Here is a 72,089-nt window from a genome sequence, read left to right on the forward strand (position 1 = left end):
CGGATGATTGGATTTACAAGCAGGGGGTGTAGTTACATAGGATAAGGATTGATTTGTGGTTGGAGTAGTTTGAGCAAAGTGAGCTTGGAGAAGGTGAATGGTCCGGTATTTGGGGTTATCAATATTGTAGCATGATATGGCTGTATGGCCAAGTTTATTGCAGATTTAACATTGAGGCCTATTGGAGGAGTTTGATGGTTGATGAGGGGGTGGTTGTTGACTCGGGAAGGGGATCGAGGAAAGGTATGGTCAGCAACATTAATAGGAGAGAAAGAAGGATTAGAAAGAATACCTGGAAGAGGGGGGAGGGGGGGTCTGAAGGATGGTCTACTGTGTTGTTGCCAGTGAGGTCGTCGCGTTTGTAGAGAAAGATGGGTAACATTGGCTTGGACGTGTTGGAGTTGATCCATGGCAGTTTGTGTTTCCAACCGAGAATCATATGCGATAAGTAGGCTTCTAACATCAGCTATGGAGGGGCGGTCAGTTCTGTTCTAAATAGAAGTCACAAAAGGATTATACTCATTTCCCAGACCTTCAAGAATATAACCGAGATGGTCACGATAAAATAGAGGTTCTCCAATGGCAGCAAATTTATCGACAATATCCTTGATCTTTGCTAGGTACTGGGACACGGTGGTTCCTTCCTTATTTTCTGAAGTTGAGATCTCAGTCCCATGATTTGAGCTGTTGAATACGACTCATAAACCGTTTGAAGAGCTTCCCAAATCTCCAATGTTGATTCATAACCGACGATTTCTCCCATTTTATCTTCATTTAGGGAGGAATAGAACCAACTCATAATAGTGCGATTGCACTTTTGCCAATAAAAAAAATGAGGGTTGATATGAGTCTGTTGAGGATGGAGATATTTGGGAGGTTGGGGATAGGTGTCGTCAATGAAACTTTCAAGGCCGTAACCCATGATTAAGTTTAGAAGCTGATTTTTCCAGAGGAGGTAGTTGGAATCATTGAGTTTGACGGTGAGGGATTGGGACATGTGAGGGAAGTTTGCTACTGAAGATTGCGGGGATGGGAGTGTGGAGAACAGATTATGTGGTACTTGGATCGAAAAAGGATGGTGGGTAGGAAAACCGGCATACTGAGAATGAAGGGGCGGTGGTGGAGGGCCATATTAGGGAGGGAAGAATGGGTTTTGAGTAGGAGGAGGAATTCATTGAGTAGTAGGTGGGGTAAACGATGGTGAGGATATGGAGATGTTGGTTGAAGGTGGGACTGTCGAGTGAGTACCTGGGTTTGATGTCACCAACAGAGTGAAATCTTCTTCTGATGTTCTCGAGCTTGATGCCATAAAGAAAGAAAAGGTAGGATGCTTATAGCTCTAATATCATGTGGAAGACGAAGAGACAGTAAAGAGAAGAAAGGAACTTGGTAGACGAAGGACTCTGCACGATATGGTGGCTATCACAGAGTTGATATTTATTTATGTATAAAATGCCACTTGGCACAAAGAGATAGGCGAAAGACAATAATCAGGAGAGAGAATAATAAAATCTTAACAACCAAAATAGTGAAAATGGAAAGTTGAAGAAAAAACAGAAAAATGAAGAAATTCCTTTCAAAGGGAAAAACAGAAAAATTGGGCGTCTCTTTTTATCACTTGTTTCAACTTATATATTACATTGAACATATGCAATGCAGATAGTTCCAACTAGTATATTTATATGGCCCTTTAAAGTGTCGAATTGAGTTCAATTGAGTCATATATTTTTTAAGTTTATATGTTTGTGGGGTTTCTATTTGGGATATTTGGGTATTTGGTTAAGTTCATATGTCGAGAATATCTGATGTAGATAATTTGTTTGTATGATGATTGTTTTTCTTTGAATACATTTTTTATCCAATAATACTACATTTTTTTAATTAACTATAGATTAATTTTGTTTTATTGTTTTTTGTAGTGACACATATATTGTTGGAAGGTTTGAGAAATGGGATTCATGATTTACTTTTGGATCATGTATTTCATTTTTTTTTTTTAATTTATGCGATTATTTTATAAATTTGTGCATGTGACGTTTTTAGTTAGTTGAATAAAATTATATTGGATTCATTGAAACAAACACAAATTTGGATCTAGTGAAATATCCCAAAAGGAAATTATAATATAATGACTATATTAATAATCATGTTAAATTGTTTTACACAAAAAAATATGAAACAAATGTCACATTCTTCGTACCAATTATATGATATAGAAAAAGTTAAGAGAAATCGTACCCAATGTCTAAAATGAGGGTGTGGATTTGAAAATTTTCTATTTCTTTTTTCTTTTGGAAAATGTCTAAAAATTGAAACAAGGTGTTGCCGTTGGTGGTGGGACCTAGGAAGCAAGGTGTGATGCCCATATTGCCCTTTAACTACCCTGTATCCCATGGTGCACGCCTATTTTTTGGGATGTATAAAAATGTATTTGAAAAAAACTACAAAATATACTAATATAAAACTGAAATTTAATGTTGGTTTAAAACTGACATTATAGGGGTACAATGTCGGTTGAAAATCGATATCGAAGATCGTGTTATAAAAGGTGTTTAATGTCGGTTTTAAACCGACATTATAGATGACCAAGATTTCAATGCAAATTATCTTTAATGTTAGTTTTCAACCGACATTGAATACTATTTTCGCAATGTCGGTTTTTCACATACATTTTGTCAGTAATTATCCAATATTAAATGACTGTCATTTCTCCATTAATATATATATATATATATATAGTGTTTATGCACGTACAAGTCAATAATATTTCTCTTTTACTTGTACAAGCACAAAATAAAATTTTAATTGCTTTCACAAATCCCTAATAATAGATCACAAAAGAAGAATCGGATGATAATTTAACTCTAAAACCAAGGTAATCAACAAATTACCATAAAATTCATAAGGGTTACATAGCAAAATTAAAATTTTGTTAGATACAGAACTTACTTTTAAGATATAGAGTACAAACTAAAACTCTGTAAATATACACTAAAGTGCACACACACTTGTTGTCATTAGATGGTGTTTTCCAAACATAGTCTTTCAATTGTCCTTCATTATGTTCTCTCCACCATCCACCACAGATTTGATCCAAATCCAAAGCATGACTTCCTGCAAGGAGAAAAATGGGCAAACAACACATAATAAGAATTCAACTACCCCACACAAGAGAATTTATGAAATTCGAGCTAGGAGCGAAATTAACCAAGTAAGAAAAAAAAAAGCATCATATTTTATTGATGCTTATCGAATGATTAAACAATTTAAATCAGATATTAGAATGATGCTTATCGAAGGTTACTAATACGAAAATGTTACTAATGCAATAGAAATATTGATTCTGTTACAGAGTTACATACTAATAATTTAAATTGGATGTTAAAGAATGCTGGTATAGCAAATTCATCATATATTCATACTTGTAATGATTTTTAGCTATATGCTAGCATAGTGTTTTCACTTCTATTCTAAAATTTTTGGGACATTTCAAAACATGAATTGAAATTTAAATATTCAACAAGAATTTCAGGAGTATAAACATAGTAACCATATAACAAGTTTTGTTGGTTGCCATGGCAAAATTTTGCATTCAAACTTTATATAAATAGTTTGTCAATTCTTATTTTCACTTCTATTATAATGAACATTGTTGCCTCCCTTACTTTCTTTCTTGTTTTGCCAGTTGCAACAAAAGGCATTAGTCATAACTCTCTTAAAAGCTAATATTATATCATTCACATATGAGATTCAACAGTCATGAAGTGGGTTGTTTAACTTCCAATAAGATGCAAACAGAACACCTATATCATAAACAGAATCATCTCAGTATGTTAATTAGGTAGGTCTATACAATGATTTTCTTTCCTAATCACCTAGCTTATTCTAAACTTTTTAATTCTTCATATCCCACACTTCCATGAATGTGAAGCCCAATTCAAGCTAAAGATATCCTAAAATTTTGAATAAGATTAAATGTGAGAATTTCAAGCCAAAAGTGTGGTTAATCAAGCTAACAACTAGAAAAAGAAATAACAACTATATAAAAAAACAACAGTAAAATTACAACAGTACAGTTTTTTTTACCGTAATCCTTCTATATGCTGCTTGTTTCACATTTTAGGCTATTACTTTGAGTTATTTTCTTGCCCAACTATGCCTATTTGTTCAAATAACAGCCACTCTCAAAGAAATGACCAGTCTATGCTCCATACCAACCAAAAACAGTAGCTATAGGCCTCATTGAATAACTCAACCATAAACAACCCAACCATAAACAACCCACACTTCTATAAATGTGAAGCCCAATTCAAGTTAAAGGTATCCTAAGATGTTTAATATGAATAAATGTGGGAATTTCAAGCTAAAAGTGTGGTTAGTCAAGCTTAAAAAAAAAAAAGCAGTAAAATTACAGCAGTACAGTGTGTTAACAGTAACCCTTCTATGTGTTACTTGTTTCACATTTTAGGCTATTTTTTTGAGTTATTTTCTTGCCCAACTATGCCTATTTGTTCAAATTGGAGGAGCTATGAGGTTTGTAGTGGAAGCAAGATCGTTCCCAATTTCGATTTTTCAAATAATCAAAAGACAGTAAATATAAAATTATACATATTAACAGAATTTACAACATGCTTTAACAGAGGAAATTAAGGAAGAAATTAACTTACACTTGAAGCCAAATAAGCCTTCACGAAAAACTTTTTCTTCTCAATCCAATCACGAACCCTTCAATCTCCAAAAAAAAAAATAAATAAATAAAGCGCAACAACCCAAGTGGCCACCACCACAAGAAAACCTCATGTTTCTCTATAGAGATTGAGAATTAGCAAAAGTGTGTGGGCTTTGCTATATTTTGGAAAGATGGAAAGAAGAATTGGGAGGAAGCAGAGAGTACAGAAGAATGCTTCTTTAAAATTACACAAATACTCTGTGATCAGCCTTCTGTGAAGAAAATGAAAAAAATTATTCAACATCCATTAACTACTGGTCACTCCACTAAAGACTGACAGCTGCATTCTTTGCAACTACAGATATATTTCTGTGTCCATTGGATATAATCAGTCAAAGATGTGATGACCCTTCATAAATTGCTCGTAAGTACAGCTAGGGCAAAATTACTGTTTTGCCCATGTAGTTACATCTAACTTCTTAAGTACCATTGATCCCTCTAATGAATAATAAGTCATAGTCCAACTATGACCAAACCCCTTTTAGGCCAAGAGAGGGTGTGACGCCACATTGTTCAAGCCCCGAAATCAGCCCTTAAGGGAGAAATTTATCTACTTACCCTCACATTAGGGAATGAGTGAATTATGTCTCGTGTAGTTGTGTTCCCAGCTCCCCAATAAGACAAATCCAAAAAATGGTAGACTTATTAAGTCGGCGATCTAACCACTCTCACCCATACAAATTAAAGGACCGCCTTCATAGGCAAAAGTTCACAACTCACTCATGATTCAAGTCATGTCATCTATGGTCATTCAGGTGAAATGTAAGTCTTTATTATTAACGGTGTTATATAATGAGACTATTCATTTCATGGTTCGGTCTTATGAAAACTCCTTGTATAGAACACCCCTGCTTATATGTCTATATATGAATGATCAGGATCAGATCATTTGTAGCACTTAACAATTGTAATATCTACAAAGCGAGTTGTATTCGTAGTGTCACCAGGATAAGGTTCCTAGCCTTATCCATCTACTACAGACCATTTAGATTAGCACTTAAAGATGATCCACTTGTATATCTCTACATACATGTTTAAGCTACATAATCGTATGTTAGTTTATTGGGTTTACGGGTTGATGCTACTAAATGTCAAATAAAATATTGGATTGTATGTCCTAAAACTCACAGTTTGTAATGTTAAACATATTCTATTATCAATAAAGATGTTATTGATGTTTATTCAATAAACTATTATTGAATATGTGAATTGCACTTCTAAAGTCTAAGTCCAATATACTAAAGATCTATGACTATTATATGAGTACATGAACTTTATGTGGAGACATAAGAGTAGACTGTCACATTCGCACTTTTCGAAGTTTCACTTAGCGATTGTGCGACACTTGTTCCTGCTCACGAACAAGTCAGCCATTTCGAATATGGACAGCCAATGGCACACCAGGTGCCTCTCGCAACCTCCACCCCCCATTTTAGAGAAAACGGGTTTGGAGAAAAGGTTTTCGCAAACAGTTTGATTGTAAGAATAGAGAAGAGGAAGATTGTAGTAGGCTAGAAAGCAACAAGTAACAACAACAGCTTTATAACATACTACTCCTCATGTCAATACATGAACGAATTAGGATCACTTCGTTTGTGGCACTTTACAACAAACCAACGAATTAGGATCTCATTGCATAAGATCGGACCAAGAATTAAGTCACTCTTACTTTATAACGTTGTTTATTGTTTAAGACCGACTATTTCAAAGCAATGACCTAGTTAACTTGACCTTAATCCTGTGCTAACTATAAACTCCTATTTATTCGAAATTATCCTTAAATTTACATGGGTGAGGGTTGGCTCAACAACGCTGGCCCAATAAGCCCCTTATTTTAGGGGTAAGATCTGGTAGATAGTTGGGGACATAGAGTGCAAGACATAATTCACTCCTACCCGCTATTAGGGATAGTAGAGAGGTTGTTCCCTTAAATGCTGACGTCGGGTCTTGAACAATGGGCCCCACCCTCTTGTTGGCCCGAGAGGGACTTGGTTTAATGATTGGATCACAAACCAATTGTTCATTAGAGGATCAATGGGACTTAAGGAGCAAGATATAATCTTGAGGGTAAAACAACTTTTGACCCAGCTATTATTACGAACAACCTGTGAAAGGTTAACTTACTAATCTTTGTTATATCAAGTGGACATAATATATGTTGGATTGAGAAAGCAAGCAACGAAAGTAAAACAGGATCATTAAGCATCCTAATTCATTAATTTTGGCTTTAAACTAAGCATGCTCATAAACTAGAAACAGAGTTTCATCACTAACATTTAGAGAACACCTTGAATCATGATTCTCAGCTGCAACCTCCTTGTATTTAGCTCGTGAACCACCACAAGGACTTCTCTATTATTCTCTTGGTGCCTTAGATTGAGTTGTGAGACCAAAAATAAGCTTGAATTGAAAGGAATTTAGAGAGGAAGACAGGTTTATCGACTGGTTGAAGAATAGTTCTTCCAACACTATTTCTCAGCAAAATTCCAACTGAATCATCTCTTCTTCCACTCAAAATCTCAGGTTTATATTGCATAACTTTCATGCAACTAATAGCCTTGCATGAATCACAACTCATGCTTGAATTAACTGAGTTGAAGAAGAATGGAAAGTGAGTGAGCTGTTGAAACTTGAAGGTGGAAAAAATCAGTTTTCCATTTCCAATTTTCTTGTTTTTAATTTGATTTCTCAAAATCAAATAACATTTCTTTTTAAAACTGATTTTAAAAATCAATTTAATTTATAAATTGAAAATTTTATTGATTTAAAAAAAATTAGTTTAATAATTAATTTTCTAATAAAATTAATAAATTAATTAATCTTATTAATTTAATATCAAATATTAAATTAATTCCTCACCAATTCCATTATCATGAATCCCTATTCATGAATTTAATATTTAAATCATATTTATATATTAATCGATTCTCCAATTCCATTTAATTCCAATATTAAACGTGTAATTATATCAGATATAATTGCTAATTCCTTTAATTCTAATTTGAATGTTTCAAATTAACTTATCACGCTACTCTAAGGTTAATCCATTTGTGAGTAGTAGGGGGCCCTGGTGGACCTACAGATCATGGGCTCTAGCGATCTAATATTAATTGGCTAAACTCTTTACACAGAATTAACCACCTTCGTTAACTGCTGGGTCACTCCACTAAAACCCGTAGTTGTATTCCCCTCACTGTAGATATATTGTATCCACTCGACATAACCATGATTAGTAAGTTAACCCTTCGCAGGTTTTTTGTAATAACGGCTGGGTCAAAAGGTTGTTTTACCAAGATTACCTTTTGTTCCTTAAGTCCCACTATCCTCTAATAAACAATTAGTTTGTGATCCGATCATCAAACCTAGTCCATCTTGAGCTAATGAGAGAGTGATGCCCCTTGTTCAAGACTCGGAGTCAGTAGTTAAGGGAACAACGTATCTACAATCCTTGAAAGTGGGTAGGAATAAATTCCATCTTGCACCCTATGTCCCCAGCTATCTACCCGATCTTACCCCTGAAATGTGTGACTTATTGAGTTGGCGTTGTTGAGCTTACCCTCACCTATGCAAGTCTGAGGATAATCCCAAATAAACAGGAGTTCATAGTTAGCTCAGGATTAAGGTCAAGTTACCTAGGTCATCGCTTTGAAATAGTTAGTCTTAAACAGTAAACAACGTTTTAAAGTAAGAGTGACTTATTTTGTGGTTTGATCTTATGCAAACTCATTGCAGAGGACGCACCCACTCTTCATGTCATGACATATATGAATTAGAATCACTTCGTTTGTAGCACTTTACAATTTTTTTGTAACAACTACAGAGTGGGTCATATCCAATAGTGTTATCAGAATAAGGCACCCAACCTTATTCATATACTATAGACCATTTTGACTATTTACTTGAACTTGGTCCACTTTTATGTCTCCATATAAAGTTCAAGTACTCATATAATAGTCATGGATCTTTTAGTTTATTGGATTTATTTTTAAAATGAAATAAGCAATTCATATATTCAATAACAATTTATTGAATTTTTTTCAGAATAAGTTTAATGTTTACAAACCACGAGTTTTAGGACATAAAGCCTAACAATATATCTACAGTGAGGGGGAGCGCAACTACTAGGTTTTAGTGGAGTGACCCGACAGTTAACGAATGGTGGTTAATTAGGTTAAAAAGATCAGCAGGTTAATTGTGGATCGTTGGAGCCTATGATCTGTAGGTTCATGAGGTTCTCCTACTAGCTCATATCAGACTAAACCTTAGAACAGTATGATGAACGAATTTGAAGTGTTCAAATTCGATTTTTGGAGCAAAGCCGTAAATATCAACGATATATTTAACCTAATGCTTAATTGTGAATTAAACATAAAGGGAGAGAAAAATAAAAGATATTTAAATAAGATTTAAATATCAAGATTATGAACAAGGATTCATACAAATTGGGATAAGTATTGGATTTAATATTAAATTAAATTAATTAAACTATTTAATACTAATTTAATTTTAAAATTTATTATTAGAATTAATTTTGAAATTAAATGGAATTGGTCAAAATTGCATTAAAAGTCAAATTATGTTACTAGGTAAAAAATGCAATGGAAGTCAAATTGTTGACTTTTGACTTTTAAAAATAAAAAAGTCAAATTTGTTGACTTTGGATTTTGAGAGTTAAACTTTGACCAAGTTAGTGGAAAGATCCAACATTTTTTAGTGGGAAATGCCAACTTTTGTATGGCTAATTGTTGTTTTTATTTGAAGACATTTATCCCACTAAATCCACTTTGAGTTAGTGGATTTTTTAGTGTCAAATTCTTATCAAACTCAAAGTTGAATGTGTTGCATGTAATGGTCTCTAAAAGAGAGTGTTATTTGTTTTTGAAAAACTCTTGGCCCTAGTGGAATTGGATGAGATTATGTGATAATCTCATTTCAATTTTCTCTCAAATTCTTAACATTTTCCTCTCCAAATTAGTCACTTACCGGATTCCACCTCCCGTTCTAAGGTCGGAGAATAGTCGGAAAGATTCTCGTGCTGGTTTACAAATCGTTTGTGAGGAGATTGAAGTGGATTTGGAGAAGCTTCAAAGACTACAAAGATTGTATTCTTCCTCCCTCCCCCTCCCCACTTTTTGTTTTATTGCATGCATGCTTATCTTTGTAATTAATCTAATTATAGAACTTTAGATCCATTTTTCTTCCATTGTGCATGTAGTCATTCCATCAATTGGTATCAGAGCATGCTTAAAGTACTCAATTTTTGGTTAATTTATGTATATGGTGGGTATTGATTCATGTGATGAATGTTTGAGTTCTAAAATGGATAATTTCGGTTTTGGCATCCGTTTTTCCTCTTAGGTTGTAATGATTATTATAATTGCCCGATGTTTTATGGCCTTTAATGTGTGGCAAATTGTCTGTAAATTTTCTAGAGTCATTAGAGTTGAAATTAGGCTATAATTACTTGGTTTCGGCAAAGAGGACAACTTTATTTTGAAGAAAATAAGCTCCAGACCCGATTTTTACTCTCAGACCCAAGAACTTGGTTCGTCCTCGATTCATCGCATGTGTCTACTTCCTCGTCTGATTTGACCCGCACTCGAGCCCGACCCGACCCAGTTTGTTGAAGCTTTCTCGCGTGCCTGCCGTCCATGCACCCAACTTGTGCACCTCCTCCGTTGACCAGCTCCAGCATGTTGTCTTAGTCAATCCAATTGACTTGGTTGAGCCGATTTGACCTAGTTTTTGAAGTTTCTGAGCCAGTTTGAGTGGTTTCTGGCCGGTGTGGGCTGGATCAAATTTTTAAAGTGGGTTCAAGCAGTTCGAGCTAGTTCGAAGTGTTTGGTGGAGGTTCGAAGCCATTTTTTGGTTTGTAATATGTGTAGCTTTTAGCTTGTTTACAATGCCAAAACTGGTCTATTTTAGTGTGTTTATTTAATTATGCATTATGAATGTATGAATTAAATAATTTATCTATTGTGTGCATATCATACGTCAGGTAGATTTAAAATCTCATCATGGGATAAACATGTAGCATGCATTGCATGTATATTATAAGTGTTATAATGTATAGTATGCATGTGTAGGATTCCATGGCTTTCGATATAAGTTGTTAAATTAAATGCATGGAATGAATGTTTATATAATTTTTATATAAAAGCATGCTATGGATGCAAAGTATGTCTATAATTTTATAAGTTGTTATAAAATTGGATTGGACATTAAAATCCATAACAAAGATAAGTTGCATGCTTACGTAGGTTAACCACATGTTTTAATAGTTAAAATAGGTCGACATCTTGTAAAATATGGTTACAAACTCAACCGGTATATAATCTTGTCTAAGGCTAGGGGTACTTAAGTTGATGGTCTACAGAACACCTCATACTTGGGAATTATGGCCAAATAATTGAGCATTGTTAACCGGTTTTATGAGCACATGTGAGTGGTGTGAGATGTTAAAATTGATTTATCACCTAGATATCATAGGTTAAATCCAATTATAAACGTTATACTTTGATAAACACCTAGGCTTAGGTTACAACTAGCCGGAACATTTCTAAGTAAAGATTTACCCAAAAAACAAGTAGAACACTTCAGTGGGAGTTTAATAACGTATATGATATGTTGTTAGAACACTTAAGTGAGAGATTAATAACATATACGATATGTTGTTTTTTAGCTTTTGCGTCCCTAAGAGTTCATGTCGAGATTCATGCTTCGCTTCATGTCACCCTAGAAGTGACCTCCATTTGGAAAGTGTTTGCATAAATCAAGATCTAGGTGAATAGGGGAAGTTGTTCACACTAAAATGAAATATACAATGTTTTGATTTTAATTCTCACGTCCCTAAAAGAGTTCACACCGTAAGATTCATACGACGCTTCGTGTTACCCTGGAAGTGACCTCCATTCAGAAAGTATTCGTATGGATCAAGATCAAGGTGAATGGAGGAAGTAGTTCATAGTAAGTGGGTGATGGATATGTGCCAACGTGTCCTGCGGTCTCTTTCATTAGTTTGGACCGTGAGCTTTCTATGTTGCACCTACTGGTTAGCTTTAAGTGGCCCTTGCTAGTCGTTTAACGATGGCTATCCCCTCGGAGGGTTGTAACATGGGATTCAGAATAACTCAAACTCTAGAAATGGATAGGATTTATTAGGTCGTTTCCCAACTTTGACTATCCAATTTGTAGCATCGTTGGGACTGCTAATCTTTAAGATCTAAAAATGGAGAGTTACACTTACAGAATTACTAAGTGTTAGTAAATTATTGACTGAAAACGGTAGCTAAATGACTATCGGAATATGAGTTATTTTGGGGATCGTATTTAATCAAGAATGTTTTGCTTTAGTGAAGGAGTATTTGACTGCCCCTAGGTAGCACTTATTTTGACTCACTATAGTATCGTTGCAAATAAAATAATGAAATTTGGGTATATTATTACTTTGCTAAATTTTGATTGGGTTTAGAAGCAATTCACTAATTAGAATTTGTTTATAATTTTGTTGAATTCTTCAAATTTACTTGCTTTTAACGGTAAATCAACATGGAAATCGAATATACTAGCAGTTGATGATTTAGACTATGTTTTAACATAGGAATGTCTTCTATGTCCCAATTCTGCTACTTACCAGAAAGCATAACAAAGTAAATATGATTTACTTTTCATTGAGACGTGCTTGATGGAAAATGATAAGTTAACCTGGATAATGGATTCAGGAGCTGCTAATCATATATCTGTACTTTTGTTCAGGAAACTAGTCCTGGAGACAACTTACAAAAGGCAAAGTAACCTTTAAGATAGGGACCGTAGAGGTTGTTTCAGCTAAAGCAGCAGGAAATATAAAGTTATTTATTAGAGATAGACACATTTTACTTGAAAATGTTTATTACATTCCTTTTATGAAAAGGAATTTAATTTCTATCTCATGTGTGCTAGAATAGTATTACAAAATTTCTTTTGAAAATAATGAAATGTTCATTATCTCAAAAGGTAATATAGTATGTCCTGCAAATCTAGAGAATAACTTATACGTGTTAAAACCAACTAGGGTAAAAGTCATTTTAAATATAGAGATGCTTAAAACAACTGAAATAAAAAATTTCTCCAAATGCATATCTTTGGCACCTAAGACTAGGTCACATTAATCTTAATAGGATTAGAAGATTGGTTAAGAGTGGACTTCTAAACTAGTTAAAAGATAGCTCTTTACCGCCATGTGAATCTTGTCTTGAGGGTGAGATGACCAAAAGATCTTTTACTGGAAAAGGTGTTAGAGCCAAAGAACTCTTAAAGCTGGACATTCAGACCTTTGTGGTCCAATGTAAGCGAGATGAGATTTTGAATATTTCATCAACTTCATCAATGATTATTCGAGGTATGGCTACATTTACCTAATGCATCATAAGTCTGAGACAGTCGAAAAGTTTAAGGAATATAGGGCAGAGGTTGAGAACCAATTAGGTAAAAAAATTAAAACACTTTGATCAGATCGAGGTGGTGAGTACATGGACTTAAAATTCTAGGACTATCTGATAAAACACAGAATTCAGTCATAATTCATAGCACCTGACACACCTCAACAAAATGGTGTTGCAGAAAGGAGAAATAGTACCTTATTGGACATGGTTCGTTCTATGATAAGTTATGCTTAGTTGCCAAGTTCTTTTTGAGGTCACGCAGTAAGGACTGTGGTGTATATATTGAACATGGTTCCCTCGAAAAGTGTTTCAGCAACACCTTATGAGTTATAGAGACGACGTAAAGGTAGTTCACATCATTTCAGGATTTGGGGATGCCCAGCATATGTGTTGGTACAAAATCCAAAGAAGTTGGAACGTCGTTCAAAGGTATGCCTATTTGTAGGCTATCCCAAAGAGACAAAAGGTGGTTTCTTTTATGATCCTCAAGAAAATAAAGTATTTGTCTCGACAAATGCAACATTCTTGAAGAAAAACCACACTAAAAATCATCAATCCTGTAGTAAGCTAGTATTCAGTGAGATAACAATAGAAACTACAGATAGATCAATAAGAGTTATTGATCGAGCAGGTCCTTCAACAAAAGCTATTGATGGAATTGGTACTTCACATCCTTCTCAAGAGTTGAGAATGCCTCGACGTAGTGGGAGGGTTGTGTAACACCCTGACCGGTACATGGGTTTAATTGAAACTCAGGTCGTCATACTTGATGATGGCTTAGAGGATCCATTGACTTTTAAACAAGCAATGGGTGATGTGGATAAGGACCAGTGGATAAAAGTCATGAACCTCGAAATGGATTTAATGTACTTCAATTCAGCTAGAATCTTGTAGATCAACCAGAAAGGGTATAACCCATTAGTTGCAAATGGATCTACAAGAAAAAAAAAAAAGAGACCAAGCAGGTAAGGTACAAACCTACATAGCTAGACTCGTGGCAAAAAAGACAAAGAGAGTGGGTGGACTATGAAGAAATCTTCTCTCTGGTTGCCATGATCAAGTCTATTAGGATACTCTTGTCCATTGCCACTATGATTATAAAATCTTGCAAATGGATGTCAAGACAGCTTTTTTTAATGGCTAACTTGAAGAGAATCTATATGTCTCAACCAGAGAGGTTTATTGTGCAGGGTCAAGAGCAAAAGGTTTGCAAGCTTAATAGATTCATTTATGAACTAAAACAAGCGTCTCGATCCTGGAACAGGAGATTTAATACTGCGATCAAATCTTATGGCTTTGAACAGAATGTTGATGAACCTTGTGTTTATAAGAAGATTGTCAATAAACTGTAGCTTTTTTGGTTCTATATGTTGCTAATATTCTACTCATTGGGAATGAAGTAGAATTTCTAGCTAACATTCAAACATGGCTAGCCACGCAATTGCAAATGAATGATTTGGGAGAAGCACGGTATATTCTTGGGATCCAAATTGTTCGAAACTGCAAGAACATAATGATAGCCTTGTCTCGGGCATCTTATATAGACAAGATATCGTCTCGATATAAAATGCAAGATTTCAAGAAAGATATGTTGCCTTTAGGCATGGAATTCATCTATCTAAAGAACAGTGTCCCAAGACATCTCAAGAGGTTGAGGTTATGAAATGAATTCCATATGCATCAGCAGTAGAGAATTTAATGTATGCCATGTTGTGTATTCATCCCGATATATGCTATGCAGTTGGAATTGTCAGCAGATATCAGTCCAATCCTGGATATGATCATTGGACTGTCGTTAAAAATATTCTCAAGTATCTTCGAAGAACAAGGGACTATATGCTTGTGTATGGTACTAAGGAACTAATCCTTATTAGATACACTGATTCTGACTTTCAGACCGATATAGATTCTAGGAAATCTACTTTGGGGTCAGTATTCACTCTGAACAGAGGAACTATAGTGTGGAGGAGTATCAAACAAAGTTGTATTGCTGACTCCACCATAGAAACTGAGTATGTACACCGAGGAGATGTGATTGTCACACAGATTGCCTCTGAAGACAACTTGGTTGATCCATTTACAAAGGCCCACTTGGCTAAAGTATTCGAGAGTCACCTAGTAGGACTAGAACTACAAACAGATAGAAGTAGGGCAAGTGGGAGAAGTACTGGGTATCTGATACCTTAGTTTACTGCATTTATTCTCTCATTACTCAACATTGTATATATATTTGTATATATATGTAAAAATCCACTAGAGTTTTAGTCCAAGTGGGAGTTTGTTGGGTTGTATGTCCTAAAACTCGCAGTTTGTAATGTTAAACGTATTCTATTATCAATAAAGATATTATTGTCGTTTATTCAATAAAATAGTTATTGAATATGTGAATTGCACTTGTAAAGTCTAAATCCAATAAACTAAAGATTTATGGCTATTATATGAATACATGAACTTTATGTGGAGATATAAGAGTGGATCAAGTTCAGTAAATAGCCAAAACGGTCTATAGTATACGAATAAGGCTGAGTATCTTATTTTGGTAACACTATTGGATGCAACCCACTATGTAGTTGTTACAATTGGTTGTCAAGTGCTACAAACAAAGTGATTCTGATTCGTACATGTATTGACATGAGGAGCAGGGACGTCCTATGTAATGAGTTTGCATAAGATCGGACCAAAAATTAAGTCACTTTTACTTTATAATGCTGTTTACTGTTTAAGACAGATTATTTCAAAGCGATGACATAAGTAACTTGACCTTAATCCTAAGTTAACTATGAACTCCTGTTTATTCGAGATTATCCTTAGATTTTCATGAGCGAGGGTTAGCTCAATAGTGCCGGCTCAATAAGCCCCCCATTTCAGGAGAAGACTAGGTAGATAGTTGGGGACATAAGGTGTAAGACGAAATTCACTCCTACCCGCTATTAGGGATAGTAGAGAGGTTGCTCTCTTAAGTCCTGACTCTGGGTCTTGAACAAGGGGCCTCAGCCTCTCATTGGTTCGAGAGGGACTCGGTTTAATGATTGGATCACAAACCAATTGTTCATTAGAGAATCAGTGGGACATAAGAAGCAAGATGTAATCTCGAGAGTAAAACAACTTTTGACCCAGCCGTTATTACGAACAACCTGTGAAGGATTAACTTACTAATCATGATTATATCGGGTAGACATAATATATCTACAGTGAGGGGAGCGCAACTATTGGGTTTTAGTGGTGTGGCCCGATAGTTAATGAATGTGATTAATTAGGCTAAAGAGTTTAGCAGATTAATCGCGGATCATTGGAGTCCATGATCTGTAGGTCCATGAGGTACCCCTACTAGCTCATATCAGACTAAACGTTATAACAGTGTGACGAACGAATTTGAAGTGTTCAAATTCGATTTTTGGAGCAAAGCGGTAAATATATACAATATATTTAACCTAATATTTAATTGTGAATTAAACATAAAGAGAGAAAAAATAAGAGATATTTAAATAAGATTTAAATATCAAGATTATGAATAGGGATTCATACAAATTGGGATAAATGTTGGATTTAATATTAAATTAAATTAATTAAATTGTTTAATTAATTATTAAATATTAATTTAATTTTAAAATTGATTATTAGAATTAATTTTGAAATTTAATGGAATTGGTCAAATTTGCATTAAAGTCAAATTGTTGATTTTGGACTTTGAGAGTCAAACTTTGACCAAGTTAGTGGGAAATGCCAACTTTTGCATGGCTAAGTGTTGTCTTCCTTTGAATACACTTGTCCTACTAAATCCCATTTTGAGTTAGTGGATTTTTTTAATGTCAAATTCTAATCAAACTCAAAGTTGCATGTTTGCATGTAATGGTCTTTAAAAGGGAGTGTTTTCTGTTTTTGAAAAACTCTTGGTCATAGTGGAATTGGATGAGATTATGTGATAATCTCATTTCAATTTTCTCTCAAATTCTTAACCTTTTTCTCTCCAAATTAGTCACTCACCGAATCCCACCATCTCGTTCTAAGACCGGAGAATAGTCGGGGAGACTCTCGTGGTAGTCTACGAACCGTTCATGAGTAGATTAGAGTGGATTTAGAAAAGCTTAAAAGACTACAAAGGTTGTATTCTTTCCCCCCATTTTTCTTGTTTTATTGTATGCATGCTTATCTTTGTAATTAATCTAATTAGAGTACTTTAGATCTGTTTTTCTTCCGCTACGCATGTGTTCGTTCCATCATAAAATGCCTCAGATTTTATTAAATAAATAAATTATTTGTACATTACAATTACAAACTACAGAACTCATGAGATTTAGGGCATCAACCCCAACACAAATAACAGTTATTCTCAAAGAAATGATCAGTGTATGCTTCATACCAACCAAAAATAGTAGCTATAAGTCCCATTGAACAACCCAACCATAAACAACCTAACCATAAACAACTCATACTTCCATAAATGTGAAGCCCAATTCAAACTAAAGGTATCTTAAGATGTTGAATATGATTAAATGTGGAAATTTCAAGCCAAAAGTGTGGTTAATCAAGCTAAAAACTATTAAAAAAAAGCAGTAAAATTATAGCAGTACAATTTGTTAATAGTAATCCTTCTATATGCTGATTGTTTCACATTTTATGCTATTGTTTTGAGTTATTTTTTTGCCCAACTATGCTTAATTGTTCAAATAATAGTTACTCTCAGAGAAATGATTTGTCTATGCTCCATACCAACAAAAAACAGTAGCTATAAGCCCCATTGACAACACATGACAACAACTATTTCTTCATGATTTTTCATTCCTTGCTACTAAACTGACTTACTACCAGTTTAGTCATACCATACTCTTCAATTCTAAGATGAATATCAAAGAGTGGACTCACCAAGGATTGCTTTTATGGTTTATCCTTTTGCCAAATCATAAAAATTTCTACCAACAGTCCAAACTTTCAGCTATTCGTTACTTTATTTTCAGCACAATTTAAATTCCAGTTTCATCAAATTCAAACCAAACTATTCCAAACATCTTGCATAAAACTAGGTGAAGATGACTCCGACTCTCCTACATAACCTATCCAGTGTCCAATATCTGTTCAACCGTAGATAAATATACAACCTATATAACCATCCGCACGAGGTTTCCAGAGAAACTTGTTTTGTGGATTTAAATCTCGTTTTTGTATCAATTTCAGTATAGAAAGTACAATATTTAATATATAATCCTTTGAAGCTTTCAAAATAAATTATTATATTTGAGCTGGTTGATCGTCTTGGATGATCAGCCCTTTGGGTTTATTGGTCTTCTTGGATGATCGGCTTTTGGGCTTGATGATCTTTTTGGACGATTGGCCTTTGGGCTTGTTGACCTTCTTAGATGATCGACTTTTGGGCTTTTTGATCTTCTTGGATGATCAACCTTTGGGCTTATTGACCTTCTTAGATGATTGATCTTTGGGCTTATTGACCTTCTTAAATGATCGACCTTTGGGCTTGATGAACTTCTTGAATGATCAATCTTTAAGCTTGATGATCCTCTTGAATGATCAGCCTTTGGGCTTGTTGACCTTCTTGGATGATCGATCTTTGGGCTTATTGACCTTCTTAGATGATCGACTTTTGGGCTTGTTGATCTTCTTAAATGATCGACCTTTGGGCTTGTTGATCTTCTTGAATGATCAGTCCTTGGGCTTGATATTCTTCTTGAAAACTTGTTTCGTGGAGTTGAACTTGGGTTGGTGTTGATGTTGATTTGATGCGATGTGGTTCGATATCTAGTACTTGATCCTTTGATTCTCTCTTGGTTGAATGCGTACCTTGATGTATAGAAGCGGAGCGTATGGATGTATATATAATGTTGACTAAAACTCCCACTTTGACTAAAACTCCAGTTGATTTTACATATATACAAATATATATATATAATATTGAGTAATGAGAGAATAAGTATAAAAAAAACTAGGGCATCAAATACCCAATATTTCTCCCTTTTGCCCTAGATCTATCCATCTCCCAGTCCTAGTCCCACTAGGTGACCCTCGAATACTTTAATCGAGAGGGCCTTTGTAAATGGATAAGTCAAGTTGTCTTCAAAGGTAATCTGCTTGACAATTATGTCTCCTCGGTGTACGATATCCTTGATGAGATGGTACTTACACTCGATGTGTTTTCCATGCTTATGGCTTCTAGGTTCCTTTAAGTTAGCAACTACTCCATTGTTATCACAATACAGACTAATCGGCAGATGCATATTGGAACTACTTCTAAATCAATCAGGAACTTTCTGTGCCACACTACTTCTTTGGCTGCTTCACATGCAGCTATATATTTAGCTTCCATGGTGGAGTCAGCAATACAACTTTGCTTTATACTCCTCCACTCTATAGCTCATCCATTTAGAGTGAATACTAACCCCGAAGTAAATTTCCTTGAATTGATATCGATCTAAAAGCCAGAATTAGTGTATCCAATAAGGATCAGATCCTTAGCACTATTGTTGGAATAAAAGGAACGGATGATGGGGTTATTGTACATAATCATGCGTTGTACATGCTTAAGCTCTGTGTTTATGCCCATGCGTCGGCGGTCATGCGTTGGAATGAAAATGCGTTAATCTAGTATGCAATTGCCATGTGTTCCTATCACAAGTTTTCTTGCCTTCTCGCCAAGTATAACGAAAACTCAAGTTTCTCGAGTAATCCGAGGTCGAACACAAGAACTTGTCACTCAATAATGCTTGTGAAGTAATGCGTTTGAGGTGATGAATAAAAATAAAAATAAGAAGTTTAATGGATTTACATACTACTCCTACTCCTATCTAAACATACTGAGCAATAGAAGACTTGCGATGAGAATAGGTAGATACATAACAACCGTTAATGCATAGTAATGTTTATTATCTTAAATCGCTCAAGTAATCCCAGTTCGTCGCACTAACGCATCGCACACCTCTCGGTGATCAGCCGCATGACTATATCTCTATAGTGCATGGTTGCGTCGAGCATAAGATTGTGCCTATCTCTAGGAACAATGCATACTTTGCTTTAATGTGTTCCATCTCTTACCTTCTCAAGCAGTTAGACGCGGCTAATTACTTATAGATAAGTATTGCAACAATTCATAGACAAGCGTTGCTACAGCCTTTTTACCAAGCAAAGAGGATTAACTCACTATACTCGCACAACGCACACCTCTTGGTGGGTTGCTACATGTGTCCTATCTCTAGGCTACACGATTAAGTATGCGATTGCCTTTGATAAATAAACGATAAAGGTAAATGATGATAAAGATACAGATGATGAAGAAGATGGCATTGAAGGAATCAAAATATGCATTGATTACAAAATATCTTAATATCTTAAACTAAAATGTAAGGTTAGAGGAGAAATGAAAGACTCTGCGTCAAGGCTGTCGGTGGTGCCATGGATGAATGGTGGAGATGTCTCTTAGAGCTCTATCTCCAGCGAAAGCTCCGGTCATCACTCGGTCTGGTTTGTGGAGGTAAAAAATTCTCACTGAAAATCTTGCTCAAGCTCTCATTTGTGATCGCAAACCTCTGCCTTGAGGCAGAAGTTCGGATGCCTTGAAATGAAGGTCCAAGTGGCTATTTATAGAGTTTAAATGCCGACAGCTATCATGATTGCATTATGTCTCACTGTTGCCTTTGTCGCAGTATAGGCGATGTCACATCGTCTTATCTTGTTGATACTCCCAAGGTACGCATTCTACCCATCTTGCGATCGCCCTTCTAGTATGGTTGTCACTCCGTGGCCGCAATCTCCAAATGATCACCGCATTCGCTTGATCACTGCAACTTCCATGCGATGGGCTCATGCAATCACGACATGCATTCGTCTATGCGATAGTTCGGTTTTCAGCGCATGCATTTGTCTTTGCGGTCGCTTAGTTCCAACGCATATATTTGATTCCTGCGATAGCTACAAAAATAGACACTTTGGCACGAAGTAACGCATAGTATTGGGGTCAGTGAATATTTAGGTGCTAATCGACGCAAAACTCAATTTTTCGCAAATTCTAAGTATTATCACCGCATTTTCTACTTATTAGTCCTCATAATTCTAAATAAAAGGCTTATAATAACTTGCATTTCTGCCAGTTATCACACCCCCAAACTTAGAATCATGCTTGTCCTCAAGTATGCGTTATACTTCAGAAATTCTTAACTCACCTTTCGACATTTCTTTGTGATGACCAGCCTCTCAGAATATAATTTACTCATACCTCTAACCATAGATGCAATGTTCTCCTCCACTTTGGCTACTTCTACAAAAATATTTTCTAAGTTTAAATCTAACAAACCTTTGTTCAAAAACTTTTTATTCATTCTCCGCAACTTTACGTTCAGCTCATAAGAATGCGTTCGTTCAAAACAATTCAAGATTATGTGATTACTTATTCGAATGCGGCGTTGAATCCTGGTTATGCTCTTCGTTTTGGCTTACTCCCACGTGTGTCATACGGGCATCCAACTTCGATTGCGTTCCATGTTCAACTCAACTCATGTCTTTCTTAATTTGACTTGCACCCGACAGAGTAGTTGCGCTTATGCGTTGATTCTGGCGACTTAAATTCGTTTTGGCTTGCCTCCACGGGTGTCATGCAGACATTTAACTACGGGTAGGTGCCTTTCTTAACTTAACTCTTATCAACATAGGTTTCCCCATTGCGTTGACAGCGAAGTTATTATTCCAAGTCTTTTTTTTTTTTAAGGAATCACCGTAATATAATGAATGCAATTCTCTGAGACTGTTGCCACCCCCAAATTTAGAGGTTGGCAGTGTTCTCACCGCAAGCTAAAAGCAAACTCACAGGAATGTGGTAACAAACGTTTAAACAAAGGTTTGCGCGTAATAAAACTTATACTTTCAAAATTTGAAGAAGCTAATAAAAGTAAGGAAAGACTTGTGATGCTTAGTTAGCAGATGCGGTGAATTATTTGTACCATCATAGATGCATCGCAAAAACCCGCAATCAGACGAGGAGAATTTCAAAAAGATAATGCATAAAAGATAACAAGAAAATAACCTTAAGTAGAATAAAGCATGTGACAATGCGTTGGAATTTATGCGATTGAAGCCATGCGTTGAAGGATGTGAAGGATTCTTCCATTGTAACTGTGCACTGAGGAGAGTTATTATCGCACCTACAAGGAGCAAACACACCACAACCAAGGAAGCAGTCGCATATCCAAAATAACAATAAATAAAAATAATAAACTAAACTAAGAAAGCAACGTAAAGATAGAATAGAAGGCGTCCCTGGAGGAATTGAAGTGTTCTCACTGTAAGGAGTCTCCCATGCAGGAGATAGCTCTCAACTACTTGGGTCAAGGGACTCGCCCTGACCATTGGAGCTTTCAGCAATTGTTGGATGCATGATGGTTGACATGCGCTTAAGATTGCTTCCAGCTCAAGCGACAGATAACCTTTCGATCTCAGGGTTAATATTGACTTTCGATGCATCACCTATACTTCAATTATTGTTTGCAGCTTGGTCGCACAAGCTACAATACGCCCAAGATTAAAAGGGTACCTGCAAAAACACAAAACTTAACAAAGTATTAGCTGCCAAGTCCTCGACAACGGCACCAACTATACATGAGCATATAGACCTTCGTTCTCCAAAAATACTTGAGGATGTTTCTAACAGCATTCCAATGATCATATCCAGGATTGGACAGATATATGCTGACGATTCCAACTGCAGAGCATATGTCGGGACAAGTACACAACATGACATACATTAAACTCCCTACTGCTGATGAATATGGAATTTGTTCCATTACCTCAACCTCTTGAGTGTGTCTTAGGAACCTGTTCCTTAAACAAATGAATTGATGGAACGAACATATGCGTAATGGAAGAAAAACATATCTAAAGTACTCTAATTAGGTTAATTACAAAGATAAGTATGTAATTGAAACAAATAAAAGGGGAAAAAGAATACAACCTTTGTAGACTTTGAATCTTCTCCAAATTAGCTCTAATCTCCTCATGAACGGTTCGTAGACCACCACGAGAGTTTTTTCGACTATTCTCTAGCCTTAGAACGGGATGGTGGGACCCGATGGGTGACTAATTTGGAGAGGAAACAAGTTAAGTCTTAGAGAGAAAATTTTTAAGGGATTATCACATAATCTCATCCAATTCCACTATGGCCAAGAGTTCTTAAAATTCATTAAACACTCATTTTTAAAGACCGTTACATGCAACATATGCAACTTTGAATTTGATGAGAATTTGACACTAAAAAATCTAATAACTCAAAGTGGGATTTAGTAGGACAAGTATCTTCAAAATGAAGACAACACTTAGTCATGCAAAAGTTGGCATTTCCCACTCATAAATGTTGGATCTTTCCACTAACTTGATCAAAGTTTGACTCTCAAAATCAAAAGTCAACAAATTTGACTTTTTGACTTTAAAAAAATCAATAATTTGACTTCCATTGCATTTTTTACCTAGTCAACAATTTGACTTTTAATGCAATTTTAACCAATTTTATTTAATTTCAAAATTAAGTCTAATAATCAATTTTAAAAATAAATTAATATTAAATCCAACACTAATCCCAATTAATATGAATCTCTATTCATAATCTTGATATTTAAATCTTATTTAAATATCTCCTATTTTCTCTCTTTTTATGTTTAATTCACAATTAAATATTAGGTTAAATATATCATATATATTTACCGCTTTGCTCTAAAAATCGAATTTGAACATTTCAAATTCGTTCGTCACACTGTTCTAAGATTTAATCCGATATGAGCTAGTAAGGGAACCTCATGGTCCTACAAATCATGCTCCAATGATCCACGATTTACTGGCTAAACTCTTTAACCTAATTAACCACCATTCGTTAACTACAAGGTCACTCCACTAAAGCCTAGTAGTTGCACTCCCTCACCGTAGATATATCATGTCAACTCGATATAACCATGATTAGTAAGTTAACCATTCACAAGTTGTTCGTAATAATGGCTGGGTCAAAAGTTGTTTTACCCCTGAGATTACATTTTTCTTCTTAAGTCCCATTGATCCTTTAATGAACAATTGATTTGTGATCCAATCACTTAACCGAGTCCCTCTCAGGCCATTGAGAGAGTGGGGTTCCTTGTTCAAGACCCAGAGTCAACACTTAAGGGAACAACCTCTTTACTATCCCTATAAACGGGTAGGAGTGAATTTTGTCTTGCACCCTATGTCCCCAGCTATCTACCCGGTCTTACCCCTGAAATAGGAGGCTTATTGAGCCGGCGCTGTTGAGCCAACCCTCACCCATGCAAATCTAAGGATAATCCCGAATAAACAGGAGTTCATAGTTAGCTCAGGATTAAGGTTAAGTTACCTAGGTCATCGCTTTGAAATAGTCAGTCTTAAACAGTAAACAACGTTATAAAGTAAGAGCGACTGATTTCGTGGTCCGATTTTGTACAAACCCATTGCATAGGACGCGCCCACTCCTCCTGTCATAACATGTACGAATTAGGATCACATCGTTTGTAGCACTTTATAACCCTTTATAACAACTATAGAGTGGGCGCATCCAATAGTATTACTAGGATAAGGCACCCAACCTTATCCATATACTATAGATCGTTTGGGTCGAAAGGAAGTGGTGGTCAGAGTGGTAACAAGAGCATTGGTGGTGATAAAGGTTGTGTGTACAGAGTGGACATGAATATAAAATATTGGTGACATACAAAATTGCCCCCCAAACACTGAGTTGAGTTCATATCCTCAACTAATAGCATCTCATATCCTTACCCCATACAACCCCTATATGTAATATTTAAAAAAAAAAAAAAAAAAAAAAAATATTAGAGTTGTTTGGCCCACCAACACTATTGAAGTTTCTACTCATTTTTCTCTATTTCACACATTAGTCGAGGAATTTCATTTTACAATTTTACACTTCAAACACGAAATTCTTATCTCCAATATATTAACTTCATACGTCATAATTCAACTTAGTGCTCCAAATACCTGAACCTTTTGTTTCAATTAAAAAAAGTATGAGAAATGATTTTAAATCTTGTAATTTGAAATCTAGAAAATTATTTTAAAATTTTACTTCATTTGAAATGAGAAAGATTTGAAATGATTGTTATTAAAAATTTATATTTGGACAGTAACCAAAGAATGAAAGAATGTTAAGAAATTTAATAATATAGAACTTTTAATTATATTTGTTAATTGAAAATTATAATATGATAATGTTAAATAAATAATTTACCTTTATAGTCTATGAAATCCAAACATTGAAGTCATGAAAGCATTTGTATCTTTGGATTTTGAGTGTAGTTTTCATTTCATTTCTAGATTTTTTATTTTTTATTTTTTTTTTTATTGTGTGTTTGGTCTCTGAAACTAACTTTTGGGTAATCAGTTTAAAATGATTATAGTGTACTTTTTTAAAAATAAATTTTTAGAGTTTGAAAAATTATGGAAACTATTTTTTTAACGGTAAGAGTTTTCGAACTACAAATAATCACTAATATACTCATATGTCAATTGAGCTATATTTATTTTGACTATTATGAAAATTAATTTAATTAATGATATTAGTAATGAAAAAATAATGAAAGAATCATACTCAATTTAATTCTTTTAAATTAATGAATTGAGAATTAACTCAAATAGCTAAAAGCAAGCATTAGGTAAAAACTTAAAAGTAAAAGGGTACAATCTTGGAATTTGGGATCAAACAAAAACTAATGTCGAAAGATAAAAATATAGCATCTTGAAACCTAAGGACCAATGAAAACTAAACTCAAAACTCGAAAGTAAAAATATAATAGTTTGATACATAAGAACTAAAACCCCGTTTGATAATCGTTTGATATTTTGTTTTTATTTTTGAAAAATAGACCTATTTCATCCACATTTCTTATAATGATTTGCATTTTTTAAAAAATACAATGGTTGAATTCTCAATCAAATTCTGAAAACAAAAACAACTTTTTGAAAGCTACTTTTTTTAGCTCCCAAAATTAAGCTTAGTTTTTTAAGCAATTGGTGAAAAGTAAGTAACAAAGAAAGAAATTTAGAAATAGAAGTAATGTCCATCGGCTTAATTTTAAAAACAAAAAACAAAATGATTATCAAATGAAGCCCAAATAATTTCAATTGGCAAGAACTAAACTCAAAACAATTTTATAGAATTTTCAATTTAATTCGAGTTGAAACGGACCTAAATAATTTCAACTGACAAGCCAAATTGAAAAATTCAATCTACAAAAACTAAACATTAGGGTTAAATGGTTTGATTATCAATTTATTTTAACACCCTAGCGGAATGTTAGTTAAGCCTCATCAATGAGCCTATACCCTAAAGACCACCCAAGTCCGTTTCTGATTTTATCGAAGTTCGATCTAAAGTTAATATTTGATCAGATTGGCCGACTCCTGATCATTTGTTGGATTAGATATAGACCATCTTTTGTGCTTTCTAAAGATTTATTTCAAATGCTTTTAACATTAAAAGTCATTCCAAATTGGTCATCAATTTTGATTTGGTATTTTTTTAGTAATAGGATAAAGAGAAATTCAAACTACAGATCTCGTTATCACTAACACACTCGTATGTCAATTAAACTTCTATGTGTGTGAAAAATAGAGGGTGAGAGATTCACTTGAAACTTGGATGTTCTACATATCCAACAACTTGAAGTGATTGCAACAAAATTTGGCAGCTGACAAGCAAGCAGAAGTCAGCACAATATTAACCTAATTTCTTTGTATATAAGAGATGACTCCAAAGCATAGAAGGCACATCTTGATATCTTATTTCCCCTGGAGCTTACAATAGGCATATAAGCAAGATCCCATAAAGCCAAGTGACTGCCCAACGACATTAAGCTACCAGGGGAAAAAAGAACTGATAAGTAAACGAAAAGAAAAGAAAAATGCATATCAAAGGCTTCAACGTAAAGAAATTGGCTTACGAAATCATAGGGGAGTCCACCGAACAGAAACCAGCCGATTCCAATGCTAAAAACATCCTATTATAGAGCATTCAAAAGTCAGAAAAAGGAACGTAAAATTATATAGGATGATATGCAAACAGAATAAAGTCTAAAATTCTGGCCTAGGCAAAAAGGGGCATTTGTCTACATGTCCTCACATACCAACTAATACAATAAGGGAAACAGTTTGTTTCAGTAAAGACACAATATCATCTTCACAACCATTCTGGCCAAACAAGATGACTCTTTGACGCTGTCTTTATGATTAATGACCAGCCCCCACAAATAAATGAAATCTAACCTTATGCTAATATCAGATCATACTATCACATTTTATAACGTATCGCATTAAGGATAATCATGTTTATTGTAGCCTTAATGCAATGACCATGTCTATCGCAATCTTCATTTTTCTTCACTTCAATATTCATGGGGAAAGCACAACAAAGGGTGAGAAAAATGAAAATTGCGATAGATATGGTCATCACGTTAAGGCTAGGATATACATGATCATTCTTATCGCGATACGTTATAAAATGCAGTAATGTGACCTAACGTAAGCATAAGGTTAGATTTTATTTGTTTGTGAGTGAGGGAGGTCATTAATCATTCAGGGGTTGAAAAAGGATCATCTCTACAAAAATCTTGATCTTAATGCTTGTTTGGAACAAGCTTTTCAGTGCTTAAAAAGTGTTGTTAAGTGCTTAAAACTTGAAAAATCATTCCAAACAAAACATTAATATGCATTGCGTGCATATATAAACATGAAGAAGATTGTTAAAAGATAATTCATGTTCCATATAGCATAAGGAGATGTAGGAACTAAGCACTGCTCACCTTCAAATTACCGCAGACTGTTTGTGTCAGTGCTGAATTGAGAGTTGTATTCAGAAATACAAAGTAATTGATCAAGAAGGCCATTATACAGGAGAGAAGCATCACACACTGCAAGCATGAATTGCTTCACTCATCAAAAGTTACAATCAAGCACTTACTGATCTGAGAAGTTCAGAAAGATTATAGCCTATCCAAACGAACCATGATTACTCAGAAAATTATTAATCATTGCAAATCTAGGGTGCATTAACAGTGAAAAGAGGAAGCAGACAGCTATTAATGAATATTACATTAAAAAAAATGTAAGAAAAACAGATCAAATTAATTTTATGAGAAACTGAAACAGACAAAAACCACCGACAGTAGTTTGTTGTTAGATAGATTGGTTGTAGTGAACTCTTTAATCAATAAAGATTTAACGTTTACTCAGTTGATAGTGGAAAGAAGAGTTGTCAGCCAGAGCCATATGTTTCTTCCTGGATTGCTGTTACCTACAAACGTCTCATGCTTCAGCATTTTTTTCATTCTAAGCATTTACTGTTTTGGTTTAATGTTTGGTTGAATGTCCATGAGTAACAAAATATGCCTGGAAATAAGAGGTTTGGAAATAATATTACTAAGAATAAGAGACTATTGTGTATGGTTGGTTTGCATGAACATCCCGTCAAATCTTCATGAAAATGAGTTATATATGTTTTTATTTTGTGTGATTACTTCAAGAAGAATTTTATGGTTTTGTAAACCTAGACTGAAAAAACTTTATTTGGTAACTATTTAGGTTTTGTTGATGAAAATTTAGCTTGTAAACATTCCTTCACCTATGAGTTTGTCCCTTTTTTTTCCCTTCTAAAGACGTTTTAAAAGTTTTAAGCAAAAAATTGAAAAGTAAGGTCACGTTTGATAACCATTAGGTTTTTTAAAATTAAACTTATAAATTCCTCTTACACCCTAAATTTCTTTCTTTGTTATCTACTTCTTACCAATGATTTAAAAGTTCATGACAAGTTTTGAAAACTAGAAAGAATAAAATTGTTTTAAAAACTTATTTATCTAAGAGTTCAAATATATCTTTAAGAAATGAGAAAATTATTGTAAAGAAACGATGAGAAAACAAGCACAATTCTAAAAACAAAAAATCAAATAGTTCTTTGGTAATTTTAAAAAATTTGTTTTTGCTTTTATTTTTTAAATTTGGATAGAAATTCAATTATAGTAAAGAAATTGTGAGAAAAAAAATATTTTTTTAAAATAAAATTGTTATCAAATACAACCTAAATAGTATTTAGATAAAATCTAATATATACCTATTACTTTTATATAATTAGTAAAAAGATTTTTTTTTAAAAAAAAAAAACCATGGAAACTTAAAAAGATATATATTTGAGATAAAAAAATATATATATTGAAAGAGCTGTGATTTCCAACTGTATTAAACTAGTAGGAGAAAAAAATATATAGAGAATAAGTTAGATCACTCTGTATGTTGTTTAAAAGATGAAAATTTAGGAATAATTTCCAATTTAAGCGCGTGTATATATATATATATAATATTCAATATTCAGTAATAAAAAAAAAAGTTTGTATATTTTACCATTTTTAAAGAAGAACTATTTTTCAAATATAAGAAAATAAATCAAAATATTAATAAATATAACAAAATTTTACTAATAGACAGTGATAGATACAAGTAATAGCTTATTACGGTTTATCGTAGATAGACGGTGATATTTTAGTATTATTTCTAAATATTTTCTACCATTTTATTATTTAAAATAATTTCTCTTTTCAAAAATGCCTTTTATTTGATAATTTTTTTAAAACAAAATATTTTTTATCTTCTAAAATCATTTAAGGTATACTAAACGCACTTTGAATAATTAATTTCTACAAATGAACTGTATAGTTTGAGAAAAGTGGATTTTGTTTAAAAATCATTTTTTTTTTTTTCTAATTCATGGATGAACATTTGAATTTGATAAGTCCAATAAAATAGAAGGTAAAAGAAAACACTAGTAAAGAGTAATACATGGGTTATACCTTAGTCCCAAAGTTATAAAATGTTCAAAATTATGTACCGATACCGAACATGGGTTTAGCTTACCCAATCAAATGGCTTCTCAGAGTTTTCTATAATTTCTTAGCTTTGAGCCTTCGAAGCCAATATATATGTGAACTTTTGTTCAAGTAGGTGAGCATTGAGCAACAGAATATGAAAGAGAAGATACCTGGAAGCCAAAGGAAAATAAGTAACGAAAATTTAATGTTGTCTCGACGTCTCCCCTGATTGTTATCCAGAATAGCAAAAGAGGCCCACATATTACCCCTATGAATATAAGAGAAACATTTTAAAGATGAATCCAAAACTAAAGCTTGTCACAACAATGAAAAAAATTATTCAAAAAATAAATAAATAGAGAAATCCTCTTACCATTGCACCACATGAGACCAAAGGTATTCAAACCACTGGATTTCCCTGGAAGTACTTACAAGTGTCATAACTTCAATATTAAAGAGAAGAGAAAAAGAAGTTAATAATCATTAGATTACCTATACGAGCAATAGAGGCAAGATATATAGCGGTACATATATTTGCAATGAACACCACAACATAGGAGTAGGTATCAAATGACAAATCCCTGGATCCAGCCACCACTGCGCCAAGTATAATCATCCCCACACTGATGAATCCTTAGATTTTTCAGGTAGGAAATGAATTAGCATTGCCAAAAATTTATGAATGTGAAACCTTCAGCCCATTGCCATGCTACTTTCTTATTCCTTTTCTTTTCTTTTTTATAATATTTTTTACTGAGACCTCTCCTCGGACGAGTGGAGTAATGCTACTTTCTTATTCATTTTTTCTGTTACTTTTCTTAGCTAGGGGAAGAGATTCAGATATTCAGAAGTTCACAGGAAAACGAGAAGGAGAAATGGGGATATTGTCAAAGGGCTCACTAGTGCATCTCGATCAAGATCGATATCAAAACCAAAACAAAATTTTAGCTTCTTTCAATGAAGCATTCAAACAATCGTTTTATTTTGTATGTATTCCCAAATAATCTATTTGTATGTAATCTTTTTCAAATTCTCTATTCCTAATCCAAATTCCTAATTTATTTCCTCTTTGTCATGGACTCTTTCCAATTTCACTATTTCATCGTTCAAATCTAAGTAATCAGATAAAAAAATAAAAAACAAAGTTAAATGCATGTTGAAATAGGATTTCGGGAAAGATTAGGGGGAAGATTATAGTCGGTCCTAATCTTCATCCTGATTAGGATTCTACCGAGAAACCCAAAAAACGTTGGTTTTGATGCTTCATTAAAAGAAGTTAAATTTTTGTTTTAGTTTCGGTATCGATCATGGACAAGATGCACTTGGATGAACCATTAAACCAACTGGCCAAAAATTTTGCTATTTGTAAAAGGTGAAAACTTTTTTATTCTATTTCTGAAAATTTCCCAGAGAAATGTATACACCATCCTTGCCTACCTGGCAACAACAAAAGGTGAATGAGTCTGGCCTGTCAACAAGTACTCAGCAACCATTGTAAATGCTACAGTAGTTCTCCTCAATGTTGTATACATTGGAACATTGATCCCGCGAACAGATTCCATAGTCACAACCTTTAACAGGGAAAACTTAGTTAGCAGATTTTACACGATATCACTATATTGCTTGAGATAAATAAAATACCATAAGATACGTACCATGTAAAGCAAATATGATATGGCGAGGGGAAGTGTTTTAACCAAAGTCTTATAAGGTACAAGGATTATTGATCTTCCAGCACCGATGCTTTGAGATTCCCCTCCCACTATGAAAGAGATCATCTTCCAACGGTGCAATGCATATAGAAGTGTGCATGAACACATAATCTGAAGAATGTAAACTGTGATATATATTAAATGTATGAGAAAAGAAGGGAATATCGTTTATTCCATTAGAAAAATTCAGTAGATCTTCTACCTGGAAAAGAGTTATAACATTGGCACATGGAAAGTTGTAAGAAGAAAGAGCTGCTTTGTTGAACATTAGCAACAGAACTGCAGGATAGATGACAACATATTCTCATTAGTAACTAAATGCAAACAAGATTATCACTTATAGAACTACTTTTCAATATCCAATAATTGAAGGAACCAGAAATTTTAAACCAATGTTCAAGCCTCCAAGGCTCTTCGTGCAAGCATCCATCGATTTCTAAAAAGTATATTAGAACTAACAAAGCATTGTTACTCTAACATTAGAGTACTTCCAACTATAAAGATAGTGCCCAAAAACAAATCTTATTACTCTATTGCGTATTGAAGCCAAAAAAAAAAAAGTGATGAAAAGTGCATTTAAATCAACTATATGGTAATCTAAACCATCAATTTATTAGCTAGCTTAGACACCACAAAGGATATAAACAAAGAATGATAGAAAGACTTGAGCTGAATTTTAAAATGATTTTCAAAAGCAATTATTCTATTATCTTACGTCAATTCTTGGAAACATCCTTGATCCTTTCAATGTTTTCCATGTTTCCATAATTCCTAAAAGGTAATAATCACATACACATTATCTTTGTACACCCTACCCTAAACACACACAAAATAAAATAAAATATTTTAATATTTTTAAAATGGAATAAGAAGAGTTTGCCACTTAGCAAACTATGATTGAACATTTAGGTAAGATGCATGAAGATGCTTATAGCCTAGGATGCACATCAATATTAATCTAATAGGATCAGGTATTAGGGGATTAGGGGTATATCAGTAATTAGATAAAGTGGCTTGTTAGGTAGTTAAGTTTTGTTAAAAATATAGAGAATAGATGAGGGGAAACCAAGCAATATTTTAGTGAAGGATTTAGGGTTGAGAGTATCTCAAGATTGGAGGGTCCAAGTATCTCGAACACTTAGTTTACCTTGTATTTTCGTTATCATTTATCTTTCAATATTTTCGGATTCTATCCTACTAATTCTTAAAAAAAAGTGAATTTTATGAAAGTAGCAAAAGGTGAAAAATCTATGCTCAATGAACGATTTCTTGCTACAGTTTTATGTAAAAAAATAATAAGAAAAAAAACTCATTTAATTATGATATGTAAAAAAAGGGTGAAAGGACTGGACCCTGCCTTTTTTCTGGAGACTTTCAAACTTTTTAAGCGTGATAGGTAGCCTCCACCACTATTCATTCAAGCTTGTCATTTCATCAACACTAGAGATTTTATATTTTATCACATTCGTCTTCCACTAAATATTGTTTTCATCTTCCAAGACCCACCATGCACTCACTCCCTCTCTCTCTCTCTCTCCACAACTTGCTGGCTCGCTTTCTGTCTATCATCCCATCATATGCATATAGTGAGCCATTAAGTACTTTATACACAACTTTATTCTCTAGACATTTATAGCCACTTTCAAAAGTCTAGTAGTCAAACTAATTTATAGAAAAAGATGATCTTAAATAATTTAATGTTTCTCTCTCACAGTGAAAAAGTCATCCTCCTCCCAGTTTCCAACATAATCAATCATGATTCAGAGGGTTACCAGTGAGAAGGTAACTCTGCGTATAACTACTTTCTAGAATTGAAGCAAAAGATTTGGCCAAACATTCTTCAAAAATCAAACAAACAGTATATGAAACCAAACATACACATTGCCGCTCACACATCTACCCCAATAGTATAGGATACCTTTTACTTTCTTAATTTCTTTCTTTCTTTCTTCCTTCCTTCCTCGGGAGCATGGCAAAGTGATTAGGAATCTTCCAAAAGTGAAAAAAAGAAACAAAACAAGTAGCAGTTGGAGTACAGAGTATTGGGAAAACTTCCACTTCTATCCCAAGAATAAGCCAAAAAATAACAGAGAAACTAAAAAAACAAAACTAAGGGACGCAAGAATTTACGTGAAGGAAAACTACGGCCCATAAAAAAATTACTATGTAAGTTACAATCACACATATGAAATCTGTCACTAATAATATGAAAGGGTGATTAATTTCATTTATTAATAAGCGCAATACAAGTAATAAGTAATTATAGAAATAACCCACTAGTTACAGAGAGGTTAGGAAGGCTTAACAGATTTCAAAACTCATATTAACAAAATAACACCTTAACCATATCAGCTAATAAGAATATTTCTCTTCCCGATCTCCAAGTACAAGAGCACTCTATCAAAATTTTTATACTATTCATATCTTTTATCCACTTTGAAATTAGAGAATACATTAAGAAACTTCAACTAGATTCAGCATACTCAAATTTGGAGTGTTTCTAATTAGAATAATTTGAGGTTCATTCTATAATACTTGGACCCTTGACTTCCTTAAACGTTTGAATGATACGTGAGACAGCTGCAATTTTAATATTTTATCAAAACTCAATACAGAGAACAAAAATGAAGAGCAATAATTCCAGTTTTTAATGCAATATCACAAACTAGCAGAAATCCTAAAATACATAGAAACATGGAAGGAGAAAGCGAAAAAGACGAACCAGCGGAAGCCATATAAGAAATAGCGGCATAAGCTCCTCTCTTAGTCATGGCGACTCCAGCTACTGGTGGTGGTGGCTTCAGGTCATCATTTCCACCTTGCTTGTGAAGCAGTGGAAGCAGCGTCGTCTTCGTCTCAGTTTTCTCAGACGCCATAGCTTCAAAGCTTTCTTTCACTGAAATGGCGTTAAAGCGTTAAACAGGGAGGAAGAGAAGAGAAGAGAAGAGAGAAAAAAATGGCAGTCAAAGAATGTGGAAGTATAGGACACGTGGCTGAGGCTTATAGGAGTAGGGCCCACTTTAACTCGTTCTGAAATACTCAAATATTCGTGCAGTTACGATTCGTATTCCTCGGCGCTTTCTCATATTTATTTGTTTTTTTATTTATTTCCCTCCATTTTCGCTCCCATTTTTGTCGACTTAATTAGATAAATATTATGGTTTAAATACTTTGACAAAAAGAGATGGTTTTAGAACTATTTAGCAAAAGAAAGGAAAAAAAAAAAAAAAAAACTTGATTTCTATAAAAATTAAAATACTTTTATTTTATTTTTTTGTGCGTAAAAAAATGGAACATAAGATTGGTTACACCTAATAATTCAAAATAGAACTATTTATTTGTCTTTAGTGAAGTAAAAGATACACTCCAATTAAATGCCTTCCTTTAAGAATCGCAATCTATTTACTAAGTAGTTTCAAAACTACATGTTTTTGCTAGCTTTGTTTTTAAACCATAATATTGATAAAATTAACCGCTAAATTGAATATTAAAAAAAAAAATGAAATTTCAAATTCATACACTTTAAAGTTTGTTAATCTATAAGACTAAAAATTTAAAGGTTAAACTCATAAATAATATGGACTAGTTGCATAAGTGAAATTCAAACCCAAAATAATATAATATGTAGTACAAAGATAAAATAATTGCACATATACAATAAAAAATGGTAAAAGACCAAAAACCCACGTTCAACCACCATTTTGCATGTTGTTTCTCGATTTTCTTAAATTGAAAGTTATCATTGGTAGCTGTTATCAGTGATAGCTTTCAATTTGAGAAGTGTGCTATCAATGGTTATCATCAATAGCTATCACTAATAGTTGCTATCAATAGCTATCACTAATAGTTCTATCAGTGGTAGCTTTTCGATTTGAGAAGTATCAATTGCTAGCACTAATAGATGCTATCATTGAAAACTTTTAATTTAAGAAATGTACTATTAATTGCTATCGTTGATAGTTGCAATCAGTGATAACTTTTAATTTAAGAAACGTGCTATCAGTTGCTATGACTAATAACTTCTATTTGTTGCTATCAATGATGCTGCTATCGGTGAATATCACTTATAACGTTATTAGTGATAGCAACTGGTAGCTGCTATTAATGATAGCTTTCAATTCAAGAAATGTGCTATCAGTTGCTATCATTGATAACTGTTATTGGTGATGTTGCTATTAATTATAGCTTTCAATTTGAGAAATGAGCTATCAGTTTCTATGATTAATATATTTTTATCAATGATAGTCAAATAGTGGTTATTACTGATATATTTCTATCAATGGTAATGTTTTGATATTTTTTGTTGTTTGAATTTGATATCATGTTATACTTGTTTGTAGTAATTGAGGTCCTATGATTAATTTGTTGATTCATGTAGTGTGTTTGTATGTCGTTGTTGAAGCATATAGGTATAAAATGATATCCTTCTACATTGATAGTCATAAATGTTATCATTGATAGCTACTGTCAGTGACATATCGTTCTATTGCTATCAATGTAAGGATATCACGGGTAGTATTTATATATTATATAATGTAGTATTTGAGATGAAATGACTCCTCAAGATTATTTGATTATGCATAAAAATTTTCATTGATAGCATGATCTCATAGTATCATTGGTAACATGCTATCTATGATAACATGTCATTAATGATACTATTGATAGACTTCATACTCTTAAAGTTCTATAAAAAGAAAATAAATATATATATTGGCTTGTTTGATAATGTTCTCATTTCTCATTTTTTTGAGAAATAAATTTGTTTAATAACTATTATCGATTCTTATTTCAAACTTTTAATAAATATTTCTAAAAATGGTACAAAGTTGAGGACTAAAAAAATAGTTTATTTTAAATCTATTTTTATTTGCTATTTATATTTAATGTTTTGTTATAATAATTAAACTTGATGATTGACTTGTTGGTGTTAAGTCACTTATGAGTTAGCCACTTTCAAGTCTTGGGTTTGAAACTCAGTCTCATAATTCTTTTTGGAAAGATGAGGAGAAAGGAGAGACGGAAACAAAAACTAAAGAAAGGGGAAAAAATTAAAATAAAAAGTTGACTTGCACTTCCATATTTTAAAGATGTACTATATTTTTAGATTTTTTTTCCTTTCTTGTTCTATCTATTACAAATATCCTAATAATATATATTGCAAACAAACACAATCATTTATATAAATTAATGAGACATGGAACAAACACATATGCACCCTCTTCAAAACATATAGAGAGAGATTAAAGTTCTGTTTTACTATTTTGACTACTGTACCTTGATTTTTTATCTTTTAAACCATATTCCTGTTGGGATTGGTGTCCTAATTCTCCAAAGTCTCGTAGTTTGTAATATATACACATTGTTATGAATAAAATAAGAGTTGTTGTATCTGGCATTTACTCATATCCAATAAATAAAGCTTCATGGTTATCGTATGTAAACTTAAGCATGTATATGAGATATACAAGTGGATCATGCCTTAAGTGATAACCTAAATAGATCTGTAGTATACAGATTAAGGAAGGATTCCTGATCCTGGTGACACTACAGATACGGCCCGTTTTGTAGAGGTTTGCAAGTGTCATGAACTACTACAAATAGTAGATCCTGACCATTCGTTTGGAGACATACGAGTGGAGGTATCCTATACAAAAAGTATGTATAAGACCGGACCACGAGATGATTCGTCTCTGTATATAACGTCGTTGATACTAGAGACTTACATCTCACATAAACCACCATAGGTGACATGACCTCAATCCTAAGTGTTTTGAGAACTCATACCTTTGAGGGCGGTCTTTTGATTAGTATGGGCGAGAGTGGCTAGATTTCCAACTCTACATGCCTACCTTTTTGGGGACTTGTCTGATTTTGGAGTGGGAAACTCAGTTACACAAAATGGAATTCACTCCTTCCCCGAAGCAGGGGTAAGTAGATAGATTGTTCCCTTATGAGCAGATTCTGAGGCTTGAACATAGTGATCACAACTTCTCTTTGGAAGAGAAGACTCAGTCATAGTAGGACTATGGCTTATGTTAATTAGAAGGACTAGTGGTACTTAAAGAGTTAGATGTAACTACGGGGGCATAACGGTTATTGACCTAGTTGTACTTACGAGTAATCTGAGAAGGGTTATCGCACTGTTGATTGATTAAAATGCACATATAATATATTTGTAGTAAGGAGAGTTCAGCTGTCGATCTCTAGTGGAGTGTCTGACAGTTAACAGATGGTGGATCCCGTGACTAAAGAGTTTAGTCAGTTATTCACGTACCATTGGAGCTTCGAGCTACAGGTCCATAACGTCCCCTTGGTAGCTCAACGGATTCAAGTTGAGGATCAGTTCTTGGTGTTGATTTGAAATGTTCAAATTGACAAGAGGTAAATCGATTATATATGATATGATCGATGTGATGTATGAGATACATCAAGTGAAAGATTAATGTAAATGATATTTAAATTAAGTGCCATGATTTAGAAAAAGAGTTATGGTTTATATGTTTTATGAGATGAAATATTAGAACTATAGGTTATAAATATATTATGGTAAGTTGGTTATCATATATATTTATAATAATATTAATTATTGGATAATTATCTTTTTTTCTCTAATAACCAATTGAGTGGGAGGTTATTGGTGGTTTCATGGTAACCGTGAGATAAAAGGAAAAATGTTTTCCTAAAATTAGTAATTGTTAATTGAGAGTTTCTATTCTCGGAAAGTTCTCACGGTGGTTGTCAAATGAAATAGATTTGCTAAACGATAGCTTGGAGAGACTAGACGATCGTGGAGTGTTTCTATATGATAGACACTTAGCTGGCCGATTAGCTTAACGATCGTGCAGCTTTTGTTAAGTGATCGCATAACTTTTATTAAACGATTGGGCATCGTCTATATGATAGACTTATCATATCTCCCACTTGCTCAATCATTTACACAATTGTTCTTCCTCTAGTCTTGTCCTCTAACCAAGTCCACATAAAGTTCATACTTCTGGATTCTCACACCGAGAATACCAAAGTAGCCATTGTGGTGGTGTCATACTCAACTCGACATAGTCGAGGTTATTTAGAGCTCGTTCATGGTGTTCGCGTGGAGTCCACTATGTTCGTGATCTTAGAGATCGCGGTGTTCGATTCTTTGTTGAACGTGTTGTATTGCGGTCGTGGTGGACGAGCATTCGTGTGCTGCAGTCTTGGAGTTTGTTCGAGCGTTTGTGATCAAGGGTGTTGAAGATGAGTCTTCAAAGGTATGTGTATTTTTTTCCTTGATCTTTAGAAAAGCATGTGGTAATTTTGTTGTATGCATAGCCTGTTGTTTCCGTTTCTGTACTATAATTGTTAATGTTCATATACGATTGAAATTTGGAACGATCATTCCGCTGCTTATGGAAATCCTCATGTCCGATTTCCTTCAATTCCTCCAATTGTCCAATGATAATAATCATAATTTTTATGTCAGAAAAGACACCATTAAAGAGAGAAAGTGTATTTAATATAATTTCTTTTCATTTTCAATTGGAGAGAGAAAATACACTTAATATAATTTTATTTTTCATTTAACGTATTTCACCTATCAAACAACTCATTTTACTAACAAATTCATGTTATTTTTAAATATACCTTTGAATATATTAGATTTTTGCAAATGTTCTAACCCATATATGAAATGTACTAGTAAATATATTTGATATATTCTCAAATACAATTGGTTTCATGGCAAATATATAGTAGTAAATATATTTTTTGCTTTTTATGTATATATATGTGACTCATTTCAAATATATACGAGATTATTTCAAATGCATTTATAAGAAGTACAGATTTATTGTTGTTATATAATTATATTCCATATTTTAATTTCAGTCTCGTTTTTATTTAATTATATATTCCACATACTTTGTCATATATACCCATGTATAGTTAGTAATTTTGCAAATATATACCTCATATTGTATGCACTCTAAAATGTACCGATCTATATACAAATTATATTCGTTTGTATAGTTGGTATGTATTGTAGGGGAAACTTAATGAATTTACAACACACAATCAAATATCCACTACAAGAAATTTGAGCTTTGATGTCAGTTGAAAAAACTAAATACGGATGTATAATGTCGGTTTCTTAAAATAAAAGCAGATCTTTAATGTTGGTTTTAAACCAACAGCAAAGATGAGGCTACAATATCGGTTTAAAAATGACATTAAAGATCCACCCTAAATTTTTAAAATAAAATATAAATATGTGATATTTAAATTAAACAAGCCCTAGCCCGCAAATCGTTTCCCCTTTCTCCATTGTCTCACCCTTTTTCTTCCTCTCCCCCTTCTCCATCGTCCCCCCTTCTCTCTTAATTTCTCTCTCTTGTATCGTGAAAGCAGTGGAGAGCGACAATGACTTGTTAGGTATTGTGCGTTCAATGGGGGCATCTACGACGGACATTTGCAGCAATGGACGAGCTGGGTATCTGCGACTGATTTGCATTCAAGAGAGAAAAATCTTGAAATTGGAAGAATAATTTTAATCCATTTTCTAGCGAGTGCAAGCCTGAAATTGGAAGCTATTGCTCAAATACATCGCTCGAAGGTATAAATTCTATCTTTATGTTCTTTTGTTCTAGCTTTACAAAAATAGACCCTAAAACCTCGTGTACTTCTAATTTCTATTATAGTTAGAATAATTCTTGCTTTCGTTCCATGTTGATTTAACTATTGTAGATTGAGCTTGTGGTTTAAATTAATTAACTATTTATTTTGTTCTAGCTAGTAGCTATAGAGAAATTGACCCAAAACTTTGTGTAGTTCTAATTGTTGCTTTCATAGTGAGAAGAACTCTTGATTCGTTGGATATTTTGGCTATTGTATCCTGAGCTGGTTGTTTTAATTATTATCTACTTATTTTGTTCTAGCCAAAAATAAATTGACCTAAGATCTTATGTAATTCTAGTTGTTGTGATAGTTAGAAGAATTCTTGATTTCGTTCGATATCTTGGCCATTGTATCTTGAACTTGTGGTTTCAATTAATTTACTACTTATTTTGCTCTTATGATTTCAAATGTTCTGCTTTTTTTGGTCTCAGCTTTACATAAAGATTACTTTCCTTCTTTGTTGTTAGATTTATGTAATAAGAATTAGAGGTGGTTAATTTCTATACACAATATCATATCAAACACATCACTTAACATTAGTGTTAATTTCTATACACAATATCATATCAAACACATCACTTAACATTAGTACTATGTGGGATGGCATTTAACATTTTTATTCAATGTAAGTTTCACTCAATAGAACAATTGCGGCAGATTTCGTTCTTTGATTGTCTTTAACTGTGACATATCGTCTCTGTTTTAGTATTCTCTTCTCGTTCTCCAAATCTGAATTTTGGTGGCTTTTCGCTCTAATTGGATCATTGTTTGAATTATCGTTATTGGTGATAAAGAGTTTTATGGCCAGCTTGGATTTCAACGCAAAGAAATACAAGTTTTATGGCCAAGTCTGATAACATTTTTTGGATTGTCTTTGAGATTTCAATGCAATAAAACTTTCTTGAAATCTATACAATCAATGCCGAAAAGGGTTGGTTTGTCCTAGGGGCTTATTTGTAATTTTCTTATAGGCCTAGAGCTTATTGTCTGTCTATTTATTTGAGCAAGTCTTCCTATATTTCTGTATCACTTGAATAATAAAAAACTAGTCTAAATCACGATTTTTTCTCCCTAGCCTAGGATTTTTCACGTAAATTATTTGTGTGTTTCTATTCTCTTTCCTCTTTTATTTTCATTATGGTATCAGAGCAAGGCGACGAAACCCTAGCCGCCATTGATGAGTCTCCTTCGACGACCAACTCCGAGATAGCTGACACGATTAAGGAAGCTGCCCAACAGTACCAAGAGGTTGCTACCGCATCTTCTTCAACAAATGAGTGACGCCGGACAGACAACCCAATCTATCGATGGACAGATCGAGTCATGCCCAACCATGGAGGATCGCAGACAGGTTAGGTCACGATCGGCCGCAGAGGAATGCACCCAGTCATGACACGTCGATGGCGCTCCAATTGCGCGTGAAAAAACCCCTCATCGACGGTGGCGCCCAACCCTACTTCAGCAGCGCCAAATCCGTCGATCTTTCAGGTGCAAACGGTTATAGGCGTCCAGATATGATCGAACCTGGACATCCAAATCTGATCGAAGCCCAGCCATCCGCGCAGACCCGATCCATCGAAGCCGTCCAGACTCGACCGCAGCAGACCTTCTTCACGGCAAACCCTCGGGTGTAAACAGGAAGACACGGTGATTTCCTCGGTTCAACCAGTCGCGACTTCATCGGCTTCGTCTCTGAACAGCAGTCGCCAGTGGATCAGCCAGTCCAATCCGATTGCAATGGCGTGGGTCCCGTCACTTTTCCAGCGAACTCTCCGACAGTCGTGAATAGGGTGTGTTCTAATGAGATTAAAAAAAGATTTGTTTTTCTTTAGCAACAACTCGCAGATCTTAGGTCAGTTCTTAGCACGAACTCACAAGGTGCTCAACCAGAGTCGTCCAATCTTCAGCTGTACTCCGAGAACCCAGTAACCTCTTTCCATTCTTTACCTACTGAAAATTTGTTGTCTGGATCAATCAGACATTCTGCAGGAATTATTATTGGAGAAAAGCTGAATGGCCAAAATTATTTCTCCTAGTCGCAATTCATCAAAATGGCTCTGGAAGAAAGACAAAAATTTGGCTATCTAACTAAGGAGATACCCAAACCTGAATCTGGTAACCCCCAAGAACGCATTTGGAAAGTAGAAGATTCATTGCTATGGTCATGGCAGACCGTTGCTTTATACGACAACTGCCAAAGACATTTGGGATGTAGTATAGCAGTTGTATTCAAAGAAGCAAAATGCATCCATCTATATACCTTAGGCAAGCAAGTCTATGAATGTAAGCAAGGGACTATGGACGTAACATCGTACTTCAACAAATTATCCCTGTTATGGCAAGAAATGGACTTCTGTCATGAAATTATCTGGAAGTGTACACATGACGGGACTCAGTATTCCAAAATCGAGGAAGTTGATCGAGTGTATGGTTTTTCTGGCTGGGCTAAATCCGAAGTTTGATGGTGTTCGCAGCAGGATATTAGGCCAACGTCCTACACCGTCGCCTATGAAGGTGTGTTCTGAAATACGCCTGGAAGAAAACAGGTCTAGTGCAATAAAAATTCAGTAGTTACATCTACTGACATTGCTACTTTTGCCACAAAGTCCTCCGGATTTGACAGTGACAAGAAACCTCCACCTGTTTGTGAGCATTGCAAAAACACAAGTGCTTTTGCCACAAACGACATCAGTCACAGGACAAGTCTAGTCCTGGACAGGCTCTGGTAAGTGGCTCGGCGAATGACAAGGCCTTGGCTCAACCTCAAACTGACTGTCAGAGTAACTTAAGTACTGCCGAGGTCAGTGCGATTGCACATTCAAGTACGACTCAGTCCTTTGGTTTTATTAGCATTGATGGAAAACGACCCTAGATTGTGGATTCTGAGACAACATATCACCTGACCGATTCTTCTGATCATTTTATATCATATCACCTGAGCGTCGGAAATGAAAATATTAGAATCGCAGATGGGTCCTTTGCCCCTATCGCAGGAAAAAGACATCTTTCTCCTTTTAAGGGTCTAATATTTCGTGATGTGTTGCATGTTCCTAGAATTTCATACAACTTATTATCTGTCAGTAAAATTACAAGAGACCTAAAATATCAGACTGTTTTCTTACCCAACATTGTTTTGTTTCAGGATCTAAGCTCGGGGACGATGATTGGCACTGTCCAACATGATAGAGGGCTCTATTTCCTGACTGATGAGACTTCTTTTAAGGATGGTTATAGGACTGGTTTTATTTCTTTGAATTTCTCTACTGCTGAAACTGATTTTATGTTATGGCATTACCGTCTAGGACATCCCAATTTTCAATATATGAAGTATCTTTTTCCGCATTTATTTCATAATATTAATCTATCATCCTTACATTGCGATGTATGTATCCAGGCTAAACAAAATCGTGTCTTCTTTCATTCTCAGCCTTACAAACCATCCAAACCTTTCAGTCTTATCCACAATGATGTCTAGGATCCTTCTGTTGGGATTGGTGTCCTAATTTTCTCGGAGTCTCGTTGTTTTGTAAAGATACACATTGTTTAATGAATAAAATAATTGTTATTTAATTCTGGCATTTATTCATATCCAATAAACAAAACTCATTGGTTATCTTATGTGAACTTAAGCATGTATATGTTATATACAAGTGGATCATGCCTTAAGTGATAACATAAATAGGTCTGTAGTATAAGGATTAAGGTGGGATACCTGATCCTGGTGACACTACGGATACAACCCGCTTTGTAGAGGTTTGCAAGTGTTGTAAACTACTACAGATGGTAGATCCTAACCATTCATGTGGAGACGTATGAGTGGGGATATCCTATACAAAAAGTTTGTATAAGACTTGGACCACGAGATGACTAGACTCTGTATGTAACACTGTTGATACTAGAGAATTACATCTCACTTAAACGACCATAGATGACACGATATCAATCCTAAGTGTTTTGGGAACTTCTGCCTTTGAGGGCGATCCTTTGATTAGTATGGGTGAGAGTGGCCGGATTGTTAACTCAACATGCCTACCTTTTTGGGGACTTGTCTGATCTAGGAGTTGGGAACTCAATCTACAATATAGAATTCACTCATTTTCTGAAGCAAGGATAAGTAGATAGATTGCTCCTTTAAGGGCTGATTCCGGGGCTTGAACATAGTGGCCATAGCTTCTCTTTGGAAGAGAAGACTCAATCATAGTAGGACTATGACTTTTGTTCATTAGAGGGATCAGTGGTACTTAAGAAGTTAGATGTAACTACAGGGGCATAATGGTTATTGGCTCAGCTCTACTTACGAGCGATCTGTGAAGGGTTGTCGCACTTCTGATTGGTTAAGATGGACACATAATATATCTGTGGTAAAAAGAGTTCAACTGTCGGTCTTTAGTGGAGTGCCTGGCAGTTAACGGATGGTGGATCCTGTGACTAAAGAGTTTAGTCAATTATTCACGTACCATTAGAGTTTCGAGCTACAGGTCCATAAGGTCTCCTTGGTAACTCAATGGATTCAGTTGAGGATAAGTTCTTGGTGTTGATTTGAAATGTTCAAATTGACAAGAGGTATTTTGATTATATATGATATAATTGGTATGATGTATAAGATACATCTAGTGGAGGATTAATGTAAATGAGATTTACATTAAGTACCATGGAATAGAAAAAGAACTATGGTTTATATGTTTCATGAGATGAAATATTAAAACTATAGGTTATAAATATAGTAAGATAAGTTGGTTATCATTTATATTTATAATAATATTAATTCTTGGATAATTAAATATTTTTCTCTAATAACCAATTGAGTGGGAGGTTTTTGGTGGTTCATGGTAACCGTGAGATAAAAGGAAAATTATTTTCCTAATTTTAGTAAGTTTCGCAAAAGTAATTTAGAGATTTTCTCTCGGAAAAACATCTCATGGAAGCTTGTCAAGTAAATACCGATTTACTAAGTGACAACTTGTTTTTAGTAAACGATCATGTAGTGTTTGTAAGCGACAGACATGGTACTAAGCGATGAGCTAAACGATCGCTTAGCTTTTTCTAGATGATCGCTTAAACTTTTGCTAAATGATTGCGCATTAACCTATACGATAAGTTTCAGTCATCTCTCATTTGCCCAATCGTGTACACGATTATTCATTCCTCCTTTGTCTGCCTCATTCCAAGTCCTCACATAGCCCACCCTCTGGATTCTCACACCAAGAATACCAAGGTACCCTTCTTGGTGGTGTCATACTCAACTCGATACCGTCGAAGTTCTGTGGAGGCAGTTCGTTTTCTTGCTGGAGTGTTCGTGATCGAGGCGATCATTGAGATCAGGTGCGCGGTGTACGTGCTATGGAGTAGTCGTGTTGTTCGATTGTTTGAGGTGACTGTGTTCGAGTGTTTGTGAACAAGGAGCGTAGAGATGAGTCTACAAATATTTGTAGCTTTCACCTTGTTCATTTGTAGTTATCATGCTGTAATTTATGTAACAATTGCATAACTGTTTGTTTTGTTTACGACTGTAATTGTAATATTCATACATGATTGTAATCTGGAATGATCTATTTTCTGCTGGTCATGGAAATCTCGGATTCGATTTCCTTCACCATCACCAACCACCACCTTTACAGGCAAGCGTTGGTTTGTCACCTTTATTGACGATCACACTAGACGAACCTGGGTTTTTCTTTTGACCGATAAGTCTGAGGTGTCCTCTATTTTCCAACAATTCTTTGCAACCATAAAAACCCAGTTCAACACACAAATTGCCATTTTACGAAGTGACAACGGGCGTGAGTTTGTTAATAACTCGTTCTGGGACTTCCTAGCTTCTAAAGGGATTGTCCATCAAAGCTCGTGTGCCTATATTCCCTAGTAAAACAGAGTATCCGAGAGAAAAAAATAGGCATCTGGTAGAGGTCGCTTGTTCCCTTATGATACTACCTCTCTTCCTTCCTATCTGTGGGGTGATGCTATCCTCACTGCAACCCACCTTATCAACCGCATGTCGTCCCGAGTCTTAGCCTTTCATACTCCCCTTGACTGTTTCAAAGAGTTGTATCCCAACACCCAGTTAATCCTTGACGTACCTCTACGGGTGTTTGGGTGTGTTGTCTTCGTCCATACCCACGGTCCCAACCATACGAAATTTTCTCCTCGTGCCCAAAAATGTATCTTTATTGGGTACCATCTCCATCAACGTGGGTACAAGTGCTATCATCCCTCATCTCGAAAATACTTTGTGTCTATGGATGTCACCTTTCTCGAGGATCAACCTTTCTTTCCCGTTAGTCTTCTTCAAGGGGAGATTCCTAGTAAAGAGGCTAATTGGTCCACGTATTCCATTCCCCTAGATATTTCGGCTGAACCTGTTCTTCCCATTAATCAAGTCCCTTGGATAACATACTACAGGAAGAATCTCAAGAAGAAAACAGTGTCGCCTTTTGTTTCTCCGGCTCTAGTTCATGAGTCTTAACTCGGTCTTAGCTCCAGGTATGAATATCCATGTTTGTGACACTGATGAATGTGTTGAGACTAATAATTGCAGAGTGGACAAAGATATAGAAATTGGTGACAGTGATGAGAAAATAGATAGAATTGAGGAGGATGAAGAAATTGATGGAAATAACAATACTGAGGAAATAACTTTAGCAAACGAGAACAGTGGAAGGGAAGGTGATTGTGTGGGAAGTCCTTCTAAAGAACGACCCATAGATCAGATGACTAGCTGCAGTAAGAAACTTGGAGAAGAGGAAAGTTGTGATGCGTCTCTCGATCTTCCCATTGCCTTGAGAAAAGGGACTGGATCATGTACGAAATTCCCTATGCATTGTTACATGACATATAGTAACTTATCTCCCGAGTTCAAGGCTCTCGTTACCAGCCTAGATACGGTAATAGTTCTAAGTAATATACATGTTTCCATGAAAGCTCATGAGTGGAAGGCTGCAGTTATTGAAGAAATGAGAGCTCTAGGAAAAAATGACACATGGGAACAGGTTGCTCTCCCTGAGGGGCACAAGACGGATGGATGTTAATGGGTTTTTACTGTTAATTACAAATCCGATGGCTCAATTGACAGATACAAGGTGAGACTAGTAGCCAAAGGCTTTATTTAAACCTTTGATATTTATTACTTTGAAACATTCTCCCCTGTAGCCAAACTCAATACGATCTGGGTACTGTTATCTGTTGCTGTTAATAAAGATTGGCCTTTGTACCAATTGGATGTGAAGAATGTGTTTCTTAATGGAGAAATCGAAAAAGAAGTCTATATGAGCCCTCCACTCGGCTTCTAAAACCAGTTTAAGCACCGGGTTTGTAGATTAAAGAAGTCATTGTATGGGTTGAAACAGTCTCCAAGAGCCTGGTTTGACAGATTCACCATGTTTGTTAAAGCACAAGGGTATGATCATGGGCACTCAGATCACACATTGTTTACAAAGAAGTCTGGTTCAGGAAAGATATCAGTACTTATTGTTTATGTAGATGACATTGTATTGACCGGTGATGAAACTGGTGAAATTATGAGATTTAAAACAAAGATGGTCGAAGAATTTGAAATTAAATATCTGGGAAAATTGTGGTACTTCCTTAGGATGGAGGTGGCTCGATCGAAGGAGGGTATCTCAGTCTCACAATGAAAGTATACTCTGGATCTCCTTAAAGAAACAAGAATGACTGGGTGTAAACCTATAGACACCCCTGCGGAGTATAATGTCAAACTGAGCAATGTTAACAATGAAGCTTCTGTCAGTAAAGAGAGATATCAGCGATTAGTAGGGAAGTTGATATATTTATCTCACATGAGACCTGGTATATCATATGTAGTGAGTGTTGTCAGTCAGTTCATGCAAGCTCCCTACGAGAAACATATGACAGCCATCAAACGCATTCTACGATATCTGAAGGGCACTCCTAGTAAGAGCCTACTGTTCAGAAAGTCAAGTAAACGTGGCTTAGAAACATATACTGATTCAGATTGAGTTGGGTTTGTTGTTGATAGAAAGTCTATGTTTGGGTATTGTACTTTTGTCTAGGGCAATCTGGTCAGTTGGAGAAGTAAAAAATAGGGAGTAGTTACCAGAAGTAGTGCAGAAGCAGAGTACAAAGCTATGAGTTTGGGGATATGTGAAGAAATCTGGTTGAAGAAAGTGTTGACAGATCTTCGGCAAGATAGTGAGCTTCCAATGAAATTTTTCTGTGACAATAAAGCAGCAATAAATATTGCAAACAATCTGGTCCAGCACGATAGAACCAAACACGTCGAAATTGAAAAACATTTCATCAAAGAAAGACTGGACAATGGGAGCATATGCATTCCCTACATTCATTCTAGTCAACAAATTGCAAATGTCCTTACAAAGGGGTTGTTAAGACATAGTTTTGATTATTGTATCAGCAAGTTGAGTCTGATTGATATTTATGCCCCAACTTGAGGGGGAGTGTCGAAAAGGGTTGGTTTGCCCTAGGTATTTGTAATTTTCTTATAGGCCTAGGGCTTCCTGTCTGTCTATTTATTTAAGCAAGTCTTTCTATATTTCCGTATCACTTGAATAATAAAAAACTAGTCTAGATCGTGGTTTTTTCTCCCTGGCCCAAGGTTTTCTACGTAAATTATTTGTGTGTTTCTATTCTCCTTCCTCTTCTATTTTCATCAGTTACCAAAGTTCATAAGGGTTACATAACAAAGTTCATAATGATTAAAACTAATATTGTCTTTGTGATAACATTTTTTTGCTCGGATTGAAAAGTTGTTTGTGATTTCTATTGAGCTCATATTAGTTCTAATATCTAAACTTTGTTTTGATTGTATAGATTTCAAGAAAGTTGATTTTTGTTCGAGGAAATGAAATTTGGATTGAGAATTGTAGTGTTGCTTATCGAGGTGAGTAGTTTTCTCTTCTATTCCAAAATACAATTTAGTTGTTTGAGGAGATAAATTTGTTTAGTTTCTTATGTTTGTAAGTGTGTATGTTTTGTTGTTTATGGTTATGCTTTTTGCATAATTTATTATGTTTCTAATTAGTTTTTTTTTCCTTTACATTGATAACATTTAGTTGTTCAAATTGATAAATTATTCATACATGCTTTTAAGGTGTTACTTGTTGTAGAATATACCAACTGTTTAGGTACTTTTATGGAAGCATAAGCTTGTAAGTTGTAATCAAGAAGTTATGGTATCAACTAAGGCAGCTTTTCAGGCAGTGCAAGAACCCCGAATGCAGCAACAACAGCAAGACCATAACCCATCAACTATTCTTCTTCTCTGGCGTTCTCTCTAGTGAGGGTATGGCTTTCTTGGGTGTTCTTCCTCTTCTATTATCACATTTTTGTAGTTGGAACTATTACCCTATTCCCGTTGTTGCTTGCAAGAATGGAGAGTTGTTTCTATTATCTTATTCTTGTTGTTTCTAATGCTATCAATGTTAGTTTTTGGCTTTGACGGTTGTTGATTTATTATTATTTGTGTTGTGTAATATTGATAAGCTACTTGGTATGTTTGCTTATTGGAGGGGAAAGGTATACATTCTTTTGTGGTTTTGGGAGGGGTTCATGTAAGGATTGAGTGGTAAAAAAATGATCTCATAAATACTTGTATCTAGATATGCTTCATGTATAACTAATGGCATTAATTCCTAGTGTCCTTTTTGTTACATGTGCTTTTGTATTTGTTGTTATGTGCAATCATTTTAAGAGTCAGTGGATATAATTCTCTACACATTGTTATTTTTCTCCCTTAAAATGCTTGAATGTGTCTTACAAAGTCTTATGATATACATGTTAATTCACAAGATTGTTTTTGTGTATAGCTTTATTTTTCAGTCTTCGTGTTTTTTAGCTTGTTTGGCTATTGAGAAAATGGAAAGTAAAATTTTAACTGTATGTAATACTTTCATGATTTTTTTATTATAGAGTAGGTGATATTTGGTTAAAATGAGTTCAAAGATTCTGCTACGTCATTGAGGGTGAAAAAGTTTACTTTTTGTCTTTTCTTTATGGCTTTTCTTCACACGCTTGCAGCCATGTTGTTTACTCTATTGGGTTACAACTCTTGTCATCCAAAACATTGAACTTTATTCATAGTTACTTTATAAATAACATACATTTACCTAGAACTGTATCAATCTGTAGTACAAGATTGTTCCGTGTCCATGTTCTTTTTATAAGGGTGTTCAAAACATTAACTTTTTCCTATATAGTCTTGATCTTGTTGACCATAGTTTTTTGTAGTTTAGATATTGGTAATGATGTGGTGGATAATCAAAACTTTTGGGACGTTCTTGTATAATTTTCTTATTGCACTTTATGAAGGGCCCTGCTTTAGCTGTTAATTTGCCTTTGCAAAAAGTCACAGTTCAGGAGAAGTTTGGTAGTATGTGAAAGGGACAATAACTTTAGGATTGTACTGATTATGTTATTTTAGAGTATCTAAGCTAATCTCTATGTTAAATGGTTCTTATGCATGCATTGTATAATATGCAAGTCTCGAGAATTTCAGCGATAGAATATCTATTATACTTAGTTGAAACAAAATGATATGCTTGCAGGATCAAATAATTTAATGAATGGACACAGTGTCTCATACTGGAATTGGTTTCCAAATATGTACCATTAGATAGCAATAAATTTTTGACATCATTAATCTCCTTGAAGATCATCTTCAACATGCTAATGGTGATGTGGTATTGGCAACCACCAAAGTTTTTCTACATTTGACTTTATCTATGACTCATGTTCATCAGGTGACAATCAATAGTTTTTGGTCCATTTACAATATTTTATTTCTTTACTAAACTCTATATTATAATTTTATTTTTCATCTTGTTGTAGTTGATACCCTAAATCTCATAGGGTCTTGTAGTTTGTAAACACTTGTCTGAACAAAAGATGGAGAGTAGACAAAGAAGATGAGGAATGCGTAGATGGTGGATGACAGGCAGGGAAAAAAGGGGTATGTGGTGAGTGAGGGAGAGAATGGGATAGAAGATGGAGAAACTGCATTAAAAACCAATCTAATGCATTTTGTTCTTTTGGAATTTCCCTTTTTTTTTAATGGTAAAAAATTAATGGGATATTGTAGATTTTGGGATTGATTTTTACCTAAATTAGGACATTTATGAAAAAAAGATGGTTGATTTGATATATTCTTGTAATTTGGCCAAACCCTATTTTTAAAAATTGTAAAGAGAACACTATTTGACAATTTTATGTATTCTTTTTCTTTTTAAAAAAAGAAAATTATCAATTTGACTAAATTTAAAATTTTATTAAAAGAAAAAAGATGAAGAGACAAAATTGAAGATTTATTAATCGTACAAGAACTAAAATTCATTTAAAAATGAAACAAAATCCACAGTATACATATGAGTACAGAGACCAGAACATCTGACAACATTACTGCAATTTAAAATTTTGATTCAATTGTGAATGAAAATTGTTCAAAAAGTAATAATAATATATACAAAGAACACATTTCCATCACCTTTTTAAATTTTTATTATATTACTTTTTTATTGGGGGAATCACCAGTAGTAAGCCAAAAAACATGTCAGGGAAAGAATATCAAGAGAATATTTGATTGAATGAGAAGCATTTCACTATCCTGCGTCAGACAGCAGCTAAAATCTCATTCCAATCTAAAACTGATCTCTCAGTTGGTAACAGAAACCAATCTCTCTCTTCAATCTCAATTCAACCTGTAGAAAACTTAGCTATGTTAATGGTGGCTAGGAGATTCTAAAAGGATATATATATATGATTCCACAGCCTAAAAAATACACAAATGGCACTAAGCAATAGGCTCAATATTCCATTTTTACAAGTGCATTAGAAACTTCTGCAAATCCACATTGGATCCAGTCCCGTGTACATATAATTGCTTCGACAGTAGCCGGTCGTAATGAACTTCGATACGAATCCATCTCCTTAATCTCCATATCAAATATTGATTCGGGGGGTAGAGTACAAACTGGTATTGATAAAATATCACGAGCCATCGTTGAAAGAGTTGGATATTTCATCTTGTTTTGCTTCCACCAGCCTAACAAGTCAAAGTCCTGCACACGGGGCAGCAACGACTCGGCTAAATACTGATCTAGTTCGGATTTCATTTGTTGGCTTGAAGTCTCCATTATGTAGACATCAAAATCTGTGAGTCCATTGTCTGACAGAAGGCTTCCACTCTGGGGTCCTTCTGACTTAATGTTGCTTCCTCCATTCCCTTCGTCGGCGTATGTTGGTGTTAGAGGCAACGGAAGCGTGACGTATTCGTGGAAGAGCTCATGGATACCATCATCAACAATCTTAATGTAAGCAGGAGCTTCTTCGCCGTAAAGTTTATTGAAACTAAACTCTACGAGTTTCATCTTGAACCGAGGATCCATAACTACAGCTGCAGCCAGAATCAGGCCGCAATCCTTCCAATATTTGTTGACCTTTTCTTGCATCATTTGAGAGAGGCTGCAAGTGAGTGGATCTTCGCTGCTGAGTGCGCGGGCGAGCTCCAAGTGAATCCTCCATACTTCGTGAAAAAAGGTAATCACGGTTGGGTTGTTTATGGTGCTGAGAATGCTTGCAGCATCAAAGAGAACTTTCAAACATGAGCAAAGAGTCTCAACTTGCCTCCAATCCTCCCTTGTTGGCACTTCCTTGAAATCAGGATCGGAATTATCGAGGCATGAAAACACTTCTTTCAACTCAAATGCAGCAATCAGCATTAGATAAGTCGTGTTCCATTGCGTTAGGTCGTCCAGACACAAGGTTCTCTCTGTTGGGACCTGAAGCTGTTCTTTGAGCTCAAGAAACTTTGCTTCGTTAGACTCGGACAATTTTACATTCTTGACGCAATCCCGGATTTTTCTAACAATGTCCAATCCCGCAGTTAACACATCTTTTGCAATACTACTTAATGTACGAGCTATACAATTACTAACCAAAAATTGGCCATTCAGGATAAGGGAGTTTTTGATAGCAAGCAAGGGCCTCAAATTTCCAAGTGCAGACTCAGTGGCAGGGTGATTAAAGGTGAGAGAAAATAGTTTACCCTCCAAATTCCAATCAGAAAGGCATTCTGAAACTGCATGACTAAGGGCTGTGTCAGAATTGGGATACGGTTCCATGACCACACTTAGAATCCGCCTGTGCAGCTTCCAATCGCTATCGACAAAGTGACCTGTTATTACAGCATAAGCGACAGTTTTACTAGATGTCCACATGTCGAGCGAAAGACAAATGCGTCCTGGAATACCCTCAATGAATTTGATGACATTTTGCTTTTCTGATAGGTAGGTTCCAATGCAATCCCCTTGGAAATGATTAAAATCCCTCACATTAAATCGTGGTTGAATATTCTGCACAAAAGATACGAATCCAGGATTTTCAACCATGTGGGGTTGGTAATCATGCATTATAACCATCCGAGTGAATTCGTGGCAACAACGATCCTGATCAAACATGAGGTAAGATGTGTTGGGACTTCTATAACGTCTTTTTGGCGGATCACTCGCTTTGGAAGCCGGGGTGGATGGCGTTAACTGATTTTTGTCCTGATTGCGTAGAAGTGCAGCACATATTCCCTTAGCAATATGCCGTTTTAGGTGACTGGTACCGGCTACTTTTGAGCCTGTACTATATGCAAAACTCTGCTTGCATTGCTTGCAATACGCCCTTCTACAACCAGCACTTACAGTTTCTATAGTGAAGTGCTCCCAGACTATGGACTTCTTTTTCCTCCTTTTGTTAGGCTGTGTTTCTGTGGTGGTCAGTGCACCATATTCGTCAGAGTTTGGCGTCTTTTCCACATAGGGAGTTATCATCATCTCGTGAGGTGTATCCATTACAACCCGGAGAAAGAGTTCCTGCTACAGAGTAACCATCTAAATTTAGACAAGGATATGTACAGAGCAGACTATAAAGTTAAAGTGTAGATCACGGGAAGGCATGAAAACTGGGAGATTAACAAAACAGCCAGGAAAGCAGAGGTAAAAAAGGACGAAAGCTTTTTCCTTTCAAATTAGTACAAACAGTCCAGTATCGGCCTTACATTCACGTTCAGAAAAAAAAATGAAAACGCAAGATATAGCATTACAAACAGGTGAAGAAAATTACAAAAACGGTGAAGCAAACCTGTGGATGAATCCAGGAAAATAGTACCAAAAAGATACAGAATTACTACCAGTATAACGTGTGAATGATAAAGAAAATGAAATAAAACATATGGTCCTATACATTTAATTTGAAAGTTAAATTACAAGGTCAGTCTTAACCTTCAAAGCTTGTGTCCGTTTGGTCCTCAACTTTCAAGAGTGTCTAAAAGTCCATATAAATTCAAAATTTTTAAAAACTAATTGATCTACCAGATATAAGTTTCAAATTGACCTTCAAAGCTTGTGTCCATTGGTCCTCAACTTTCAAGAGTATCTAAAAGTCCATATAAATTCAAAATTTTTAAAATTAATTGATCTATCAGATATAAGTTTCAAATTTGTCTAACGGAACCCAAAACTTTTAATTTTGTGTCTAGAAGATATGTGAATTTTTTTAAAATTCTAAAACTCAATCAATTTATACACATATGAACAAGATGCCATAGGTTATGATTTATGAATAAAAAGAGAATGAAAACAAATGAGGTTTTTTTCACATTATACACAGAGAAATTAGAACAAATTTAAATTATTTTTACTTAACTTCAATGTATATGATTATGAACTCAAGATTTTCGAGAGTTTCATATCACTCGACTCCTAAAGAACAAATCATTCATATACCAACACAACAAAAGTCAAAAGCAACCAAAATCAATGTCAACTAGAACGCCAACAAGCACAGCCAAAACAAAACACCATATCACAGATTTTACGCAAAGGAACCAGAAAAAAATGTCTCATATAAAGCAAAGTCAAATAAAATCCTCCAATTGATGTCTAAGCCAAATAAAGAATTTGTACGTACGGAAGGCAGCATAAGCTTTTAAATCAACATTAGAATAGAATCTAGAGAATCTTAATAAAAAAAGGTTAAATTAAAAAAAGTACACTTGAACTTTGCACTTCGTTTATCCCTATCCTTTCAATATTTGTAATATTGCCCTTGACATTTCAAAAATATCCTTCTAGTTTCAAATAGTGGAACTTGGAATGCTGTGATAATGATGAATGACCTGGATTGGAAAGTTGAATCACAACATCATGCTAGATCATTGTCACACCATTCTAGGTCCCAATATCCATTTGAAATTTTAAAGAATTTCTGCTCAAATGGTAGTTTTGAAATGTTTATGAAGATAATAGGTAATATTTCCACTTTTGAAAGAATATGAGTACTATTGAAACAAATACAAAGCCTTGAGATATTTTTTTATAATTTAGTTAATAAAATATCATCCAATTCAAACACATCATCATCACAAGAAGCGAAAAAGGTCCATCTTTGGGCTTTGGATAAGTTTCCTTTCTAAATTATCCTCTAAATTCTCTGAAAGAAACCTAGAGATGAGAAAGATAAACCCATTATGAGAAAGTCACTATGTAGGGTTGTTCATGGGGCGGGATGGAGACAAAGATGACTTCCCCGTCCCTGTTCCCACCCCATTTCACTTCTCATCCTTAATTTTCAAAGAGATTGAGGTGGGACTTCCTAATGGGATGGGAAGTTTGCAACGATCAGATTCCATGCGGGGAATTTGATCCCGATTTAGTTTTTTCTGTTTAAGAAATGTATCAAATTATATAATTCTGTTTGAAGTTTTTTCAATTTAAATATTTAGTTTTTCACCCAAAATATTCATTTAAAATATATTGCATTTATTCTAATGAAATCAACAAACTTTTTTTTCAGTTCAAATGGGAAAAAAAGGACATTTCTCACTTTGTTAGAAACTTTGATTTTATTTGACATGCGTATACATGTATAAGAACAAACTTGATTCACGATGGGCCGTACAAATGGATCCGGGGTCCATTTAAAATGACGTGTCAATATTACTCAGAAAATAATAAAAATAAAAATAAAGCCTAATCGGGCCACATTATATATAAGCCAAGATAATCTAATTTTCACAATTTCAAATCAAGCACCACTCAAAACTCCACCAGCCCACCATGGAGCCCACGTGGGATCCAGCCAGGTCAAAAAATTTTAAAAGAAAAAAAAATAATTCCGATAATTTCTCCCGTGGGCGAAAAGGTAATAATTCAAATTACGATCTAGGGTTTGGTTTCGATCGAGCTTTGGGCTTCATACAATTTCCAGCAAACAGCCCAGATCAAAGGAAAACCCATAGAATCGAGAAAAAGAGTAATCCAGATCACTCCCCATACATAGAATGACGGAATCAGCCGAGTCTTTAACAATTGAAACTAATTAAACGAGACCAGAAGCAAACCCAAAATCAACGGCAGAACACCAAACGTTTCCAACAAACATAAAGAAGAAACAAAATCAATAATATCAATACAGTTATCCCATCAGAACAAAACCCATAAAAATGAAGAAAAGAGAGGGAAATACCCAACCCACATGAAGGAAATTTTAGATAAATCAGCGAGGAAGGCAGAATGAAATTTACCTGAAATTCAGACGGAGAGTTCTTCAATGAGCGTCGGAAGCCCGGCGACGGAGCTTCGGGGCCCCGGCGATGGATTCAGATCTAGGGTTTTACTGGAAGGAGAAAGAGAGAGAGAACGGGAGAGAGGGGGAGAAATTGGGCTTTGAGGTAAGTGGACCGAAGGAGAGAATGGGATAAGGAATTGGGAGAAAAGAAATCAAAATCGAGATCAAGACGGTCCCTTCGGCCTTTCGGGCATATTGGACTCTAAAGATGGAGTCCAATATTGTTTTTTTTCTTTCTTTCTTTTTTTCTTCTCTTAGTTTATATTTTATTTATTTATTTATTTTTTAATTACGCAGTTGGTTTCTGAACTTTAAAAAATATAAAAAAAGTTCCTTTAACTTTAAGATTTTGTATCTGATTGGAATCTAACTTTTAATTTTATGTCTAATATGTTTTTAATAAATCTAGAATTAAAAAAATAAAAATTAATTGATTTATTATATGTAAATTTAAATTTAGAAAAAATATATTTTTAATCCTTAGGTCTTAGAGTCCTAAAATTTTCTATTTAGTTTATAGGTTTCAAAATATTATATATTTAGTCCTTAAATTTTTTATTTAATTTCAATTTAATCTCTAGATTTTAAATTGTTACAATTTTACTCTTAAAGTTTGAGCCTTTTTTCAATGTTGTCTCTAAGATTACAAGATTTAGAGTTTTAACCTTGAGTTTTTTCCCAAATGCTCTCTTTCTCTCCTTAGTGTAAATATATGTTAATAAATTTAGAATAACTAAATCGAATTATAAGTTTTACTATTTTTTTATCGCTTTTAAATTAAGTTTAAATATTTACTTCGTAATTAATTTATATTAATTAATAAACATTGAAATCAATTATTGAAAATAGGTATTTAATGGAAATTTGAGGTTAGAAATGTAAAATCTTGAAATTTAGGTACCAAATTGAAACAAAACTTAAGGGTAAAATTGTAATATTTTAAAACTTAAGGACTAAATTGAAACCGAAATCAAAACCTAGGTCTAAATGTGTGGCAATTTGAAACCTAAGGAACAAATGGAAACTAGATCCAAAATCTAGAGACCAAAAAGGTAATTCTCCCTTTAATTTTATGTCTAATTCAACGTTAATTTTTTTTTATTATTTTGTATTAGCAAGTTCATGAATTATAAAATTCGAAAGTCCATGAACTAAATTTATAATTTTGAAAATCAAATAAATATATAGACACAAACTTCAAAATTCAGTGAAGTTTTTAGAAACTAAATGTGTAATTAAAATTTTTTTTTTTTTTAACAAATGGAGTTAGAAGATTCAAACATCGACTACTTGTTCAACAACGTGCGTTTTAGTCCCAACTTGTTAATTTAATATAAAATATTTTAACTTAATTTCCTTATGTGGAAACATTTTTTTTAGTTTATTTTTGTTCACCTTTGTTAAGTGTTTAGTTAATAATATCTTGCAAACCAAAAGGGTTACATATCATGTAGTTGGCAATATTTATTTAAATGTCGAAGATGCTATATGAGATGTCTTGGGTTTCTGACAAAAGGATGTTCTCTAGAAATGTTGATTACGTAAAATACTTTTCTTATGGGATTTTTCCTTCGTATTATTGTTTGTAGATCTCTTTCAATTTTTCCTGTGTACGACAACTTTGAAAGTCAAGGTTGCTCATCCGTACATTTGTCGTACAAAGTTAAAGGATATTTACTCCTTCAGCCAGGGTTGATTGTTTTGTTTTAAGAAATAACATTATGCTTTGCTGTTGTGAGTGTCCGGTCGCAATTGTATGAAGAAGAAATAGTTGTATTGCTTGGAGACATATTATGAGTTGCTTACTGTTTGTGTATCATGTTTCATCTTAGGAGGGTTTATCAAGCTTAGGGGGAGCCCCCCTTTGTTATAAGGAGAAAAGATACAATTTTAGTGAGAATGAATCTCACGACTTCAAGGGAGCTCGAGTCTTGCAGAGAGGAAGTCTTGGTCTTAGGAGGAGCCTAAGACATTCTTCACTAATAGCATAACTTAGGAGGAACTTGAGTTACCACGAGAGTGAGTCTTAAACTTAGGGGAAGCCTAAGTGAATGGTTGAGTGATTGAGCTATTCGGGAATCACTGTAATCGTATAACTATTACAAATAAGTACTATGTCGTAATTGTTTATCATTGATGTTACTGAAGGCAACTATTTGGAAGTTTTTGGTGTCTTTTTATATGTCTTTTATTTATGGTAATTGTACTGTGGAATGTTGTAACATTGTCTATAACATTGTTAACGTGTAGTAGACACCTTCTTATACTTTTCAAAAAGAAAAATGCAATGTGAGGAATGATAAAATGTCCAATCGACCAAGATCCTTGAAATTTTGAGGAAGTATAAAATTTTCACATTTTTTATTCTCTCAATTCTATTAATTCATTCCATAAAGGACTGAATCGAGAAAAATGTCAAAGCAAAAAGAACGGATCAAAACATGTTTTTTTTTTTTAACAATCAATTGAAAGTTTTAAACAAAAAAAAAAATACATATATTAAAAATATAATGTCAAATTGAGCACAACTCAACTGACATACTGTTTATACTATCAATTTCGAGATCAGAGATTCAATTCAAATTAGACACTGCAACAAAAACGACTTTTCATCACCCTAAAAACCAGTCATAAACACATTTCTTAACTTTTTTTTTTCCTTCCAATCCTTGAATTGACCATAAGGAAAGTGCATAAATGACTCTCTAAAATCTGTCATTATTGATTGTTTTTATGATTTTTCAATTTGATCAATAATAACACACTCATTGACATTTGTTGCCTGTATGATAACATTTTCTATGAAAATTTATCATTCTTAATAAATGACTCAAAAGTTGACTTTTTTTTTGTCAATTAATTTTTTTATCTTAACGTTAAAAATATGTCACAAAAAACGTCAATAATGACAAGTTTAGAATGTCAATAATGTTTTAATCACTTAGAAAAACAGTTGTGAATTAACATGTTTAATCCCACCCACTCGAATTTGCATTAGGTAAACAAAACATAGAGTATGTTTGGATTGACTAGAGAAAAAAATATTTATTTAAAAGTCATTGTTATTTGAACTCTTTTGATAAAAAAAAAATAATTTAAAATACACTTTGAAAGTGTTTCAAATTAAAAACTATTTTAAGTGATTATCAAACACGTTAATTTTTTCCAAAATGACTTAATACGCCCATAGTCTTATTCACCCATTCAAATATTGGTTCAAGTCTTGTGTTTAAAAATTCTCTATCCATCTTGATTTTTAAATGAGATGTGGCATCTTAGGACTCTTTTGATAACATTCTCGTTTTCTATTTCTGTTTCTCAATTTTTCAAGAAACGGACTTGTTTGATAACTGCGCATCTTTCTTGTTTATAAATCTAAGAAACGTTTTTAAAAAGGCAAATTTAAGAAACTACAAAAAGTAGTTTCCACTGTTCGTATGTATATGATCTCGTTGCTTAAATTACCAAAAATTGGTTGGTGCTTTATGAGTATGAGGCGCTCAATGGGTTTGGTTTTATTAAACTAATAATGGATTTGAATCATATAGGAAGCAATTTTTGGTCCTTTTAATTTATTTTTTATTTTTAAGGGCATTTATTTGAGAATATATCAATATCATTTAGGGAAATAGGCCGAAAAGGAAAATGATTACATAAAACATGAAACGTGATAGGTACGAGTTCTTTTGGCTGCTTCATAAGCAAAATGGTTTAAATGTCTTTGGATATGGAGAAAAGAGGCAGGGTTGAAGTTTGTAGATATTTCATGTATTTAAGAAATTAGACATTCAGCTTGTGCGTGGGTGAATGATCTTCCATTTATCAAGTTAATTGCCTACATGCAATCGGATTCAATGATGAGGTTTGTGAATTCCCAACTTTTTGCCATTCAAATACCTTCTAAAATTGTCATCAATTAAACAAAAGGGGATCTAATGCACAGATGAGTAAGAGAACGCCAACTCTTTCAATAAACCTTCGGAATTTCTACAGACAATCTCATACCCATACAAGCGTTTTTACCTTCGTTGTGTTAGGAGGAGGACATGCCCATTTTGCACATCTGGGAGAAGTGAAATCAAACTTCTTTGAAAATTCTGAATAATAGTTTTGAATTCACGATGCTCCAGATGAAAAATCTGCACTAGGGAATCCATTTATAATTTTATTGCAATCCGACCAGAGGCTCCACCAAATAATTGCAATTAGATCGATCTTTTCACAAGAACGAGATGAATCAATCTGTCAAGTAACCACATTTTTTCTAATATTTAGATTCATTTATTATTTTAATTTTCTATTTTCAAATTCTAAAATGTCAATATTTGTTATTAGTATAGTTGAATTAGATGCATAGTTTAAATTTTTTGTCGATGCTCCAATTTTCGATGGAAATTTTGATCTTCATAATGATAAAATTGGGACCTCAATATTTTCATCGACATCGATATTTCGAAAATTGGTTAAATGTGAGTAAAAAAAATTATACAACAGCTCAAGTGAGAGATGACAATGCCGATCTAATCTGAAAACATTTGAAGGATAGATACACATACAACTTTGTTTCTAAATTTAATTGTATATTGATGATATAAAATTTTGACAATTCTTTAGGTAAAAAAAACAAAAAATAGAAATATAAATGGTTTCAAACATATTCCTATTTCTAGTTCTTAAAATATAAGAAACAGGAAACGAAAAATAGGAAGTGGGATATAGAAACATTATCAAACGGGCTCATATATACCACATTAAGCTAATGGCGTTGCCCACTCTCTCGTCGTTCACACTCGAGTTACGACATTGTTTTTTATTGTAAAGGTTAGGGAAGTTTCAAACTGGGCAACACCTGATCTTGAATTCATGATGACTCTACTTTATCTAGAAGCTCATGTTGGTCACACTGACGACAGTCATATCAATTTTGCTTTCTATCATGTGAGTAAACCAAAACTTGGGGTGTTCAAAATATTCGATGATAGAAAAAAAAAATGATCAACCTAATCCAATCTATACGGTTTATATTGGGTTATCAATTCATTTAGATTGAGTTGGGTTCAAAGAAATAAAAATTTTATAGGTTGGATTGGTTCATAGATTCACCTAAAATAACTAAAACCAATCAGAACCAACTCGAACTTATTATTAATTTAAAAAAGAAATGTTTCTTTTACTTATGATACAATTGTATATACAATATTTATTTTTTCATAATTTTTTTGGATAGTTTATTCTTCAACAACTTCTATAAGTAATTTTTTAGCCCTTTGAAAAGAAAACTTCTATAATCTAAATTGAAATTGATTGGTTACTTCAAATTCAATATTGGAAAATAACTAAATAAATTTTTTACATATTCACATTTTACTTATTTTTAAAAGGAAGTATTTGACGAAATGACATGAATAATAACCTGAACTAACCCAATCTAAATATTTTATGGTTGCGTTGGGTTGGATTGGGTTATAGGTTTCTTCAATTCAAATAACCCTCGTTAATTAATGAACCCAATTCAATCCACAAACACTCATAATCTTAACCACACTCAATAAAAGGGGCTTGATTAATTAAACCTCAAATATCACTTAGTTAAATTGACTTTGATACAATAAAGAAATTATGATTAATAGTCCTAATTTATCAGTGAAATCCAATTATAATTAATGTTAACTAGGGACTATAGCATTAATTAACCACAATGAATTACATCGTGGCTACATGGCGATAGTTTATTATATATAAATTTTATTATAACAATGCTAATGATGCAAGATTTATTTTATATAACATCAAATTAAATCTGATTTTGATGTTGATTGTACTATACTAATTGAAATATACTCATCTTAACAATTCATTTATTATTACCTTTGTAACTGTTGTGATTATTATCCCTAACTATACCCAAAACATTTCACATACTTAACATAGAGATATTGTGCTCTTATTTTAAAAATAATGATGGAATCTTTCCTGATCTCTTTAATATTTTTAGAGTTAAATTATGACATTAATCCATGTAGTTTGGAAAAAAGTTAAATTTAGTCTTTTATAATTTGAAAATTAAAATTTAATCTTTATAGTTTAATAAAAACTCATAAATAATTCCTATAATTTATTAAATTTCTCATAAATTAATATTTATAATCTATTTAGGAAGATTTTATTAAATATAGACTAAATTATAAACCACAAAGGAACGAAATATATAATTTAATATACTTTTTTATATGACAACTAAAATGAAGTTTGGGAGAAAATGAAATAACCATAGTTTTTTTTTTTGTGATAGAGAAATGTCATAATTGTCTCATACACGTGTATACAATCTTTATCAACATAACATACAGCTTAACTAACATAAAATTATATTATATATTGACTTCGATGTCAGAAATTTGATTATGTCATCTCACAATTCTCCCCAAAAAAACTTATACAATCTTTTATCTTTTCAACTTGAAAAGTTGTCTCAAAAGGTGAAGTATTTGCTTTTCTCAAGGAAAAAGGAAGCAGTTAAATATTTGGTCAAATTAATTCACCAAACTTAGAGATTAATGCCAAAAAAAAAAGAAAGAAGAAGAACTATTTTCCACGTGTAGACCTTTGGCTTATATTTTTATATCAATTGATATTAAATTATATTAAGAAAATTACAAAAATCACCCTTAAAATATGATGATAGTTATAATTACATACCCTCAAATTTTCAATACTAAATATTAGACCCTCAAACTTTTATAAATGTAAAAAATTAACTTTCAGACTCGATATAATAATTGTAGAAATTGAACCTCCAAATGATAAAAATTGAACCTTCAAGTTTATATAATTGTTACAATTTCTACAATTATATAAGTTTAAGTATCCAATTTTAATATTTGTATAAATTTGAGAGTTCAAATTTTAAAATGAAAGTTTGAAGATATAATGCAACTACGACCCTACTTTAGAAGTGGTTTTCGCTATTTTCTTATTTATATATATTGTGAAATTTGAAAGTGGTTTTTTTAAGAATAGAAACGAAGAAAGTTAAAACAAAAAATCAACCAAAAAAAAGTTTTGATCAATTTATTTTTCAAAAACCATTGTCTTTTCCTGTTTTCTCCATGTCCATTCTTTTGATGACATGCTTGAAAGTCGTTTTTTTCAAAAAAAAAAAACTTGTATTATTTACCATAGCTTTAACATTTGACACCACACGATTAGAATACCTAAAAAAACATATACGTATTATATGATTGATACGAACCGTCAAATACATCTATTTAATAATTTTGATGTAATTTTATTGTATACAAATTTTATCCATTTTATTATGACATATTAATTAGAGTTTCGTCGAGAGGTTATTTAAAGTATTATCATCAAGTTGTTTTTTCGAATAAGCTTTGATGGATTGAGTTTTAACCTTTGTGTTTCTTCTTTTAAATTTAGCCTCGACAATTTCTTGATCCTAATTTGCAATTGGTTCTTTTAGAGTTTAGCATGCCAAAATAACATTCAAGGAAGCTAAGATTGATCGTCCTATTCTTGTGGAATGTTCAAAATCTTTGTTCCTTGACTCAAAACCTTTAATCTTAAAGCAATTCGTATCGAACACAATCCTTAAGATTGAAATGGAATCAATTTTAGATAGATTTTAGTATCTATAAATTAGTTTACGTACGTTCTAAGTATTTTTGAAATTACTAAAGCGTTTTTTTGTTTCCTACCAATTATATTTCAAATATGAACTCAATACGATTTTGAACTCTAATTTGTTACAACCAAATTCAATAGTGTATTTTAACATAAGTAAATTAAAGCATTCATATAATTTCATATTAAAAAGATAAAAGACACCTCTTAATTCAAAAGTAATTTTAAAACTCCAAACTTTTCTTCTATCAAACACAAACTTTGAGTTGCCTTATTTTCATTGGAGAACATGAATCTCAATTCCCATTGAAAAGAACATTAAAACAATACAAAAATTTGTCCTTAACTTTATCAATTTGGACAAGAGTTTGAGCTGCCTTAATTTTATTGGACATCATGAATCTCGATCCAATTGAAAGCAATAATAATATATAGAATTGAAGAAACTTTTAAGGTAATAAAATATGCTAAAATTTTATTGAGAGAATTGAATTATGAACCCGACAGAACAAAAAAAGAAAGGGAAAAAAGAGAGGAATTTTTTTTTTTTTTTTTTTAAAAAAAAGAAAGTGGGTTAGAGAGACAAAATTGTGGGTTAAATCAAAAGAGAGACAAACAACTATTTTAAATCATGTCGGGCATGATGAGAAGTGGAAAGAAAATGTCACAAACATATTGACAAATTAGAACACATGTTTTTCCATGCATATGTCCCCAACATTATTCAACAAACCAACCTTTTTTCAGTTGAATATTCAAATCTTTAAAAAAAATCAAAACCGAATGTAAATATAATATAGTCTCACATTAGTTAGAAGTAAAAATAATCAAGTTAGAATATTAAACCGTTTAAATATATATATAGGAGATGCAAGTATAAAGTCATGCATTTATTAGAAGTAAAAATGAGGTTAAATTGTAAATCTGATCTCTATAATTTGGAGAAAATTAAAATTTAGTTTATAAAATTTATAATTATTTAAAACTTATTCTTTATGATTTGATAAAACCCTCCTAAAGAGTCCCTATGAAGTTTATCAAATCATAGGAACCATTTATGAAATTTTATCAAATCATAAAAACTAAATTCTGTAGGGAGTATTCTTTATGAGGATTTTATTAGACCATATGGATATTTTTGAAGTTTTGTCAAACCAAAAGGACAAAATTCTCAACTTTTAAAACCATAGAACTAAATTCTAATTTTCTTCAAACCATTAAAAAAAAAAACCTTACAATTTAAACTAAAAAAATCAAGTTGAATATTGAACCATTAAATCTCTCTCTATATATAATGAGTTGCATATATATATATATATATATATATTTGGAGCATTTGAGATATAAATTTTGATGATTACTTATTTTGTTAGCATGTTTGTTTGATTTAAAAGGATTTATTCAATGTTTAATTTTAGATTTTTAAATGTAATTTTCATATTATAATAGTGATTAAAATCTTTCATAATCACACTCAAACTTGACTTATTTGTTTTTTTTTTTTAAGGGTATCCTTTTTAATTTCATAAAATTTGTTTTCACTATACTTTAATATTTCTGAAAAAGTTTGGTTGAAAACCTTTTTTTTTTTTTAAAGAAAGGCATAATTTGACAAACAAGCCGTTTTAACAATTTATCTTTAAGAAGAATTTAACCTTTTCAATTATGAATTAACAATGAAGAATTTAACTTTTACAATTATTTAAGTTTAATATTTAATTTTCACAATTAAGTCGGAACAATCATTATAATTTTATTTGTCTTCTCACCTGATAATTAGAACCAGCATGAGAGAAGAAAATTCATAACATATGTAATAATTTTTAAAAAGAACACAATTTTGTCATTATTAAATATTTTTTAATCACAATTTTGATATTATATTATATCTAAGATGATAAAATATATACTTCATTTAAGAATTTTCAATTAAAACACTAAACAATTTGTACTCTAAAAAAAATCATGTAATTTTAATTTTAACATTTATATTCTTTTTAATTTGTCCGGATGAACTTTATTTTTTTTCATTATTTATTAAAAATGAATTTACTTCTTATTTTTAAAAAATGAGTTTCTTTGATACTTTAAAGCTCTTTATAAACCCACACAATTTTTTTTATTTGATTTAAAAAGTCAATAATAATTTTTTAATATCCATCATAGATCTTAAGGCCACGCTATAAAATAAAATTTTGATTTAAAAAAATATAAAAAGAATTCACAAATGACCTTTGTTAGTTATCTGTATAATGATAAATTTAATCTATTGAAATAAATAAAATAAAATTTAAGGTATAGAATGAAAAAATAAGAGGGAATGGATATAATAATTGAATCACCACCGAGATTAAAAAAACCATAAGATTAAATCTCTCTTTCTTATTTTCTCTATTTCTTTCTTCATGCATTCACTATAATTCAATTTACTCCTCATCATGGGGCTGTAAAAATAGCCGTTCGAGGAGCAACCATCACAAACATATGTGGATTGCACTACAAACATCAAATTTCCTATAAAAAGAAAAAAATTAAAGAAATTGGTGATTACCATGTTTGCAATAGCGATATTTAATTTGCTGAAAACATATGTTTTTATAAAGATGTAGTTTTTTCAAAAGTTTCGAAATGGGGGATTTAAGGAAAAAATAGGAATAATTAAAAAGTTTCACACAAAAAATAATGTAAAATTAAACGAAAAAAAAAAAGAAAAATGTTAAACAAATCTATATATAATATTTAGCTAAATACTGAAGTTATATCTCCCTCCCCTTCACTTTAATTAATTCTATACGATTGTGGCAGTTGAACCAGATTGACGACGACATGATGGTGGAAGGGAGGAGACCAATATGACGACGCTAAAAGACCTGCGTTGCGCCTAGTGCCGAACCAGAAAACGAAGAGAAGAAAAAAAAATATTGGGGAAAGAAATTAAAAAAAAAAATTAGGAAAGATTTGGAAAACTACCTAACTAAATACGGTATATTTCATAGATACACAACCCATATATTTAGTAAAATATATTTATTCTAACCATTTATATATATATATATATATATAAATTATATCTAAATTGCCAACGAAATTTCAAGGCAGATCCACCCTAATAATTTCGTGCAATTTCGTTTTTGGTTATTAATAATTGGCCACCATAACAATTTATATCTCTCCATTTTTTTCAATCTTTTTACTAAACATCCTCTCTTCTCTTTCTTTTAGAAAAAATGGAAAAAAAAAAAAAAAAAAAAAAAAAAAAAAAAAAAAAACTCACCTTGATCCATAAAAGCCTTTATTATGAGAGCCTTAGGTGTTGGTGACAATAGAAACACGCTGAAAAAAGCAACTGACACCATAGATATACGAAGGAGGATCGAGACCATTACAAAATGGAAAAAGGAAAAGAAGAAGAAACTCACTTTGATCCATAAAAGACTTCAGTATGAGAGCCTTAGGTATTGATGACGATAGAAACCTACTAAAAAAAGCAATTGATACAACATATATACGAAGAACGATCGAGACTATCGTGAAATAGAGAACAAAAACTTCATTCTAAAATTCTTTCCATAACATTTTGTAAATGAAGAGGTCGAAGAAAAGTAGAAAAGTTTATATTTATTATTTGAAAATTTGGAAGTTATAATGTGAAGGAATGTGTTTGTATGAAGTGATGCAATTTTGTAGATCTATGTGTCTATATGAAGTGATGCAATTTTGTATGTTTAAGTGTGGTGGCAAAATAGATTATATTGAATGAAGGAAAATTAAGAATTTCTAAAATTTTTAAGGGCAAAAAGGAAAGATGAAAATTCTCCCCTTATTATCCCTTTTAATAAAGTATAAATATAGATATAGATAAGAGATGTAAGCATATAATCTCGCTAGGTTTATAAAAATGTGGACATCAACAGAAATGTTGCAAGGTCCCAATTTCTATGGAAATCTCAATTGGGATATTGATATCAATGAATATTTCTAAAAAAATATTAAAACATCATTTTAAATAAATTATTGAAATTGATACACAAACGTTTTGTTTTCATATTTTGCATTTTATTGCTTATTTTCTAAGTTTCATGTGTGAATTTTTTTTGACGTGATGGAAATGTTGATTCTCTCATTATGTAGATGTCAAATCCAGATAAATGTAAAAATGTTAGTATGTTGACAGAAATTTATAATACCATGGTCTTGCATTAGTTACAAGTCTCACAAAAATTAGGTTGGATATTGAACCTATAAATTTGTTAAAGATAGTCTCATATTAGTCAAAAAGTAAAAATAATGAAGTTGAATATTGTACCTTTATATCCATAGGAGATGTAAGAATAGTCTCACTTCACATTAGTTAGATATAGAAATAATTTAAGTTGAATATTAAACATTTAAATGTATATATAATTTTAGAAATATTAGTCAAAAGTCAAAATGAATTAGGTTGAATACACATTGATTAGAAGAGATACGAATATAGCCTCACATTAGTTAAAATAAGAATAATTGCATTATCATTTTAGTTGTTTATTATTTATGACTTGAATGCCCAAAAGAATTAAATTCTAGGAACGTTTCCTTTAATTATCTTCACCAATTCTTGATTCTTTTTATTGAACATGTTTATCACTCTTTTTTTTTTTTTTTTTGTCTTCAAATTTTTAACTACTCTTGACTTTAAAGGCCCGTTTGGATTGGCTTATTTATTGTTTTTTTTTTTTTCAAAAAATTTATTTTTATTTAAATACTTTTGATCAAAACTTTTTAAAATACACTTCAAAAATTATTTCGAGTGATTGTTAAACACTCTAATTTGTTTTAAAATGACTTATTGTTTAAATTAAGTACTTGAAAATATATTTTAAACGCTTCAAATAAAAGATAGATATCAATTATTATCACTAAATTAAGTTCACTTTAATATTTTTCTTTCTTAAACTATTCACTAAGACATGAAGGTTAATTGACCATAAAAAAAATAGATTGTCATTCTTTTTCATTAATTTTGTCAATATACTTGAATTTTTTAGCATACATCGGTATTTTTTTTTAAAAAAAAAACAAAGAGTATATAGGTTAAAAGAGATAAATAAAAATTTTAAATTGAAGAAATCAAATTAAAAATAAAATATTAAAAATTTCGAACTCTCAGAAATATTTTATTCTCACTTGGATAATAATACCATTTTTGCATGCATATTTGTAGCAAAATTTGAGAACTTCAGCTTGTATTTATTAATGAATATTTTAATAATGGAATTACAAGAGCTCTCGAAAATTGTTCTAAATTAATAATATTATTAATTAGGGCACGTTTAATAAACCAAACTTATTTTTATTTTGAGATATGGTTTGGAGAATTTAAAAGCATTCTTTCAAGTAGAAAGAAAACAAATATTTTAGGTCGGTTTCTTAACTATTTAGTATTTTATATTTTTGTCTTTTGAAATTAAACATATTTTCTCTATAATGGTTCGTAGAATTAAATTCTTAGTCAAATTTAAAAGATGAAAACAAATTTTTAAATACTACTTTTTAGGTCTCAAAATTTGGATTGGTTTTTTAAGATACGGGTAAAAAGTATATAACAAAGCAATAAATTTAGAGACAGAAGATGTGTGTTTTTAGGCTTCATTTTAAAAATTAAAAAAAAAAAACAAATAGTTGCCCAATCGAATTTTAGTATTTATTATAAGAAAATTAATAGTGAAGTTGTTATCGGTGGTTCTTTTAGCTAGGTAGACAATCAAGTTTATGTGTTATGTTCTCAATTGCATTGAGTTTAGTTGATATATAGATGTGTTTTTTAATTTTATGATTCAAATGGTAGAAATTTTGAAAACAAAAATTATATATATAATTATACTAAAAAATAAATAAACACTCGATTGATTAAATACACTATTTCATGTCATAATTAAACTCAATTCATTCATTTAATTTTTTTTAAAGAAATAGAGGAATGAGGATTTGAACCACAAACTTCTTACTATTACATATGTATGCCAAGTTGAGCTAAGCTCACTTTGACCTCAATTCCTTTGTGTTAAATTAAAGTCTATATAATATAATATATTTATACATTATATGAAATATAAAACAATAGTTATACAAAATGCATAACATAAAACATATCCATAAATTAAGTTAATAATACTTTATATTCAATTTAATGTTTAGTTAGTAACTCTAGGTAATTTTATAGTTCATAAATACATTATCAGATATATTTAAATTATTGTTTAAATTGAGATTCAATTTCTAATCTTATTTCAGATATATATAAAAACATGAAATAATACCGGTTTTCTTCTATTAAATCTCTTACTTTAAAATTTATATTTTCATATCACTAATCAAACAGATAAATGGGGTGATCACCATTCCTATTCCTAATTTAACACAATATTTTGAGAAAAATATATCTTCAATATTGATATGGTGTACTTTTCAAATTAATTGTTTTCTTGTAAAGGGTAATTTTCAAATTACAAAAACATAATGTGTTCATATTAAATTTTAGTTGGTGCATAAATAAAATATAATAAAAATTTGCTTAATTAATATTCTCCACTCAACTTGAGATGGCTATGGCTGTCATGTTCCCTTTTTGCAACCCTTCAATTATCACCCTCCCCTCCTCTAGGTCCCTACTCTAATTTATACTTTTTTTAAATTTTCTGTTTTTTTTTTTGTGATAAAAATATTTGTCCACATAATGAAATTGTATTCTTATATAATGAGATAAGACATCATGGTATAAATTTTAAAAATAATAAAATGACAAAGTGACATTTAAAATTTAAAATGTAAATGAATATATATGAGCTGTCTCTTTTTAATATTAAATATTTGCTTGTTCTTTATTTTTCTTAGTTTTATAAATTTAAATAGTCCAACTAGATTAATATCAAGAAAGGTCATTCCAAAATTTAACCTTCTCCATAAGATCAAGAATTAACTAAATAGAGAAATTATAATTGAAAATATTTAGATGTTAGGTGAAAATTATTCTTAAAATTTTAGAAGGGAAATCGAATTACATCAACTGATAATGGTGTATTTATATCTCGAGTTCTACTGAATTGGTGTCACAATGATAATTCACACGTAAAGTAAGATAAACAGACGTTGTATATAGACCATTTGTACTATGTTCACGTTAGTAAATAAAAATTAAATTAGAAGGCAAAATTGACACCTCACACACATATGGATTAGTGAAGGTATATGAGATATCATACATTAGTATAATTCGATGAATTCACTGCTTTTCCAACCGTGCATTAATAAGAAAAATATAAAAGTTGGTAAATGGTTTAGTCTATTCTTTATTTTTATAATAGGACGAAGATTGAATTCAACTTAAAAAGAAAGAGCACATGTCAATTAGTATAGAATTAAGTTCACTTTTCACAAATCAAATGTCTTATTTATTAAGGGTTTCATTTTTTATTTTTAAAATTAAGAC

General features: G+C 32.8%; 2 protein-coding genes and 1 long non-coding RNA gene across 8 annotated transcripts; all 3 read right to left on the minus strand.

The window, feature by feature from the left end:
* Nucleotides 1-2,846: 2,846 nt before the first annotated feature.
* LOC120080422 (uncharacterized) lies at nucleotides 2,847-23,660 on the minus strand. 2 transcript variants are annotated; one of them, XR_016529943.1, is made up of 4 exons: nucleotides 22,761-23,651; nucleotides 22,175-22,681; nucleotides 4,668-4,725; nucleotides 2,847-3,114 (listed from the first exon to the last, which is right to left on the minus strand). It is a non-coding gene; the product is annotated as an uncharacterized LOC120080422 (long non-coding RNA). The 2 variants fall into 2 exon arrangements; XR_005482507.2 differs by having other exon boundaries at nucleotides 22,175-23,660.
* Nucleotides 23,661-26,648: 2,988 nt separating this feature from the next.
* LOC120079423 (UDP-N-acetylglucosamine transporter UGNT1-like) lies at nucleotides 26,649-34,695 on the minus strand. Of its 4 annotated transcripts, none has more exons than XM_090314282.1 (11): nucleotides 34,446-34,695; nucleotides 33,642-33,712; nucleotides 31,926-32,002; nucleotides 31,667-31,834; nucleotides 31,449-31,582; nucleotides 30,504-30,634; nucleotides 30,385-30,429; nucleotides 30,182-30,279; nucleotides 27,957-28,064; nucleotides 27,099-27,155; nucleotides 26,649-27,012 (listed from the first exon to the last, which is right to left on the minus strand). In XM_090314282.1, the coding sequence occupies exons 3-11, from the start codon at nucleotides 31,989-31,991 to the stop codon at nucleotides 26,938-26,940; spliced, it is 882 nt and encodes a 293-aa protein (XP_090170408.1). In that variant the 5' UTR covers nucleotides 31,992-32,002; nucleotides 33,642-33,712; nucleotides 34,446-34,695; the 3' UTR covers nucleotides 26,649-26,937. The 4 variants fall into 4 exon arrangements, with proteins under 4 accessions (XP_090170408.1, XP_090170409.1, XP_038889524.1 ...); XM_090314283.1 differs by having other exon boundaries at nucleotides 31,667-31,848; nucleotides 34,446-34,520; XM_039033596.2 differs by lacking the exon at nucleotides 33,642-33,712 and having other exon boundaries at nucleotides 31,667-31,848.
* Nucleotides 34,696-51,922: 17,227 nt separating this feature from the next.
* Nucleotides 51,923-57,221, minus strand: LOC120080056 (zinc finger BED domain-containing protein DAYSLEEPER-like). Of its 2 annotated transcripts, none has more exons than XM_039034608.2 (2): nucleotides 56,937-57,221; nucleotides 51,923-54,225 (listed from the first exon to the last, which is right to left on the minus strand). In XM_039034608.2, the coding sequence occupies exon 2, from the start codon at nucleotides 54,202-54,204 to the stop codon at nucleotides 52,171-52,173; it is 2,034 nt and encodes a 677-aa protein (XP_038890536.1). In that variant the 5' UTR covers nucleotides 54,205-54,225; nucleotides 56,937-57,221; the 3' UTR covers nucleotides 51,923-52,170. The 2 variants fall into 2 exon arrangements, with proteins under 2 accessions (XP_038890536.1, XP_038890537.1); XM_039034609.2 differs by having other exon boundaries at nucleotides 51,923-54,228; nucleotides 56,937-57,215.
* Nucleotides 57,222-72,089: the final 14,868 nt, after the last annotated feature.

This window comes from Benincasa hispida, chromosome 6, assembly GCF_027475165.1.
Source record: "Benincasa hispida cultivar pf3 chromosome 6, pf3_genome.v1.1, whole genome shotgun sequence".
In the NCBI taxonomy this organism is placed as follows: Eukaryota; Viridiplantae; Streptophyta; class Magnoliopsida; order Cucurbitales; family Cucurbitaceae; genus Benincasa; species Benincasa hispida.

What these genes read in the sequence shown, in the direction of transcription:
- LOC120079423 (XM_039033594.2), bottom strand. Translation starts at nt 34,599, where the DNA reads ATGGCGTCTGAGAAAACTGAGACGAAGACGACGCTGCTTCCACTGCTT. An exon ending in ATGTTATAACTCTTTTCCAG is followed by an intron (nt 31,835 to 31,925) that starts GTAGAAGATCTA and finishes TACATTCTTCAG; the next exon opens with ATTATGTGTTCATGCACACT. An exon ending in GTGGACTCCCCTATGATTTC is followed by an intron (nt 27,013 to 27,098) that starts GTAAGCCAATTT and finishes TTCCCCTGGTAG; the next exon opens with CTTAATGTCGTTGGGCAGTC.
- LOC120080056 (XM_039034608.2), bottom strand. Translation starts at nt 54,204, where the DNA reads ATGGATACACCTCACGAGATGATGATAACTCCCTATGTGGAAAAGACG.